The sequence below is a fragment of the Erinaceus europaeus genome, chromosome 9 (assembly GCF_950295315.1).
Source record: "Erinaceus europaeus chromosome 9, mEriEur2.1, whole genome shotgun sequence".
Taxonomy (NCBI): Eukaryota; Metazoa; Chordata; class Mammalia; order Eulipotyphla; family Erinaceidae; genus Erinaceus; species Erinaceus europaeus.
The window spans coordinates 125,777,000-125,842,813 of NC_080170.1; the positions used below are offsets into that span (position 1 = coordinate 125,777,000).

The window sequence follows — 65,814 nt, forward strand, 5'->3', positions numbered from 1 at the left end:
TCCATTACTCCTGTCCTATCCAACAACGACAACAACAGTAACTACAATAGTAACTACAACAATAAAACAAGGGCAACAAAAGGGAATAAATATTTTTAAAAATGCAGGCGGGTGGGTCACCTGGAGCAGCTCGGGCCCCAGCGCCGACCCTGGTGAGAACAGACATGCGGAGAGAAGCTCACACTTCAGGGCTGAACTCGGTCCCTGACTCGCTCTGTCTGCCGCTGCAGCTGGTGACCAGTACGTAGCCTCGTGGGCCTGACCCCCAGGAGCTCAGGGTGGGGTGCAGGGAAACCCCCCTCACGTTGCCCTACTCTCTCGACTCCACACTGCATCTTGGCTAAGACTGTTTTCTTCTTTTTTCTTTTTTTGCCTCCAGGGTAATCGCTGGGGCTAGGTGCCTGCACCATGAATCCTCGGCTCCCGCAGCCATTTTTCCCATTTTGTTGTCACCCTTATTATTATTGTTGTTGTCATTGCTGTTGTCGGATAGGAAAGAGAGAAAACAACAGAAGAGGGAAAGACAGAGGGGGGAGAGAAAGACAGACACCTGCCGACCTGCTTCACCGCCTGGGAAGCGACCCCCCCACTGCAGGTGGGGAGCCGGGGGCTTGAACCGGGATCCTTAAGCACTGGGCTCTCAAGCATGAGGTCCCTAGTTTGATCCCTGGCAGCACATGTACCAGAGAGATCTGGTTCTTTCTTCTCTTCCTGTCTTTCTCATGAAGAAATCAAATCTTTAAGAGAGAAAGGGGAGTTGGATGGTAGCGCAGCGGGTTAAGCGCACTTGGTACAAAGCGCAAAGGCCAGCTTAAGGATCCCGGTTCGAGCCCCGGCTCCCCACCTGCAGGGGAGTCGCTTCACAGGCGGTGAAGCAGGTCTGCAGGTGTCTGTCTTTCCCCCTCTGTCTTCCCCTCCTCTCTCCATTTCTTTCTGTCCCATCCAACAACAAGGACATTAATAACCACAACGTTAAACAACAAGGGCAACAAAAGGGAAAAATCGGAAGTCGGGTGGTAGTGCGGCGGGTTAAGCGCATGTGGCGCAAAGTGCAAGGACTGTCCTATCTAACAACGATGACAGCTATAACGAACAACAATAACTACAAGGGCAACAAAAGGGAATAAATATTTCTTTTTTTAAAAAAAGGAAAAATAAATATTTAAAATAAAAAGAGAGAGAAGGGAGGTCAGGCAGTGGTGCAGCAGATGAAGTGCATGTGGTGTGAAGTCAGGGACCAGCTGAAGGATCCCAGTTCAAACCTCCAACTCCCCATCTACAGGGGTGTCGCTTAACAAGCCAGTGAAGCAGGTCTGCAGGTGTCTGTCTGTCTCTCCCCCTCTCTGTCTTCCCTCCCCTCTCCATTTCTCAACAACAACATAAACAAATAACAATAATAACCACAACAACGATAAAACAAGAACAACAAAAGGGGAAAAGTAGCCTCCAGGAGCAGTGGATTTGTGGTGCAGAGCCCCAGCAATAACCCTGGAGGCAAAAAATAAATAAAAAGAGAGGAAGAGAGACTAAGACACCTGCAGCCCTGCTTCTCTGCTTGCAAAGCTTTCCGCCTGCAGGTGGGGACCAGGGGCTCGAACCCAGGACATTGTGCCCTGTGACATGTGCACTCAACCAGGCGCGCCACCGCCTGGCCCTGTAAGATTGTTTCTCTCCCAGAGCCCTGCTCAGCTCTGGCTGATGGTGGTGCTGGGGCCTTGAACCCAGATCCTTACAGCACGAGATCCACCAGCTGAGCCCAGGGCCCTGCCCTGCCGGTGCCTCTCAACACTGGTGCCCCAGCAAGCTGGCGTGATGCCCGGGTCCTGCTGGGAACAATAGTGGGTGGGCGGGCGGGCCGGTTTGAGGAGGCCGGGACAGGCCTCAGAACTGCCCTGGGCACCGGGGGGCTGGGGGCAGCGAGGGCGTCTCGGTGGCCCTGGAGGCCTGTCCTCAAAGCGCCCGGCTCCCTCGGTGCTGTTGACAAGGAGACGGAAAGCAGCCTCACTGCGGCGTGTCGAGTGGGGCGCGGGAGGCAGGCAGCGCGAGCCGGGCCGGATGGGCAGCCTCTCTGACCTGTGGGCACCTGGACAGGGGCCACCCCCTCAGGGGCAGATGGCAAGGGACAGCGAAGGGCTTCCCAGCTCAGTGTCCTCTTTTTTCTTCTTTTTTATCTTCTCTTCCTCCTCTAGGATTTGTACAAAAAGAGAATGCAGGTGGAAGAGGCCGCATCATGGTTCTGCAAAAGGCTGTCCTGCCGGAGGCTCTGAGGTCCCAGGTTCCATCCCCAGCACCACCAGCAGCCAGGGCTCAGCAGGGCCCTGGGCTCTCTGTGTCTCTCATTAAAATGAATAAATAAAATCCTAAAAATAAAGGGGCTGGAGAGACAGCACAGGGGATCTATAGTACCGTCCCGCCTGAGGCTCTGAGTCCCCAGGTTCTAGCCTCAGCTCCAACAACAGCCAGAGCTGGGGAGGGAGGGAGAGAGAGAGGCGAGGGCTCCGAGCAGTGTTGTCACACTTTGTGTGACAGGTGTGCCACCGCCCAGCCACAGGTGAGGCTGCCAGAGCGAGCGCAGCGCAGCTCTGGGCGGGGTGGTGCTGGGCGGACTGAACCGACTGAACCGGGACTTTGGAGCCTCAGGGGTGAGAGTCTCCGCAGAAGCACGGTGCCACCCACTCCCCACCCCGGCCTTTCTTTAGGGCTGGGCAGACAGCATAATGGTTGGTTATACAAGGCTCTCCTGCCTGACACTCTGGGGTCTCAGGTCCCAGCACCACTGTTGGGGGATAAGGTGCCACCCAGGAAAGAGGGATGGTTACAGGCGGGGCTCAGAGAGGTGGAGGCAGGCGGGGCTGACACAGCTGGACCTTGAGCTTGCTGGCTCTCGCCCGCCCGTCACCATGTGATGACCATGTCAGTGTTTCTCTCCTCTCGCTCCTCTCCTCTCTCTCTTCCCCTCTATCTCTCTCTCCCACCTCCCTCTCTCCCCCTCTTTCCTTCTCCCTCCCTCTCATGCCCTGATGTGGATGGATGTTCTCTAATAAAAGTCCAAGATACCTAGAAATAATGTTTTCTCCTCGATTCTTTGCTGAGAAAATGGGTGATGGACCTTTTAGTATTGGGAGCAAACGCTGCCCCCCTTTCCCTTGAAAACCCCCATCGTCCAGGGCTGAGCAGTATTTGGGAAATAATAATAACAATAAATTTACAAATAGCTCTCCAGCCCGAGGCTCTGAGGTCCCAGGTTACATCCCCAGCAACACTGTCAGTCAGAGCTGAGCAAGGCTCTGAGGAAATAATAATAATAGTAGTTGTTTACAAATAGGCTCTTCTGCCTGAGGCCCTGAGGCCCCAGGTTCAATGCCCAGAACCACCATCAGCCAGAGTTCAGGGCTCCGGGTTTTCTCTGTATTTCTCTTTCATTAACATAAAATATAGTAGAAAGAAAGAATGGAAGGAAGAAGGAAAAAAAAGGAGAAATACCCCACCCTCAGGGGAGTCGCTTCCCAGGCGGTGAAGCAGGTCTGCAGGTGTCTGTCTTTCTCTCCCTCTCTCTGTCTTTCCCTCCTCTCTCCATTTCTCTCTGTCCTAGCCAACAATGACAACAATAATAACTACAACAATAAAACAACTAGGGCAGCAAAAGGGAATAAATAAATTTTTAAAAAAAGAGAGAAATGCACTTCCCATGTCCCTTAAGGCCCTGGGTCCCCTGGGGAGACTGGTGCACTGAGGTCAGAGCTCTGCCGTCTGGGGGACACGGCACCTGGGCCAGGGGTCACCTGGGGGACAGGACACCGGGGGGACGGGGCACCTGGGGGACGGGAGACAGGACACCGGGGGGTGGGGGACAGGGCACCTGGGGGGACGGGGCACCTGGAGGGGGACAGGACACCGGGGGATGGGGCACCTGGGGGATGGGGCACCTGGGGGGACAGGACACCTGGGGGATGGGGAACAGTGCACCAGGGGAACAGGGCAGCTGGGGGGACAGGACACCGGGGGATGGGGCACCTGGGGGGACGGGGCACCTGGGGGATGGCGCACCTGGGGGGACAGGACACCCGGGGAACGGAGAAGCTGGGGGGACAGGACACCGGGGGACGGGGCACCTGGGGGACGGGGCACTGGGGGACGGGGCACCTGGGGGACAGGACACCTGGGGGATGAGGGACAGTGCACCAGGGGAACAGGGCAGTTGGGGGGACGGGACACCGGGGGAAGGGGCACCTGGGGGGGACTGGGCACCTGGGGGGGACGGGGCACCTGGGGGGGACCGGGCACCTGGGTGGACAGGACACCTGGGGGATGGGGGACAGTGCACCAGGGGAACAGGGCAGCTGGGGGGACAGGACACCGGGGAATGGGGCACCTGGGGGATGGCGCACCTGGGGGGACAGGACACCCGGGGAACGGGGAAGCTGGGGGGACAGGACACCGGGGGACGGGGCACCTGGGGGACGGGGCACTGGGGTCGGGGCACCTGGGGGACAGGACACCTGGGGGATGGGGGACAGTGCACCAGGGGAACAGGGCAGCTGGGGGGACGGGACACCGGGGGACGGGGCACCTGGGGGGACGGGGCACCTGGGGGACAGGACACCTGGGGGATGGGGGACAGTGCACCAGGGGAACAGGGCAGCTGGGGGGACGGGACACCGGGGGATGGGGCACCTGGGGGGGACGGGGCACCTGGGGGGGACGGGGCACCGGGGGTGCAGGACACCGGGGGATGGAGCATTGGGGGACGGGGCTCCTGGGGGGACAGGGCAGCTGGGGGACGAGGCACCTGGAGGACAGGGGACCTGGGGCACGGGGCACCTGGGGGGACAGGACATCTGGGGGACAGGGCACCTGGGGCACGGGGGACAGGGCAGCTGGGGGACGAGGCACCTGGGGGGCACGGGGTCAGGACACCTGGGGGGCAGGACACCGGGGGATGGAGCATTGGGGGACGGGGCTCCTGGGGGGACAGGGCAGCTGGGGGACGAGGCACCTGGAGGACAGGGGACCTGGGGCACGGGGCACCTGGGGGGACAGGACATCTGCGGGACAGGGCACCTGGGGCACGGGGGACAGGGCAGCTGGGGGACGAGGCACCTGGAGGACAGGGGTTCTGGGGCACGGGGCACCTGAGGGGACAGGACATCTGGGGGACAGGGCACCTGGGGCACGGGGGACAGGGCAGCTGGGGGACGAGGCACCTGGAGGACAGGGCAGCTGGGGGACAGGGCACCCGGGCCCAGCAGCTGGAAGCGATCGGCGCGCGGGCCCACCACGAAGTCCGGCCGGAGCACCGCAGGGAGCAAGGCCAGGGCCGCCCGCCCAGGGGCGCCTCACAGTCCGGGGCCCTCGGGCAGCTGCACCCGCGGACGGTCCGGCCCGCGCCGCCGCCTTCGTCTCGCCCGCAGCAGCCGCGCTCGGGCCCGGGGGCGTGTCCCCTCGAGGCCACGCCCTCCGCGCGCCGGTGGGTGTGGCTCGGGGGCCCCGACAGCCAATCGGTGCCGCGGGGGCGCGGGAGGCGCGACTCACGCGGGCTGCGGCCCCACCTCGCGCCGCGCTGCGCAGCCGGGGGCGTGGCGGCGGCAGGCCCCGCCCAGCGCGTCGGGGGGGCGGGCCGGCGGCGGGGGGCGTGGCGGCGGGAGGCCCCGCCCCCGGGTGCGCGCGCGGCGCGGCGCCCTCCTCCCATTGAGCGAGGTGGGTCGCGTGGCCCGGCGTCGGCGTGACGGTTGGACGCGGGCGCGGCCCTGCGGGTCCCGATTGCTGCAGCCGCTTGTCAGTGTGACGAAGATTGGCACCAGGTAAGCTGTCACTCAAGCCCGCCGCCGCCGCCGCTCGGCCGCCCGGGCCCATCAGTCAGCGCCGCCGCGGAGGGCGCGGGCCGCGGCGCCGAGGGCGGAACTCTGGGAGCGCGGCCGCGCGGCCCCCGACCCCGGCCTGGCTTCCCGGGCGGACGCGGCGCGCGAGCCGCGGGGGCTGGGGGCGGCGGGGGCGCGCGGGGCGCGGGGGCGCGCGGGCGGGGCGGGGCCTGGGCGGGGCGGGGCCGCGGGCGGCGGGGGCGGCGGGGGGCGCGGGGGCGCGGGGGCGACGGGGGCGACGGGGGCGGGCGCAGCTGCCCCCACGGTCGTGGTGTCCGCGGCGCTCCTCCCCGGGGAGCTGGGCTCCTGTGTCCCCCTCGGGGGCCCCTGGACGTTCTCATGAGGGGGGTCGTGGGGGTCCCCGGGGGTCGTGGGGGTCTCGAGTACATGAGGGGGTCCCGGGGGGTCGTGGGGGGCCATGGGGGGTCGTGGGGGTCCCCGGGGGTCGTGGGGTCATGGGGGGTCGTGGGGGTCCCCGGGGGTCGTGGGGGTCTCGAGTACATGAGGGGGGTCCCCGGGGGTCGTGGGGGGCCATGGGGGGTCGTGGGGGTCTCGAGTTCATGAGTGGGTCCCCGGGGGTCGTGGGGGCCATGGGGGGTCGTGGGGGTCCCCGGGGGTCGTGGGGGTCTCGAGTTCATGAGGGGGTTCCCGGGGGTCGTGGGTGGCCATGGGGGGTCCCCGGGGGTCTTGAGGGTCTCGAGTACATGAGGGGGTCCCCGGGGTCGTGGGGGGCCATGGGGGGTCGTGGGGGTCCCCGGGGGTCGTCGGGGGTCATGTGGGGCTTCAAGTTCATGAGGAGGCCCCTCGGGTTCATGGGGTCCCCCGGGGGTCGTGGGGCGTCATGGGGGGGCCTTGAGTTCATGAGGGGGCTCCTGGGGGTCATGAGGGTCTCTGGAGGTCATGGGGGTCTCTCGAGTTCATGAGGGAGACCCTGGAGTTCGAGGGGGGTCTCTTGAGGTCATGGGGGAGTCCCTGGAGGCATTGGGATCCCTGGGGGTCGTGAGAGGGTCCCTGGGGGGGGTCATGGGGGTCCCCCGGAATATTATCCTTGGGGGGCTCTTGAGGTCATGGCGGGGTCCCTGGAGGTCATGAGGTCTCCCGGAACGTTCTTGGGGTCCTTGGAGGTGATGGTGGGGTCTCTGGAGGTCGTGGGGGGTCCCTGGAGGTCATGGTGGGGGTCCCTGGAGGTCATGGTGGGGGTCCCTGGAGTGTTTCTCTTGGGTTCAGGGAAGGTCGTGAGGTCTTCTTGGGGAAGCCTTGGGGTGTTCCTCTTGGGGTCCTGAGAGATCGTGGGTCCAGCCCCGCAGTGTTGGGGTCCCCTGGGCAGTCGTGGGGTGCTGACGGCTGACGGGCGCTTCTGGGGCAGGCCAGTCCCCCGGTCCCCTCCCTGGGGCGCTCAGGCCTGCCTGCAGCAGGGGTCCGAGGGTCCGGGTCCCCTCCCTGGGGCGCTCAGGCCTGCCTGCAGCAGGGATCCGAGGGTCCGGGTCCCCTCCCTGGGGCGCTCAGGCCTGCCTGCAGCAGGGATCCGAGGGTCCGGGTCCCCTCTGGGGCGCTCAGGCCTGTCTGCAGCAGGGGTCCGAGGGTCCGGGTCCCCTCCCTGGGGCGCTCAGGCCTGTCTGCAGCAGGGATCCGAGGGTCCCGGGCGTCAGGTCCCCTGCAAGGCCGAGCTGCCTCCTCTTTCACCAGAGCGCTGCTCTGCCTGGTGCTGGGGACTGAACCCAGGGCCCTTTGTTATGCTGAGTAGTCTGCTACCGGAGTGTGACACTGCTGCAGGGCACTTAGCTCCGCACCCACCCACCGCACTTCCTCCCGGAGACCAAGCCAAAGTCAGGATCAGCATCATCCTGGGGCCAGGCGGACGCGCAGCGGGTTAAGCGCAGGTGGCACAAAGCACAAGGACCGGCATAAGGATCCCGGTTCAAACCCCGGTTCCCCACCTGCAGGGGAGTCGCTTCACAGGCGGTGAAGCAGGTCTGCAGGTGTCTGTCTTTCTCTCCCCCTCTCTGTCTCCCCCTCCTCTCTCCATTTCTCTCTGTCCTGTCCAACAATGATTGACATCAGTAACAATAATAAAAACTACAACAACAACAAAAATAAACAAGGGCAACAAAAGGGAATAAATATTTTTTAAAAAACATCACCTGGGAGTCCGGCGGTAGTGCAGCGGGTTAAGCACAGGTGGCGCAAAGCACAAGGACCGGCGTTCCAACCCCCGGCTCCCCACCTGCAGGGGAGTCGCTTCACAGGTGGTGAAGCAGGTCTGCAGGTGTCTGTCTTTCTCTCCTCTCTGTCTTCCCCTCCTCTCTCCGTTTCTCTCTGTCCTAGCCAACAACGATGACAGCAATAATAACTACAACAACAATAAAAAAGGGCAACAAAAGGGAAAATAAATAAATATAAATTTGTTTTTAAAAAAAAGCATCACCCTCTCCAGTTCCATCCATTTGTCCAGAGAACACAATGTCATCTCTTTTTGATTGTAGAGTAGTATACTGTGTTAAATCCCGTAATTGCTATTACTACTACTTCTCTTTTTTTTTTTTTTTTAAGATTTTATTTATTAATGAGAAAGAAGGAGAGAGAGAGAGAAAGAACCAGATATCATTCTGGCCCATGTGCTGCTGGGGACTGAACTCAGGACTTCCTGCTTGAGAGTCCAGTGCTTTATCCACTGCACCACCTCCCAGACCAAATCCCATATAACTTAAAAAAAATTTTTTTTTACTATATTTATTTGTTGGATAGAGACAGCCAGATATTGAGAGGAAGGGGGGGCCAGAAACGGGAGAGAGACACCTGCAGGCCTGCTTCACCCCTCCTGAAGCTTTCCCCCTGCAGGTGGGGATTAGGGGGCTTGAACCTGGGTCCTATGCATTGTAACGTGCGCCACCACGTGCGCCACCACCGGCCCCCACCCGCCACTTCTACCCAGTCGCCTGTGGATGGGCGTCTCGGCTGCGTCCACTCTAGGCTGTCGTGAACAGCGCAGGGCGGATGCGCCCTTCTAGTGAGCGCTGAGCATCCGCTGGATAAACGCCCCAGTGGTGTCGCAGGGTCACGAGGTGACTCCATGTCTGTTCAGGTCTCCGCAGCGGCTGCCCCCCCCACCCCCACCCCCACCCCCACCCCCCCCCCGTCTGCGTTCCCACCCGCAGGGGGGGCCAAGTCCCTTTTCTCCTCAACCTCGCCAACACCTGTCCTGTCCCGGTGGTGCGTGTGTTGGTGGAAGCCGTCCTCTCGGGTGTGAGGCAGGATCTCTGTCGTTTCCACGGGCGTCTCTCGTGATGAGTGGAGAGGGACATTTCTTCCTGTGTCTGTGTGCGTCTCTTCTTCTCTTTTTTTTCTTTTAAATTTTTTAATATTTATTTAATTTATTTATTCCCTTTTGTTGCCCTTGTTGTCTTATTGTTGTAGTTATTATTGATGTCGTCGTTGTTGGATAGGACACAGAGAAATGGAGAGAGGAGGGGAAGACAGAGAGGGGGAGAGAAAGACAGACACCTGCAGACCTGCTTCACCGCCTGTGAAGCGACTCCCCTGCAGGTGGGGAGCCGGGGGCTCGAACCGGGATTCTTGTGCTTTGCACCATGTGTGTTTAACCCGCTGCACTACCGTCCCGACTCCCTGTGTGTGTCTCTTCTTTAGAAAACTGTCTGTTTCCTTTTTCACCCACTTTTTTCTTAATTAATTAATTATTTTAATTGGGGAATTAATGTTTTAATTCGACAGTAAATACAATAGTTTGTACATGCATAACATTCCCCAGATTCCCATATAACAATACAACCCCCACTAGGTCCTCTGTCATCCTTCATGGACCTGTATTCTCCCCACCCACCCACCCCAGAGTCTTTTACTTTGGTGCAATACTCCAATTCCAGTTCAGGTTCGACTTGTGTTTTCTTTTCTGATCTTGTTTTTCAACTTCTGCCTGAGAGTGAGATCATCCCGTATTCATCCTTCTGTTTCTGACTTATTTCACTCAACATGAATTTTTTCAAGGTCCATCCAAGATCGGCTGAAAACGGTGAAGTCACCATTTTTTACAGCTGAGTAGTATTCCATTGTGTATATAGACCACAACTTGCTCAGCCACTCATCTGTTGTTGGACACCTGGGTTGCTTCCAGGTTTTGGCTATTACAAATTGTGCTGCCAAGAACATATGTGCACACAGATCTTTTTGGATGGGTGTGTTGGGTTCCTTAGGATATATCCCCAGGAGGGGAATTGCAGGATCATAGGGCAGGTCCATTTCTAGCCTTCTGAGAGTTCTCCAGACTGCTCTCCACAGAGGTTGGACCCATTGACATTCCCACCAGCAGTGCAGGAGGGTTCCTTTGACCCCACAGCCTCTCCAGCATTTGCTGCTGTTACCTTTTCTGATGTGTGACATTCTCACAGGAGTGAAGTGGTATCTCATTGTTGTCTTTATTTGCATTTCTCTGACAATCAGAGACTTGGAGCATTTTTTCATGTGTTTCTCAGCCTTTTGGATCTCTTCTGTGGTGAATATTCTGTCCAAGTCCTCCCCCCATTTTTGGATGGGGTTATTTGTTGTCTTGTTGTTGAGTCTGGCAAGCTCTTTATATATGTTGGTTATTAAACTTTTGTCTGATGTATGGCATGTGAAGATCTTCTCCCATTCTGTGAGGGGTCTCTTGGTTTGGGTAGTGGTTTCTTTTGCTGTGAAGAAGCTTTTTAATTTGATGTAGTCCCATAGGATTATACTTGCCTTAGTCTTCTTAGTAATTAGACTCGTTTCACTGAAGATGTCTTTAAAATTTACGCGAAAAGAGTTCTGCCAATATCTGATAGTTTGTGGTCTAACATCCAAGTCCTTGATCCACTTGGAATTTACTTTTGTATTTGGTGAAATACAGTGATTCAGTTTCATTCTTCTGCATGTTTCAACCCATTGTTTCCAACACCATTTGTTGAAGAGACTCTGCTTTCCCCATTGAATAGTCTGAGCTCCTTTGTCAAACATTACATGTCCATAGGTGTGGGGGTCGCCCACTTTTATGTTGTGTTATTTTTGCTTCTTTTGTAGATCTGCCAATTCTGTATATAGATGTTTGATATCAGTCACTTGTCTGTTTGATGTGCAAATATCTTCTCCCAGTTGCTGAGTTGCCTGAATATCCTGCTGTAGTTCGCTTTTGATGTGTATAAGCTCTTTAGTTTCATGGAATCCGATTTATTTACTCTTGTTTTCACTTCTCGTGCCCGGGGGTTGAATCTCCAGATACACCTTTGATGTGAAGGTCCTGCAAAGTTTCACCGACACTTTCTTCTATAAATTTTTGAGTTTCTGGGGGCTGGGGAGACCGCAGAAGATTGTCCTGCCTGAAACTCTGAGGTCTCAGGTTCAGTCGCAGCACCGCCATCAGCCAGAGCTCAGCAGGGCTCTGGTCTCTCTTGTTTTCTCTTTCTATATCTCACTAAAATTATATCTATTTAATTTAGAGTTTCTGGTCTACCGCCCAGCTCTTTAACCTGGTCTACCGCCCAGCTCTTTAACCTGGTCTACCGCCCAGCTCTTTAACCTGGTCTACCGCCCAGCTCTTTAATCTGGTCTACCGCCCAGCTCTTTAACCTGGTCTACCGCCCAGCTCTTTAATCTGGTCTACCGCCCAGCTCTTTAATCTGGTCTACCGCCCAGCTCTTTAATCTGGTCTACCGCCCAGCTCTTTAATCTGGTCTACCGCCCAGCTCTTTAATCTGGTCTACCGCCCAGCTCTTTAATCTGGTCTACCGCCCAGCTCTGTAATCTGGTCTACCGCCCAGCTCTTTAATCTGGTCTACCGCCCAGCTCTGTAATCTGGTCTACCGCCCAGCTCTTTAATCTGGTCTACCGCCCAGCTCTTTAATCTGGTCTACCGCCCAGCTCTTTAATCTGGTCTACCGCCCAGCTCTTTAATCTGGTCTACCGCCCAGCTCTTTAATCTGGTCTACCGCCCAGCTCTTTAATCTGGTCTACCGCCCAGCTCTGTAATCTGGTCTACCGCCCAGCTCTTTAATCTGGTCTACCGCCCAGCTCTGTAATCTGGTCTACCGCCCAGCTCTTTAATCTGGTCTACCGCCCAGCTCTGTAATCTGGTCTACCGCCCAGCTCTTTAATCTGGTCTACCGCCCCGCTCTTTAATCTGGTCTACCGCCCCGCTCTTTAATCTGGTCTACCGCCCAGCTCTGTAATCTGGTCTACCGCCCAGCTCTGTAATCTGGTCTACCGCCCAGCTCTTTAATCTGGTCTACCGCCCCGCTCTTTAATCTGGTCTACCGCCCAGCTCTGTAATCTGGTCTACCGCCCAGCTCTTTAACCTGGTCTACCGCCCAGCTCTTTCTTTAATCTGGTCTACCGCCCAGCTCTTTCTTTAATCTGGTCTACCGCCCAGCTCTTTAATCTGGTCTACCGCCCAGCTCTTTAATCTGGTCTACCGCCCAGCTCTTTAATCTGGTCTACCGCCCAGCTCTTTAATCTGGTCTACCGCCCAGCTCTTTAACCTGGTCTACCGCCCAGCTCTTTAATCTGGTCTACCGCCCAGCTCTTTAATCTGGTCTATGCCCAGCTCTTTAATCTGGTCTACCGCCCAGCTCTTTAATCTGGTCTACCACCCAGCTCTTTAATCCATGTTGACTGGCCCGGTGTGTGGTGCCAGGTGGCGGCGGTCTGGTTCACGTTCTACACGTGGCTGCCCAACGCCCCGGCACCACCTGTTGAAGAGAATGTCTTGCCCCCGCTGAGGGGTTTTGGCCCCTCTGTCATCTGTCAGGCGGGTATGTGTGAGGGCTCATCTCTGGGCTTCGGTGCTGCTCCTCTGATCCAAGCGTCTGTTTTATCCCAGCTCCACACTGTTTTGCTTAGTCTTGCTCTCCAACTTCAGTTGATAACACAAAGCGGTCGTAATCAAAATAGCATGGCACTGGGATCAAAACGCAGCCCCTACCAAGATCCCAGTAAACATTTCAAGGAATATTTCAAGGAAAGTGAACAACTTGTCCAAGGTTTGTGTGGAACCAAAACAAACAAACACATAGCAAAGTGCTTCTGCGAAAAAAAAGGAAAACTATTTTTCTTGGTAGGGGCTGCGTTGAAATTGTAGCTTGCTGTGGGTAGGGAAGAGTGGCCAGTTAACCGTCCCAGGAGCACGGACTGTCCCCCACTTCTGAGTGTCGTCTCTCGGCAGTGTCCTGTAGTTTTCACAGCCAAGGGTTTCACCTCCTTTGTGAGGCTCACCTAAGGCATTTTATCTTTGGGGCTTGTTGTGAGTGGGATGGAGTCTTGTGTTTCCCTGTCCTCCGACTCCGCGTCTGTGTGCAGAGTGTCACAGATCTTACGTGCTTGACTCTGCACCCTGCAGCTCTGCTGGCTTTGTCGCTTGTTTCCAGAAGTCTCTGGTGGGGCCTCGGTGGCTGTCTAAGTCTACTGTCACCCGTCAGTGAAGAGTGAGAACAGCATTTCTTCTTTTCTAGTCCCTGCACCTTTGGTGTCTGTTTCTCGTCTGCCTGCAGTGGCGAGGACCTCAGGAGCTCAGCTCAGCGGGAGGACAGCGGGGAGCCGTCACCTCCTGGTGTTGGGGGGAGAGCTTTCTGCGTTTCCCCGTTTCCCCGTTTCGGCTGAGAATGATGTCAGCTGCGGGCTTGTTGTAAATGGCCCGCATTGTGTTGTGGAATGGTCCTTCTTTCTTCCGTCTTTTTTTTAAGTCTTTTTTCATTATATTTATTTATTGGATAGAGAGCCAAAATAGAGAGGGTAGAAGGGGGCCGGGCGGCGGCGCAGCGGGCTAAGCGCAGGTGGCGCAAAGCACAAGGACCGGCATAAGGATCCCGGTTCGAGCCCCCGGCTCCCCACCTGCAGGGGAGTCGCTTCACAGGCGGTGAAGCAGGTCTGCAGGTGTCTGTCTTTCTCTCCCCCTCTCTGTCTTCCCCTCCTCTCTCCATTTCTCTCTGTCCTACCCAACAATGGCAACATCAATAACAATAATAACTACAACAACAATAAAATACAACAAGGGCAACAAAAGGGAATAAATAAATAAATAAATAAATAAATATTTTTGGGAGTCGGGCGGTAGCACAATGGGTTAAGTGCATGTGGCACAAAGCACAAGGACCACTGTAAAGATCCCGGTTCGAGCCCCTGGCTCCCCACCTGCAGGGGAGTCGCTTCACAGGCGGTGAAGCAGGTCTGCAGGTGTCTGTCTGTCTCTCCCCCTCTCTGTCTTCCCCTCCTCTCTCCATTTCTCTCTGTCCTATGCCTCGGAGCCTCAGGCAGGAGGGTCCTTTTGCAGAGCAAATCCCAGCCCTGGAGGTTGTGTTCACTGGCCCATCAAGGCTGCAGGCCCTTTCCTCCCGCTGTCCCGGAGTTGTAAGGTCCTCACCCTCCGGACTGATCCAGAGGTTCTGGCCTCGCTTAGGAGACCTTTGGAACTCAGCTGAGGGAACAGCTGAGCTGGGCGCAGGACTCGCACCGGGTTCCAGACAGAGACTGACTCACAGGGCTAATAAACCCCCAAGGAATTCTCACGCCTGCTGTTTCTCGGGCCGGGAGCCCTCACGGCCTGGAACATTCCCAGCCGGTCCTGAGCCGCTGCAGTCTGTGCTGTCTCTTCACCGAGGAGGAAACAGTGGCCCCGGGGCCAGGTGCGAGCTCGCCACTTGGGTTAAGTGCCTTGTGGGCTCAGCCCCAGCACCACAGGGGAGGCACCACAGCGTTGGGGGACACTCTGGGCTGCAGTGTCCCTTTTTCCCTCCTTCTCTCCCGGCACCACAGAAGAAACAGCCACTTGCACCATTTCCGGTTGGAGCAGGTATTTCAGGGCTGAGATTCCCGAGAGCAGTTTGCCCTTTGTCTGGCCAGAGCCCTTCTCTCGGGTTGATGGCAGTGCTGGGGATTGAACCTGAACCTGGAACCAGAGCCTCAGGCAGGAGAGGTTTTTTGTTTTAAATTATTATTATTATTTTTTTAAATATCTATTTACTTATTCCCTTTCGTTGCCCTTGTTGTTTTATTGTTGTAGTTATTATTGTTGTTATTGATGTCGTCATTGTTGGATAGGAGAGAGAGACATGGAGAGAGGAGGGGAAGACAGAGAGAGGGAGAGACAGACAGACACCTGCAGACCCGCTTCACCGCCTGGGAAGCGACTCCCCTGCAGGTGGGGAGCCGGGGGCTCGAACCGGGATCCTCACGCCAGTAGGAGAGCTTCTTTTTGCATGATGGCATACAGGACTGCGGGACGACGGGTCCCCTTCCACACGGCACCGCTCAGACCTGTGCCCCCTCCGTCCCCGTATTCCGGCTCGTTGTCGTCTGCAAGCTGGTGTGCGGGTTCCTGAGATTCGCCCGAGCAAGGCCGTCCGTCCGTCCGCAGCCCCGGTCGCGGTGAGGCTGAGCTCGGGGCCTCTCGACCCGCGTCCCGGGCCTGCCGGCCGACAGGCTGCTGACGGCTCCCCTTCCACCCTGCAGATGCCGCGGGCCCCGGACTCCAGATGATGTGAGCGCGGCATCTCCGCCACCATGATGGCCACGCAGACCCTGAGCCTCGACGGCTACCAGGACGGGCAGCAGGTGGGGCCTCGCCACGGGCTCGAACCCGGGGCCTCGCCCCCCGCCCCCGCCCGGGCTGTGTGGTCGTCCCGCGTGCTCCCAGGAGGCCGCCGCCCACGTTGCCCCTGGCCCCCCTCCCCCCCGTGGCCTCTGGAGCCCCCGACACGCACCCCAGGCCGCGGCCTCTCTTCCCCGCCAGGTGCAGGTGATGGAGCTGAAGACGGAGCCGGACCCCGGCTGCTCCAAGCCCGACGTGGAGGGGCTGAGCCCGCCGCCCGGGGGCGCCCACACGCCGATGGACGCCGACAAGCAGGCCATCTACAGGTAGCCGGGCTCTGCCCGCCCGCCTCCCGCATGCTGCCCCTTCCTTCTGCCCCGCTGAGGTGCGTTTATTTGCGCCAGGGGAGAGGACCCTCCGCTGCGGCCAGGCCTGGGGGTCACACTCGGGACCGTGTTTGGGGTACGGGCGCTGGCCTTGGCTCCAGGCAGAAGCTCCGCGGCTGTCCTGTGGTGCTGTGGTCTCTCTCTCTCTCTCTCCCTCTCTCTCTCTCAAGAGTGAAAGCAAAGGCCTGTGGGGCAGAGGATAGGTAGCATAATAGTTATGCAAACAGCTCTCATGCCGAGGGAGTCCCAGGTTCAAGCCCCCGCACCACCATAAGCCAGAGCTGAGCAGTGCTCTGGTAACAAGAGGAGATCCAAGGCCTGTCAGTCCAGAAGGGAAGAGGACACAAACCAGCCAGAAACCTGGGGACTAAAGGGCCTCGGCAGGCCAGAGGGCAGGGCGGGTGGGGGTAGATAGCATAATGGTTATGCAGAAGGAGTCCCAGGTTCAGCCCCCCACACCACCATAAGCGGGAGCTCAGCAGTGCTTGGTAAAAAAAAAAAAAAAAAAAAAAAAATTAAAGAAGGCCATAAGGCCAGAGGGTGCGAGGACACAGAGACAGATGCGACCAATCTCCTCCGGGGGAGCCCCTGCTATTTATTTAGCTATTTATTTATCTATTCCTTTTTGCTGTCCTTGTTTTATTGTTGTGATTATTATTGTTGTTGTTGATGTCGTTGTTGTTGGATAGGACAGAGAGAAATGGAGAGAGGAGGGGAAGACAGACGGGGTGGGGGAGAGACAGACAGACACCTGCAGACCTGCTTCACCGCCTGTGAAGCGACTCCCCTGCAGGTGGGGAGCCGGGGGCTCGAACCGGGATCCTTGAGCTGGTCCTTGGGCTCTGCACCATGTGCGCTCAACCCGCTGCGCCGCCGCCTGGTCCCCAAGGTTTATTTCTCAACAAGCCAGAGAGAACCAAGGCCTCACCGTGCTATGTTGGGCCCTGGGTCTAACCCGGGACCTCTCCGCGCGTAAGTCAGCGCCCGGCCTGCCTCCCACCCCAGGCACCCGCTGTTCCCCCTGCTGGCGCTGCTGTTTGAGAAGTGTGAGCAGTCCACACAGGGCTCCGAGGGCACCACGTCGGCCAGCTTCGACCTGGACATCGAGAACTTCGTGCGCAAACAGGAGAAGGAGGGAAAGCCCTTCTTCTGTGAGGACCCCGAGACAGACAACTTGGTGAGTGGGCGGGTCCCTCCCGCCATGTGCCTCCCGCATCAGGGTGGTGACCTGACAGCCGTGCGGCCCCGTCCCCGTTGTCCCCGGCTGAGGACTCGGCAGGCTCACGGCCCCCGACGGTGAGGAGGGCGCGTCCAGGCGGGCGGCCCATGGCTGAGGAGCTCTTGGGACTGAAGACCTGGAAGCTCAGGGACGGGCTCTGGTCTGGGTCCCCGCCCTGCATCTGGAGACGGATGCTGTCATTGCAGGGCGGTCGGGCGGTGCAGTGGTGACAGTCGACCCAGAGCCCTTTTCGAGACAGTGCCAGCAGGGTAGGGTGGGGAGGGGCCTGTCCTGTTCTGAGTTGTGTCTGCACTGGCCGGGCAGTTCATCCTCCCGGGGGATGTCAGGGCCCCCCCATCCCTGCCCCCACAGATGGTGAAGGCCGCGCAGTGAGGCCCTGACCCCTCCTGTCCCCCAGATGGTGAAGGCCGCGCAGTGAGGTCCTGTCCCCTCCTGTCCCCCCAGATGGTGAAGGCCATCCAGGTCCTGCGGATCCACCTGCTGGAGCTGGAGAAGGTCAGCGAGCTGTGCAAGGACTTCTGCAGCCGCTACATTGCCTGCCTCAAGACCAAGATGAACAGCGAGACGTTGCTGAGCGGGGAGCCGGGCGGCCCCTACTCGCCAGTGCAGGCGCAGGTCCCGGTGTCTGGGAGGAGCCCTCACCCCTGGCCTCTGGTGTTCCCCAGCCTCTTGGTGTCCCGCCTGCCCGCCCGGGGAGCATTCCCGTGGGGTTGGGCCTACACGGTGTGGCCTGGCCGCCGGGACCCTCTCGGTCGTCTCCGTCTGGTCAGGGCCGTGGGCGGAGGCAGCAGCGGGGCGACTCCTCCTCTCACGCCCTCGGGGCTCGGCGGCCTCTGCCCTGTCCGTGTGGCTGTCGGGGGTTATTGGTCATTGGTGACCGGAGCGCCGCCCTGCTGTGGCGCAGACAGTGGTCGAGGGCGAGCTGGGCCTCACGTGCCAGCCATGCCCTGGGCGCAGGGTTCCACCTCCTGTGAGTTGCTGGGCGCCTGAGCTGGGCTGCCAGAGTCCTCCTCCACCGCCAACAGAAGATTTCTTTTTTTCACTGCTTTTTTAAATTCTGTGTATTTATTAATGAGAAAGATAGGACGAGAGAGAGAAAGAACCAGACATCACTCTGGCGCATGCATTGCTGGGGACAGAACTCAGGACCTCGTGCTTGAGAGCCCTGTCCCGCCCTCAGGCTTTGCGGCTCACTGCCTGCCATCCACTGACAGACTCCCCTCTCTCTCTTCTCTCTCTTTCCTTCTTTCGATACTTTGCTCCGTAGGACGGACAGAAATCGAGAGGGGAGGGGGAGATAGAGAGGAAAGAGACAGAGATGCCCGCAGCCCTGCTTCACCGCTCGTGAAGCTTCCCCCCTGCAGGTGGGGACCGGGGGCTTGAACCCGGGTCCTTGCGCACTGTGAATGTGGGCTCAGCTGGGTGAGCCACGCTTGGCCCACTTTGGTCTGTTGAGACTCCTCTCACTGATTGGTTCACTGCTGCCAGCGTCGTCGCTGGGACTGCGGGCTGACTGGCTGTCCTCTAGAGGACGGGGCCTGAGTGACCGGGTGGGTTTTGCACGGGGTAAGGTGTGCACTCTGCCAGACACTCGCTGCCAGTGCCCGAGGCTCTGTCGATCTCTTCTCCCTGCTTTGGTTTTGTGCGGCTCCCGTTTTCTGACTCTTGGTGTGGGAGCGCAGACGCCCAAAGTGAAGCCCGGCGGAGTGGCCACACGCCGCCTGGCTGAGGTGGCCGGGTGAGGCCCGGGGCCCTGTGGGCAGCCCGCTCTCGGGCTGCTGTCCCGTCACAGGGCCTGTCAGCCACCTGGACCCGGCTTCAGGCCGAGGAGAGCGCTCTCCACGCGAGGCTTAGACACGCGCACGGAGACCACGCGCCCCAGGGTGCAGCTGGGTACGGAACCCAGCCCGGGGGTGCCCGCTGCCCAGGGGGTTTCTGGCTGCGGAGAGCAGGTGTGCCGCGAGGCGTGTGGCCTGTGCCGCCCCGGTGTCGGCTGAGCTCAGACGAGACGGTCAAGAGCCTTCTGGAAGCTGGCGGTGCCACGTCCCGGGGCGAACCTGAGGTCCGAGGACTCTCGGCGGCTCGCTGCCTGCCAGTCCTGCTGCCCAGCGTCTGTCCCTCAGCCTCCGCCCGTCCTTCAGCATGCCCCTTGGCATCTGTCTGTCCTCGGCTGCCTTGAGCGGACGGGTGGGCTGCTGACACCCTTCTCCCCCCACAGCAGATGCCCAGCGCCATCACGGGCACCCTCAGCCCGCAGGGGATCGTGGTGCCGGCCTCTGCGCTGCAGCAAGGCAACGTCACCATGGCCGCCGTGGCAGGTAGGACTCTCCTGGCGGATCGCGTCGGAGCCAAGAGGTGCCTTGCGGTGTCCGGCGGGCATCTCGGCCTGGGGTGGGCCACCCCGTGCCCGCAGGGGCCACCTTCCCCGTAAGCCGGCTGCCGTGTGTCTGTGGCCTGTGGGAGCCACGGGGAGGGACAGGTGGACAGTCCCCAGCGAGGGCCCTCAGACCCAGTGCCACCCTCCCACAACCGGCCTGCCCCGCCTGCGTGCGCATGGGCATCACCCACCCGGTAGAGTGCACACCCTGCCCTGTGTGAGCATGTGGGCAGCAGCATGGGTGGGGCCCCTGGGTGCCAGCCGCTGCCTGAGGCGAGACGGGCTCCCTCCCCAGGCGGCGCCGTCTACCAGCCTGTCACCGTGGTCACGCCCCAGGGCCAGGTGGTGACACAGACCCTGTCACCCAGCGCCATCCGGATCCAGAACTCCCAGGTGTGTGCCGGGGGTGTGGGGTGTGGGGAAGCGGGCATCCCCCCGCCGCCCACCCGGCCCCTCACGCCCCTCCCACGGCGCCCGCCCGCCCGCCTGCCCCGCAGCTGCAGCTGCAGCTGAGCCAGGACCTGAGCCTGCTGCCGCAGGACGACGGCTCGGCCAAGAGCAAGCGGGGGGTGCTGCCCAAGCAGGCCACCAACGTCATGCGCTCCTGGCTCTTCCAGCACATCGGGGTGAGCGGGGCCTCGAGGCGGACGGGTGGGGGCTGGCCTTGCCCGGGTGGCGCCCCTCACGTCGCCAGGGGCCTTGAGGACCCTCGGGCCTCTGACGGGCACCGGCACAAGGTCGGTCATCCTGGTGGCCGTTGCCTCTGGCACCTGAGCCGCTCTGCCCGTCCCGAGGCCGCTGCCACCCCCGCCCTCTCGGGGTGGCCCCTCGGCACGGTGGTCCCACGGCCTCTGTCCGGGCTCAGACCCACGACTGTACGCTCACGGGCCGATGCCAATGGACCAATGGACGGCTGCCCCCGGCTCTGGGTCAGAGCCTGGCTCACGACCCTCCCCTCCCCTCCCCCCCCCTCCCCAGCACCCCTACCCCACGGAGGACGAGAAGAAGCAGATCGCGGCGCAGACCAACCTGACTCTGCTCCAGGTCAACAACTGGTAAGGCGGAGGGGTCCTCAGACGGGGGACCCTCAGAGACGGCGTGGGGGACCTCAGAGACAGGGTGGGAGGCAAAACACGTGAGGTGCAGGGTGCAGGCCCAGCGTGTTGTGGGCTTTGAGGTGAGAGGAGCTTCTCCGTGCTGAGCTGGTGGCCACAGGGACAGCCGGGTGCCGTGGGCACTAGATCTGCCTCCCCTCAGCTGAGCCTGGCCTGACGACCCCCGACCCAGGTTCATCAACGCCCGTAGACGCATCCTGCAGCCCATGCTGGACTCCAGCTGTGCCGAGCCGCCCAAGGCCAAGAAGAAGACGGCCCAGACCCGGCCCGTGCAGCGGTTCTGGCCCGACTCCATCGCGGCCGGCGCCTCGCAGCCCTCAGCCGGAGAGCTGGCCATGTCGGAAGGTAGGGCCGGGATGAGGGAGGCCGTCTCTCAGCTGCTGTGGGCTCCCCGGCTGCTGGGCCCGTCCTCTGCCCCCAGACTCGCTCTGCTCGAGGCCCAGGAGTCCTGAGGAAGGCCGAGGGGCCGGGGGCACGGGGCCGCCTGCAGTGACCTGCCTGCAGGGAGGACGGGGGGCACGGGGCCGCCTGCAGTGACCTGCCCGCAGGGAGGAGGACGGGGGGGCACGGGGCCGCCTGCAGTGACCCTGCCCGCAGGAGCCGTGGTGGCCATCACCGCGCCCGTGAGCATGAGCGTGGACGGCCTGCAGCCGCTGTCCTCGGACGGGGCCACCCTGGCCGTGCAGCAGGTGATGATGGCGGAGCAGAGTGACGACGAGTCGGTGGGCAGCTCCGGGGACGGGGCGCTGGCCCCCGCGCACCTCGGGGGGCTGGTGCTGGAGCACGGCGGCGAGGCCCTGCAGTAGGACCCCCGCCTCCGCTGGACCTGGTGGGAGCGTGACCCTCCCTCCCCGACGCCGGCACCCGCCTCCAACGCAGAGAGGAACTCCTATTTTTACCTTGCTGGAATTATTGGATAAAAAGCTATTTTTGTAAATCAGTTACAAATTGGATTCTGACTGCCAAGGACAGCGCTGGGCAGAGGAGCCCGGAGCTCAGGACCCCGCAGGCTCCAGGGTGGGCGGCCCCCGGCCTGACCGCACGCAGGCGTCCGACGGAAGTGTCCAGGGGTCGGGGGCCGCCCGCGAGGACCACGCATCCTCCCAGGCTGAGCCAGGTGCCGGCCGGGCCCCACAGGGCAGCCTCCCCAGGCCGGGCGTCTCCCCCTCGCCCTGTCTCTGGGGGCTCCCCCCCCCATGACTCCAGGAGTCGCCTGCTCAGAGCAGGTGGGGCCAGAGGCTGCTCCCTGCCCTGGGACGGTGGCCGCGAGGACTGGCAGACGCTTCCTGTCAGAAGGTTCCAGGAGCTTCAAGGAAGAACTGGACGGTGTTTTTAATCCGCTGTGGCATCCCTTATTTATAAAGTCTTTAATAATCTCACCCGCAAGCGCTTTAAAGGGCTTCCCTGCTTCCTTTCTGGCCCTGTGGGGCTTCGCCAGGTGACCCAAGACCTTCCCGGCCTGCCCTCCCTCCCCCGTGTTTGGGCAGGGGAGATGTTGGGATCATAGCCCGTCGTGGGTTGGCCTGAGACCCCAGCCACAGGCTCCCGGGAGGGCTCTGGGCGCAGATTGGGCCCTTCTGCCTGCACCCAGGGGGGAGACAGCCCAGGACGGGACCCCTCAGAGGAGGGGTCTTCATTGGTGCCACCAGCCCGGACTCCATGTCCCCACCCCCTGGACGGGCCGAGGCCAGCAGCTACCATGAACTGACAATCTTCACAGTGTTTATGCTGTGCCCACAATCCCGGGTGGGTACCACTCGGGGGGAGGGGAGGTTATGAAGGAACTGATTTATGAAAACAAAAAAATTAAATCTAGAAAGACGCCACGTGTCTCCTTGGCCCCGTTGCCCCCCAGGGGGCCTCAGACCATGGGGCTGCAGCCCTGACCCCAGCCTGGCGCCCCACTGGACTCCCCTCCTCAGGCCATCAGTCACGTCATCCGTCCGAGAAGGAAACGAAGCAGGGCCTCGGGTGCGAAGGGTACACCTGGCAGGAGACGGACCCTTGGCGCCAGGACTCCGGGCTGGGCCTTCAGGCGTGGGCATGCTCGGCCTTGGCCCCGGCCCCCCCCCAGATGTCAGCCTCGGCCAGGGGCCGGAGGCCACAGTACCACCCACCGAGCGGGGCACCCACGTCCAGGCCCGGAGGCTACAGGGTGGGCGACGGGGTCTGGTGCTCATGGATCAGACGCCTGGGCGAGAACAGCTGGACAGACGGGCGGGGAAGCTGCAGCCCTGCCTCCGGCCCGGGCGCCCTGATGGGGCATTACCTCCCAATGCCAGTGTCGGCTGTGCCAGGGCCCTGCTGAGCCCTGGCTGACGGCGGAGCTGGGCTCGAACCTGGGGCTTCAGAGCCTCGGGCAGGGGAGCCTTTTGCAGGCCCTGTGCTGTGTCCCCAACCTGAAGTGAGCGGATCAGTGCTCCTGGCTGAGCGGACATGCTGCCTGCCACAAGGACCCGGGTTCTAGCCCCTGATGGCCTCCTTCGGGGGGAAGCTTCATGAGCGGTGTGGAGCAGAGCTGCGGTGTCTGTCCCCTCCCCTCTCTCGTTTTCTCTATCCAGTAAAGAGATTAAAACGACTCAAGAAAAACAGCCACACAGGCGGGTCTCAGGAGCAGGGCGAGCGAGTACAGGGCCCGCGTGTACAGTAGGACACCACCACCCTAGGGCTGCAGGCTCCCCTGCGTTCCCTCTCTTTAAAAAATCACATTTATTTAGTGGATAGAGACAGCCAGAGATTGGGAGGGAAAGGTATGATAGGGAGGAATAGAGAGCCAGACACCTGCAGCCCTGCTTCACCACTTGCAAAGCTTTCCCCCTGCAGGTGGGGACTGGGGGCTTGAGCCTGGGTCCTTGAGCCCTGTAACCTGTGCGCTCCCCAAGGTGCACCACCAGCACTCTCCTCCTTTTTAAACTTTTTTTTTTTTTTGCCTCCAGGGTTATTGCTGGGGCTCAGTGCCTGCACCATGAATCCGCTGCTCCTGGAGGCCATTTTTTCCCCTTTTGTTGTCCTTGTGGTTATTGTTGTTGTTGATGTTGGATAGGACAGAGAGAAATGGAGAGAAGAGGGGAAGACAGAGAGGGGGAGAGAAAGACAGACACCTGCAGACCTGCTTCACCGCCTGGGAAGCGACTTCCCTGCAGGTGGGGAGCCGGGGGCTCGAACCGGGATCCTTACGCCGGTCCTTGTGCTTTGTGCCACGTGCGCTTAACCCGCTGCGCTACCGCCTGACCCCCTAAACTTTTAAAAATTATTTTATTTACTGGATAGTCAGAAATTACGGAGAAGGGGTGATAGAGAGTGTCTCTAACCCTAACCCTTCTTCTCAATTTATGGCCGTCTCTCTATCTAGTAAACATGATAAAAAAGAAGGCGCAGTGAGGGAGGCAGGCTTCGCGCAGGAGGAATGAGACAGGCTGGTCTGGGTCCCTTTATGTGAAGCACGGGCAGCAGGGCCTTCCTGCCGGCACTGACTCACGATCCCGCGGTCACCTCAACCCCAGGACTCAAGCCGCCGTGGCGTCCAGCTGCTGCACCGGGAGAGGCTGGCAGAGTCCCCATGTAGCGATGCTTCTAAGATGCGGTCTCACTTATTTCTCAAGAGGGATCAAACTCACAGCCTTCTGGTGATGGGTGCTGGAGAAACCAAGTCCCTCCGCCTGGGATTCGGAGTGGAGAAGTCGGAAGGGAAAGCAGGACACTGGCCGACAGGCGACGGTCAGCCCAGCAGGCGCCCCGACACGGCCCGAGGCTGGGGGGCCCTAGGCGCTCCCCGACTTGGTCTTCTGCTCACGCTCCCGGGCCGCCACGAAGTTGAGGAGGTCGATGGCGGTCACCACCCCAAAGACCATCTGTCTCTTGCTGGACACGGCATTGCTCTGGTCTGGAGGGCGGGGGGGGGGGTCAGCACTCCCAGGAAGTGGGGGTCGGCCCGGCCCCCCACGTGCCGGGTCGGACGAGGGCAGCCGGGCCCCCCAAGGTGTCAGCGTCACCCTGAATATTTGGGCTCTGACCCCCACACCCCGTGGAGAGGGGATCTCGCGTGAGGACACCCCACCTCTAGCAGCCCTGGGGCCCCTTCTCTCCTGGTCAGCACCCCGGTTCCCACACAGCAGTGGCCCAGAGGTGCTGGGTGGCTCAGTGGGCAAGAAGGGGTTGCCATGAGCTCCCCGTATCTGCCGGACTCCCCCCCCCAGCAGCTCCACTGTCTGACCCCGTGCTGTGGGGACAGGGCACCCGGAGCCCCAGGAGAAGCGTGCGCAGCCCAGCAGAGGCCGCTCCTGAACCCCGCAGGGGGCGCGGAGGCAACGCGGGCCAGACCAGGCTCCACCGGCACAGAGACCTGGGGCCCCTCCCCGCGCCCCCCACCGCGACAGGCCCGCCCGCCCCGCGCCCCACTCACACTCTATCTGCTCCTGCACCACCAGCGCGAAGTGGTCCACCTCCAGGATGCGGGACAGCTCGCCCAGCGGGGCCGACAGGGGGACCTGCGGGGCTGGCCGTCACTCCCCGTCCACCGCGCCCACCGCCCGGACAGCCCGGCTCAGGGACCCCCCCCCCGCAGCCCCATGACGGCGCCCACCTGCCGGAACTGCCGGTAGATGACCTTGTGGACCTGGTCGGCCGGCCGCACCTTCCCGGCCAGCAGCGAGGACAGCATGTTCCCCAGTGTCACCATGCCCAGGATGACCCTGCAGGCGGGGTCAGGGGTCAGGGGGCGCCCTCCGAGGACCGCAGACCAGGGGCCCCGAGTGTGGGGGGGACACTGACCCCGCCCCGTCCACCACGGGCGCCTGGTCGAAGCCCTTCTCACGCAGGATCTCGATGGTGTGCTCGCAGGTGACGGACGGCAGCACGGTCAGCGGGGCGGCCAGGCTCAGCTCCTGGACCCTCACGTGCCACCACCTGGGGGTCGGGGTCAGGAGGTCGGGGTCAGGGGGGTGGGGGGTGGGGGGCGGGGGGCAGGGGCGGGAGAGCCTGGGGGCTGTCCTCACCAGGGCTTCTTCCCAGAGACGTCCTCCTCCTTCATGAAGCCCTTCTGCAGCATCCAGCGGTCACTCAGGAACTTGGTCCTGGGGGCGGGGGGGCAGCGGGAGTTGGGAGGGTCGGCACTGGTTGGGGGCGGGGGCCGGGGGTCTGGCCCTCGGGGGTGCGGGCGCGGACATGGCGCGGCTGGCTCACATGTAGTTGCGCACGGAGTCGGGCAGGATGACCACACAGCGCTGGTCCTCCCTCAGCTCCCGGGCGGCCTTCACGGCCGCGGCCACCACGCTGCCTGAGCTGCCCCCTGCGGACGGCAGAGTCGCACGTTCCGGACGCTTCCCTGGAGGCTCCCGCGGGGCCCCACCTGATTAGCTGTAGGGGTACCAGGGTCGAGCCCCCGGACCCCACCTGTGGGGGGAAGCCTCACGAGTGCTGGAGCAGGGCTGCAGCTGTCTGTCTTTTTAAAAAAATATTTATTTCCTTTGTTGCCCTTGTTTTATTGTTGTAGTTATTATTATTGTTCTTGGTGGTGGTGTTGGCTAGGACAGAGAGAAATGGAGAGAGGAGGGGAAGACAGAGGGGGAGAGAAAGACAGACACCTGCAGACCTGCTTCACTGCCTGGGAAGCGACTCCCCTGCAGGTGGGGAGCCGGGGGCTCGAACTGGGATCCTTATGCCGGTCCTTGCTTAACCTGCTGCGCTACTGCCCGCCCCCCCCCCCATCTCTTTCTAGCTCCCTTTCCCTCTTGGCTTCTCTATCCAATAATAAAAATGAAGTTTAAAAATCAGTAAACTAGGGGCCAGGTGGCGGCGCCCCAGCCGAGCGCACACATCACAGGGCACAAGGACCCCGGTTCAAGCCCTGGTCCCCACCTGCAGGAGGAAGCTTCACGAGTGGTGACGCAGGGCTGCGGGTGTGTCTCTCTCCCTCTCTCCCCTTCCTTCCCGATTTCTGGCTGTCTCTACCCAATAAATAAATAAAGTTTTTTTAAAAAATCAGTGAACTAGGGGTGCGGCAGGACTACCTAGTACGAGGCCCCGACTGGCCCCTGGCCCCTGCATGAGATGCTGCCCGCCCCCCGTCTCTCTTAGCAAGTGGCGGCGTCCTCATGACCAGGCGACCCTCCCGCTTGGAGCCCAGACACACGCCAGGCAGCCCCTGCCCTGTCTGGGCTCACCGCACAGCAGCCCCTCCTTGGCGATGAGCATGCGGGCGAAGTAGAAGGACTCCTCGTCATTGCTCTTGATCCATCTGTCCACCACCTGTGCGGGCAGGGGCAGGGGGCTCCCTCAGGTGAGTCCAGGGGGTAGGGGGCTCCCTCTGGTGGGTCCAGGGGGTAGGGGGCTCCCTCAGGTGGGTCCAGGGGGTAGGGGGCTCCCTCGGGTCCAGGAGGCTCCCTCTGGTGGGTGCAGGGGGCTCCCTCAGAAGCGTCCAGGAGGCACCTTCAGGCTGCGTCCAGGCCAGGGTAGGGGTGAGGGGCACCCTCCGGCCCCTGTCCTCGCCACCCCCGCGCCCTCCTGAGGCCCTGCCAGCCCCCCCTCCCCACCGGCCGCGTCTTGCCCTCAGTGCCTCCCGCCTGCCCAGCCACCTTGCGGTCCAGCACGGTGGGAATGAAGTCATAGCCGATGCCCTCCACCTCGTAGAACGTCTTCTGCGTCTGGTTCAACTCCTCTGGCTCGGCCAGGATGGAGCCCTCGGGGTCCACCCCAATGATCTGCAGAGTCGGGGGCTCAGCGCCCACGCCCCTCACCACCAAGCAGGAGCCACCAAGCAGGGCGTCCAGACCCCTCCCCGCCCTGCCCCGCCCCCGTCCCTTGCCTGGCAGCCCGGGCACCGCTCCTTCAGCTTCCTGGCCAGGCCCGTGATGGTGCCGCCCGTGCCCGCCGAGGCCACCAGCATGTCCACCTTCCCTGAGGCGGGAGGGTGAGTTCAGCCGGCTGGGGGTCCCCTGCATGCAGCCCCCAGCCCCACTGGCTGTCCGCTCCGAGACGCAGAGAGGGAGCCACCAGGCGGCGCCCAGTGAGCCGTCTCCCCAGCGCTGACCCTGCCGTCCCCCCGGAGCCCTCCCACCCCCACCAAAGGACGCTTCCCGAGTCCAGTCTCCTGCTCCAGTGGAGCACAAGGACCCGGGTTCGAGCCCCAGGTCCCCACCCGCAGGGGGTGCTGAAGCAGGGCTGCAGGGGTCTCTCTGTCTCTCAGTTTCTGTCTATCCGAGAAACAGATAAATAAATCAAACATGAAGAACCTAACAACAGAGGAAGAGATGCAGTGGGCCGTGGTGCCCTGGCTTTGCCCAGCACCCACCTCTGGTCCCGCCAGTCGTGTCTGGGCAGCAGACAGGCCCCCGCGGGCAGCCGTGGGCAAGGGGAGGGCTACTTCTGCCAAGCAGGGGCTCTCGCCCAGAACACGCCTGCCTGGACGTGCCCCTGGCTCTGCCTGCATCAGCCTGAGTCCAAGTCTCAGGAGCCGCCCCCAGCTCCTTGGGGTCCAGCCCACGGGCCCGGGCATGAACGCTGGCAGCGTATCTGGGAGCCTCTGGGCGGGGCGGGCACCCTGCCCGTTGCCCTGTCCCGAGCGAGGACACCGGACGCCGACTCCAGCTCCCAGAGTGTGAATGAAGGCCCAGCCCTGGGGGAACACAGTCGCCCCGCCCAGCACCCGGCTCCCTGCCAGACGCCCAGGCCCGAGGTGGGGGGAGTGACGGGGCGGGAGCCCTGCTCTGGGGAGGCCTGAGGAAGGAAGGCTCAGCGGGAGAGCACAGGACGGCGCGTGGGGGGCCCTGGGTTCGATTCCCGGCGACACACAGGCCACAGCGGTTCTGGTCTCCCCCCTTCTCTTGCTCAGGAAACAGAAAAAGCTTGGGCGACGGTCGAGAGCGGCCGGCCTCGACGTGAGCGGGACCCGGCCTCAAGGCCCAGCACCGCCAGCTGGGCCGTCCGCAGCGAGGGGAGGCTCTGGCACAGTGGCCCTCCCCTTCCTTCCTTCCTCCTCCCTTTCCTTCTTGTATTTTCTTACAGTTTCCCTTTTATAGCTTTTTTTTAAAAAAAGAAAAACAAAAAAACTTTAACTCGAAAGGACAGAAATTGAAAGGGAAGGGGGACAGAGAAGAGAGACAGAGAGACGCCTGCAGCCCTGCCTCACCGCTCCTGAAGCTTCCCCCCTGCAGGTGGGGACCAGGGGCTTGAACCCGGGCCTTGCGCACTGTAGTGTGTGCGCTCAACCAGGGGTGCCACTCCCTGCCTGGCCTTTCTTCTCCTTTCCTTGCCTTTCCTTTCTTTCTCTTTTGCCTCCAGGGTCACTGCTGGACTCGCGCCTGCACCAGGAATCCACTGCTCCTGGAGGCCATTCCCCCCCCCCCCCTTGTTGCCCTTGTTGCTTTTTCATTATTATTACTGTTGTTGCGGTTATTATTGTTGTTACTGATGTTGTTGTTGTTGGATAGGACAGAGAGAAATGGAGAGAGGAGGGGACGACAGACAGACACCAGCAGCCCTGCCTCACCGCTCATGAAGCTTCCTCCCTGCAGGTGGGGACGGGGGCTTGAACCGGGATCCTTGCGCTTCGCACTATGTGCGCTTACCCTGGTGCGCCACCACCCGGCCCCCCTCCCCTTCTGATTGCCTCCAGGGTGACTGCCGGAGCTCGGCGCCAACATTGCAGCAGCCTCTCTCTCTCTCTCATTTTATCTGCCAGCACAGAGAGAAATGAAGAGGGGAGGGGGGCAGAGAGGGGAGAGACAGAGACACCTGCAGCCCTGCTTCCTCCCGCAGGCGGGGAGCTAGACCCCAGCCCCTTCCCTCTGTCCACCTGAGGAGCCTGTGACACGCGGCCCCGGGTTCGATCCCTAGCAGGGCGGGGAGCTGGATAAAGGGCTCTCCTGGGACACGCACGCACACACGTGTACACACACGCGCACGCACGCACCGTCACACTGCTGCAGGATCTCCTCAGCCGTCTGGTCGTAGTGGGCCAGGGGGTTGCTGGCGTTGCGGTACTGTGGACAGACAGACAGACAGACCGGGCTCAGGCCCAGGCCGGCCGAGGAGAGAAGGGGCTCGCTGGCCCTCCCGGGGGCACAGGGCAGGGGCACAGGAGCCCGCCGCCCTCACCTGGTCCAGGATGTGGGAGTTGGGGATCTCGTTCTTCAGCCTCCACGCGACCCCCACGTGCGACTCCGGGGAGTCGAACCTGGCGTTGGTGGGCGTCCGCACGATCTCGGCGCCCAGGGCCCGCAGGACGTCCACCTGCGGGGCACGGCGTCCTCAGCTGCCCTCCCGGGGCCCCAGGAGCCCTCCGCCGCCGCCCGCCCGCCCGCCCGCCCGCCCGCCGCACCTTCTCCAGGCTCATCTTCTCCGGCATGACGATGATGCAGCGGTAGCCCTTGACGGCCGCGGCCAGCGCCAGCCCGATCCCTGGGGACGCGCACGGGGCTGAGGGGGGCCCGAATGTCGGGGGGGGGGGCCGGGGCGGGCCGGGGCGGGGCCGGCGGGACTCGGGGGCCAGGAGGGTGCGTCCACCGGCTCCGGGGCACAGGCGCCCGGCCTCACCCACGCCTGGTGGGGGCGCCGGACCTTTCAGGGGGTCACAGGTTTGTGGGGTGAGGACTTGAATTTCGGGGCAGAGGCGGAGTCGGGGCTGCCGTGTGCCCCTACATGCGGCACCCGCAGCAGAGGTTTCCGGCTCGAACCCCGAGCCCCCAGAAAGGAGGGCCTGGCACCACGTGCGGGCACCCTGGCGCCGGGGGAGGCCCTGGCCCTCTCGCTCCGCCGGCCCGGCCGGACCCACCTGTGTTTCCCGACGTGGGCTCTATGATGGTGTCCCCCGGCCTGAGGGCGCCCGCCCGCTCCGCGTCCTCCACCATGCGCAGCCCGATCCGGTCCTTCACGCTGCCGCCCGCGTTGAAGTACTCGCACTTGGCCACTGCGGGACACGGTCACTGGGCGGGCCCCGGGGGACGGGGAGCGGGACCCCACGTGAGGGGACGGGGGGGGGCGGGGAGCAGGACACCCACGTGAGGGGCCCCAGGGGGCTGATGGGAGCGGGACCCCCATGTGAGGGGCCCCAGGGGGCTGATGGGAGCGGGACCCCCACGTGAGGGGACCCAGGGGGCTGATGGGAGCGGGACCCCCATGTGAAGGGACCCAGGGTCCCAGCCATGGCTGACAGGTCACGCGGCCCCTCTGAGAAGCCACCCGGCCGCCCGCGAAGACACTCACGCAGCTGGCACTTGAGGCCCTGCTCCTTGCCGACCCGGTTGATGTGCACCATGGGCGTGTCCCCGATCTTCCCGAGGATGTTGGGCAGGATCTTGGGGCTGCTCTCCCTGAAACGGGGCCCAGTCATCGGGAAGCCACCGCCTGGGGCAGGGGAGCGGCGGCTCGGCGGGGGAGGCCCCGGGTTCGATCCCCGGCCCCGCAGATGCGGGAACGGAGCGGTGCTCTGGCCTCTCGCTCTTAAGCTGCACGACGTGAACTGGGGCTGGCAATCGGCACAGGGTCTGCAAAACAGTCTCCTGCCAGAGGCTCCGAGTTCAATTCCCAGCAACAGAGGGCTCAGCAGGGCTCTGCTGTCTGTCTTTTTTTCTCTGCACCTCTTTCATTAAAATTAACAAATGGGAGGAGCCGGGCAGTAGCGCGGCAGGTTAAGCGCAGGTGGCGCAAAGCGCAAGGACCGGCGTAAGGATCCCGGTTCGAGCCCCCTGGCTCCCCACCTGCAGGGGAGTCGCTTCACAGGCGGTGAGGCAGGTCTGCAGGTGTCTGTCTGTCTCTCCCCCTCTCTGTCTTCCCCTCCTCTCTCCATTTCTCTCTGTCCTGTCCAACAACGACAACATCAATAACAACAATAACTACAACAATAAAAGGACAAGGGCAATGGTCCGGGAGGTGGCACAGTGGATAAAGAATTAGACTCTCAAACATGAGGCCCTGAGTACGATCCCCAGCAGCACATGTGCCTGAGTGATGTCTGGTTCTTTCTCTCTCCTCCTATCTTTCTCATAAATAAAATCCTAACAAACAAACAACAACAAAAACAAGGGCAACAAAAGGGAGTAAGTAAATATTTTTTAAAAATTAAAAAGGGACAAAATGACCAGAAATGATGGATTCGTAGTGCTGGCCCCAAGCCCCAGCAGTAACCCTGGTGGCAGGAAAAATATAATAAAATACTTTAAAAAGGGCTTTGGCGGGGCCGGGCGGTAGGTAGTGCAGCGGGTTAAGCGCATATGGTGCGAAGCACAAAGACCGGGCAGCGCCAGGATCCCGGCTCAAGTCTCTCTCTCTCTTTCTCTCCCTCCCTCTCTCTCTCCCCCCAGTGGGAGCTGGAGGGGGCATCGTGCGAGCCCAGAGCCCCAGGGATAACCGTGGTGGAAAATAAATAAAATCTGTTTGAAAGCCCAGCCCAGCAGCCCAGCCTGGAGTCTGTCGGGGGGAGCTGGCGACCCCCAGAAACCAACCCTCACGGAAAGGTCCCCCCACTCGCCTCAGCCTCGGAAAACGCCTGCAATCTGTTCTCAGAAATTGTTTAGCTATTATGTCAGAGGGGCCGGGGCACGTTCAGCTCTGGCCCACGGTGGAGCTGGGGCTTGAACCCAAGGCCTCTGGCAGCAGAGTCCCGCGCTCCCCACTGAGCACTCTCCCTGGCCCCACCTCTGCCAGCTCTCATAGGCCTTATTTTACTCTTTTATTGGATACAGAGAGAAATCAAGAGAGAGACAGAGAGGGGAACACCTGCAGCCCTGCCCCACTGCTCGCGAAGCTTCCCCCTGCAGGTGGGGAGCGGGGACTTGAACCCGGGTCCTTGCACATGGTGACATGTGCACTCTACCGGGTGCACTACTACCCACCCCCGCTTCTCACAGGGAGCCAAGGATTGAACCCAGGGCCTCAGGTGTACAAGCTGGCTCTCCCCACTGAGCCACCTCCCCAGCTATTCAGTCAGCGGCCCGGACCACCTGGCTTCGTCCCCTGGTCACAAGACCATTTCTGGGGTGGGGGAGACAGCATAACGGTTATGCAAACAGACTCTCATGCCTGAGGCGCCTAAGTTCCAGGTTCAATTCCCCACACCACCATAAGCCAGAGCTGAGCAGTGCTCTGGTGTTTCTCTCTCTCTCAAAAATAAAATAAAAATAGGGAAAAGGGACCATTTCTGGGGCAGTCTGCGGTCAGGGACAAGGCCGCCCGGAATCACTCTGGGGACGGTTTCCAGACACAGGCTGGACGTGACCCCAGAGCAGCGGCCCCGGGACCTGGGCTCCTGCCCGCCAGTGCCAGCAGTTTCCGCACCCAGGGGTGGCAGGCCAGCTGCGGGCGGCCCAGGGCTGGGCGGGATGGGAGGGTGCCGGGTTCTTCTTGAAGAGGGGCCCCCAACCCCCCGGCGAGGGCTGCACCTGGGCCCACCCAGAACCCCGGAAGCTGCCCCCACCTGGACAGATGGACACTGGACGGCAGAGAGAAGCTGACACGCCCCAGCCCTCAGACGGGGTCCCGGGGGCTCACACAGACGGGGGAGGCTCAGGTGGGGGCTCTGGGGGCCGTGGGCTGAGGCTCAGGCCGGGCGCCAAGGTCCAGGAGGCCGCGGGAGGGAGCCGCGGTTGACTCATTAACCAGCGAGAGCGGTGGGGGGGACCCCACGGGGAGCCCAGTCACTGGCCAGCAGGCTGGGGCGGCCGGAAGGGGGCGGCGCAAAGGAGGGGCGCCGACTGCGGGGGGCCGGGGCCAGAAGGTGACCCGAGCTTGGCAGCCGGGCTCTGTGGCCCCCAGACAGCTGGGCAACCCAATTCCCGCCCACGACTAGCTCAGAGCAACCCAGACACCTCAACTCCTTCACCCCGGCCCCGCCGGCTCATCCTCAGCCCCTCCCCACCCCTACACAGGGGCCCAGCGGCTGAAACTCCCCAGCTTGCCCGCCACCCCATGGCCTCAACGGCCACCTCCGGGGAGCCAGCACCCCAGGGAGGCAGCACCCAGGGATCCAGCACCCCAGGAAGCCAGCACCCAGGGAGGCAGCACCCAGGGATCCAGCACCCCAGGAAGCCAGCACCCAGGGAGGCAGCACCCAGGGATCCAGCACCCCAGGAAGCCAGCACCCAGGGATCCAGCACCCCAGGGAGGCAGCACCCAGGGATCCAGCACCCCAGGAAGCCAGCACCCAGGGATCCAGCACCACAGGGAGGCAGCACCCCAGGAAGCCAGCACCCAGGGATCCAGCACCACAGGGAGGCAGCACCCCAGGGAGGCAGCACCTCAGGGATCCAGCACCCCAGGTAGCCGGCAGCCTGTCAAGGGCTAGAGCTGGGGGGTTACGCTCTGGGGGTCAGCCTGTGACATGCGGGTGTCATACCCGGCCACACCAGCCCCTCCCTCCCCAGGACTCTGGCCCCTCCCTGCCCGGGCAGCCCGCCAGACTGGCACAGCTGCCCATGCCCCCCCCAAACCTTGGCAGGCGGGTACATCCTGCTGGCCTGAGGCCCAGCCCCCACCTCCCGGATGGGAAACGGGCACAGCACCCCTGACCCCACCCCCACAAACTGCTACACGGACACAGACTCTGGGGCAGTGAGCGGGGGTCTCCCAGGGACTGAGCCCCAGCACCCAGGAAGGCAGGCACAGGCCACAGCGCCAGCTGGGCACGGGGACACGGGCACGGGGACTCACAAGGCCACGTGGCGGTGCGGAGAGTCTGAGGCGGGCCGGCCCAGCTTCCAGGTGCAGCGGCTGGGGGTGTCGGGCCGGACCCACACGGGCTCCTCACTGCTCGGGCTCCCCGGGCCGGGCTGTCCCCCAGAGAGGTGGGGGCACCCCCCGGAGCCCTTCTCCAGCTGTGGGGTCTCAGAAGGCATGCTGGGACCTGGGGAGGGAGAGAGAGGCGTCGGCTCCCACGCCCGGCTGGATCTGAGGGAGCCTGAGCCCCCCGGGGTGCAGCCCTCCCGTCTCAGCAACAGCAGCCCAGGCAGAGAGCTGTGAGCCCGCCGGGCGGCACCGCCTGGCCAGGCACCCAACCCCGGTCGTCCCCGCACACTGCAGCCCAAAGCGCCTCTACCCAGTCCCCACACTCAGAGGTGAGACGAATGAGCACATACAACGGGGCTGTGCACCCAGTGGAATATTACACAGCTGCGAAAAGGAGGAAGCTGTGCAGAGGAGAGGTTGCAGAGCTGCTGGGGTGTGGGGCCTACAGGCCTGTGGCTCTGGCTCCCTGCCCTGTGCTGCGTGCTGGCTTCTCTCTCTCATGGGAAACTCTCTACCCCGTTTAAAATCACTCTTTAAAGGGGAAAAAAGAGGAGGAGGAGGAGAAGGATGGTGAGCTATTCTAGCTCCCTCTGCCTCATAAAGAAACCTTTTTTAAAGTACCCCCGTGACTTGGGGAGGCAGCACAGGGGCTCTGCAGACTCTCCTGCCTGAGGCTCTGAGGCCCCAGGTTCCATCCCCAGCACCACCAGCAGCCAGAGCTGAGCTGAGCAGGGCTCTGATCTCTCTCTCCACCAGCAGCCAGAAGTGAGCAGGGCCTTGGTGTGTCTCTCTTTCTATCACTTCGTCTGTATCTCTCTCGTTAAAATAAGTATTTAAGACAATAAGTAATAAAACGAGCAAAAAGTACATCCGCAGAGCTAACAGACTGCCCTTATGTAAACCTAAAGTCCACTAAGTCACCGATGAGATTATATTACAAGGAGCCAGGCAGGGGCGCACCTGGTGAAGCGCTCACAGCACAGGGCGCAAGGACCCAGGTTCAAGCCCCCAGCTCCCCACCTGCAGGGAGAAGCTTCACCAGTGGTGAAACAGGGCTGCAGGTGTCTGTCTTTCTCCCTACCCCCGCTTTTCTCTCTGTCTCTATCCAATAATAAGCAAATAAACAGAATCTTAAAAAAATCATATTCAGAGGTCTGGGAGGTGGTGCAGAGGATGAAGCAGTGGACGGGGAAGCGTGAGGTCCTGAGTTCAATCCCCAGCAACACATGTACAAAAGCGATGCTGGTTCTTCCTCTCTCTCTCCTTCTATTTTTGTCGTTAATTAATAAATAAAATCTTAAAAAAGGGATTGGGGCGGTAGCGCAGCCGATTAAGCGCAGGTGGCGCAAAGCGCAAGGACCGGCATAAGGATCCTGGTTCGAGTCCCCGGCTCCCCACCTGCAGGGGAGTCACTTCACAGGCGGTGAAGCGGGTCTGCAGGTGTCTGTCTTTCTCTCCCCTCTCTGTCTTCCCCTCCTCTCTCCATTTCTCTCTGTCCTAGCCAACAACGATGACATCAATAACAATAATAAAACTACCAAAGGGAATAAATTAAAAAAAAAAAGTGAAAAGAAAACCATCATTAAAATATGAAAATAAAGGCGGGGCAGACAGCACAGTGGTTATGCAGAGAGACTCCTGCCTGAGGCTCCAGAGGCCCAGGTTCAAGGCCGGCACCACCATCAGCAAGAGCTGAGCAGGGCTCCTGTTAGAGACAGGAAAGAAAGGGTGGGGCAGATAGCACAGTAGTTATGCAGAGACTCTCCTGCCTGAGGCGCCAAAGCCCCAGGTTCAAGTCCCGCAATACCGTAAGCCAGAACTGAACAGAGCTCTGATGAAAAAAAGAAAAAACAGGAAAATACGCAGCCGGCCAGGGAGGTGGCAGTAGGGGGGTAACAGGTGGGGCTTTGGCCTGTCTGTCTCTCTCAGACCCAGGGCCGGCTTGTCCAAAAATCCAGTGGGCAGCAGCACAGGGGCCCCAGCCTGGGGGAGAAGGCTCAGGTGTGGACGCCCAGGAGGTGGGGTCCCCCTGCTGCGCCCGGGACCCCTGCTCACGGCTGGAAACGGCGGACGGAGGGAGCTGTGGGTGTCGCCGGCGCCGCGGAGCTGGGTCGAGCCCGGCTCCAACCTCGGGGACGGGCCGGCAGGGCAGGACGGCGGCCGGGGGGCCGGGTCCCTGCAGACCTGGCTCCTCGTGGGTGAGGGGGCGCCTGGGCACGGCTCCCCCAGGGACAGGACGGACCCCAGGCCTGGGCCCAGTGGGCAGAGCAGGAGGCCCCGCCGGGTTCAGCGCCCGCAGCGCCGGCCGGCACTGGGGCAAGGAGACTCCTTCCTCCTTCCCGGCACGACAGCTCGCAGCTCTGGTGGGCGCTGCACCCTGGGGCGGTGTTTTTGTTTCGTGGTGTTTTACTAGATCCCTGCTCAGCTCCGGCTGGTGGTGGTGCGGGGGTCCAACCTGGGACTTTGGAGCCTCGGGCACCCGCGAGCCGGCCCCCAAGTCTGTCTGTCCGTCCGTCCGTCTGCACCCGCGTGCCGGCCCCCAAGTCTGTCTGTCCGTCCGTCCACTGCACCCGCGAGCCGGCCCCCAAGTTTGTCCGTCCGTCCGTCCACTGCACCCCTGTGCCGGCCCCCAAGTCTGTCCGTCCGTCCACTGCACCCCTGTGCCGGCCCCCAAGTCTGTCTGTCCGTCCGTCCACTGCACCCGCGTGCCGGCCCCCAAGTCTGTCTGTCCGTCCGTCCACTGCACCCCTGTGCCGGCCCCCAAGTCTGTCTGTCCGTCAGTCCGTCTGCACCCGCGTGCCGGCCCCCAAGTCTGTCTGTCCGTCCGTCCACTGCACCCCTGTGCCGGCCCCCAAGTCTGTCTGTCCGTCCGTCCGCACCCGCGTGCCGGCCCCAAGTCTGTCTGTCCGTCCGTCCGTCTGCACCCGCGTGCCGGCCCCAAGTCTGTCTGTCCGTCCGTCCACTGCACCCGCGTGCCGGCCCCCAAGTCTGTCTGTCCGTCCGTCTGCACCCGCGTGCCGGCCCCACAGCCCGGGGAAGTCGCGCAGCTCCCGGGCGCAGGCCAGGCGCCGGGCGGCCCCGGGTTCGAGAAGCGAGGGCGCCGAGGCCCAGGAGCCCCCGCGGCAGCCGCACCCAGAGGCCCCCGCTCCCGGCGGCGTGAGGCGGGTGGGGTCCCGGGGCGCGGGCGGCAGCGGGGACCCCGAGCGGGCGGGGGAGGCTCACCTGGGCGCGGCGGGAACACGGCGACTGCGGCGGCGGCGGCGGGGACACGCGGGCGGGGGGGCGGCCGGGGGGCGGGGCCCGGACAGCCAATCGCAGGGCGCGCGCCCCGCCCCCACACGGAACCCCGCCCCCGGCTCCCGCCCCGCCCCCCGCCCCTGAGTACCCGCCCCTGCAGCATCCGGGGACCCCCATCCCGACCTGAGTACCCGCCCCTGCAGCATCCGGGGACCCCCATCCCGACCTGAGTACCCGCCCCTGCAGCATCCGGGGACCCCCATCCCGACCTGAGTACCCGCCCCTGCAGCATTCGGGGACCCCCATCCCGACCTGAGTACCCGCCCCTGCAGCATTCGGGGACCCCCATCCCGACCTGAGTACCCACCCTGCAGCATCCGGGGACCCCCTTCCACCCATCAGTACCCACCCTGCAGCATCCGGGGACCCCTCCCACCCATCAGTACCCACCCCTGCAGCAACCGGGGACCCCCATCCCGACCTGAGTACCCACCCTGCAGCATCCGGGGACCCCTCCCACCCCTGAGTACCCGCCCCTGCAGCATCCGGGGACCCCCATCCCGACCTGAGTACCCGCCCTGCAGCATCCGGGGACCCCCTCCCACCCATCAGTACCCACCCTGCAGCATCCGGGGACCCCTCCCACCCATCAGTACCCACCCCTGCAGCACCCGGGGACCCCCATCCCGACCTGAGTACCCACCCTGCAGCATCCGGGGACCCCTCCCACCCCTGAGTACCCGCCCCTGCAGCATCGGGGACCCCCATCCCGACCTGAGTACCCGCCCTGCAGCATCCGGGGACCCCCTCCCACCCATCAGTACCCACCCTGCAGCATCCGGGGACCCCTCCCACCCATCAGTACCCACCCCTGCAGCACCCGGGGACCCCCATCCCGACCTGAGTACCCACCCTGCAGCATCCGGGGACCCCTCCCACCCCTGAGTACCCACCCTGCAGCATCCGGGGACCCCTCCCACCCATCAGTACCCACCCTGCAGCATCCGGGGACCCCTCCCACCCATCAGTACCCACCCCTGCAGCATCCGGGAACCCCCATCCCGACCTGAGTACCCACCCCTGCAGCATCCGGGGACGCCCGCCCCCAGAGCACCTCACCCCTCCAGAGTCGCGCCCCGCCCCCACCCTGCAGCATCCGGACCCGCCTCCTGGACCCCGCCCCTCCCGCGAGCCCCACGCCAGGAACGCCCCCACCCACCTGCCGCCTCCCCGCCCCCACCCCTTCCCGGCACTGCCCTCCCCCACCTGTCCTCGCCCTGCCCTTCGCGACCCTCCCCGCACCCCCCAGTCCCGCTGCCCCGGAACCCCTCCGCCCCCCGCCCTCCGGGCCCCCTGATCCCCCCCCTCGTCCCCCGGTGCCCACTCCCCCCTCCACTGGGTGGCCCCCCGCTCCCCGGGTCCTCCCAGCCCCCAGGTGCCGCCCCCCCAGGTGCCCCCACCCCGCCCCCGGCTGCCCCCCCAGCCTCCCTGGACGCCCCCAGCAGGCGTCCCCCCCAGGACTCCCTGTCCCCCCCACCCTGTGAGCCCCCAGGTCACAGCACCCACTGCTGACCTTGACCTCGACCTTGGCCGCAGGGGGAGGGGCAGGGAGAGTCCCTGGGCCGCGACAGGACACCCGGCAGGGCCCCCGGCCCCTCCGCACCAGCTCTGGGCTGCACTCAGGCTTGAAAGGCCTTTGCAGAACCATTATGCTGTCTCCCCAACCCTAGTGTGTGTATTCATCCATTCATTCATTCATTGGATAGAAACAGCCAGAAATTGAGAGGGGAGGGGGAGATAGAAGGAAAGAGACAGACAGACACCTGCAGCCCGGAGGCCGCCCCAGGCCGCAGCCCCTCCTCCCTCCCCGGTGCAGGGGGTCCGGCTGTCCTGGGGTTTCCTCCTTACCCCCCCACCCGCCCTGGTACTCGCCGGTCGGGACACTTGCCACATCCCAGGCCTTGTTCTAGAAACTTCTCGCCTAACAAGAGCCTCTTAGCCGCCGGGAAGAACTGCTAAAGGTCATCCCGTCACAGACGGGGAAACTGAGGCAGGAGCAGACAGCGGACTTGCCCGGGGCGTATGGGGCGACAGGACGGGCCCGAGGCAGTGGCCTCCCGCCTGGTGCCCTGAGCACCTGCCCAGGGAGGCTCCTGGCGTCTCAGCCTGTATCTTTCACACGGGCCAGCGACCTGGGCTGCCAGCCGCTGAAAGGAAAGGGACGTCTGGGATTGCCAACAGGTGCCTGGACTCGTGCCCTGGGCAGGCGGCTGGTGGCCTCCTGTGGGGAGGGGCGGCTGGCCCCACAGAGCCTGGCACCCTGGATGGCATGGCAGGGGACCGGGAGGCTGCAAGGACACCGTGCCTTGGCGTTTCTGTCTATCTGTCCCACCTGCAGGGGAAGCTTCACAGCTCCTGAAGCAGGGCTGAAGGAGTCAAATTTTCTCTCTTCTCCCTTCCTTCTCCAGAAATTCCCTTCTTTCTCTATCACTGAATAGACAGAAATTGAGAGGGGGAGGGGAGATTGAGAGGGAGACCTGCAGCCCTGCTTCACTCGTGAAGCTTTCCCCCCTGCAGGTGGAGACCGGGGCTTGAACTCGGGTCCACGTGCACTGTAATGTGAGCGCTTCACCAGGCGCCCCACTGCTTGACCCTGCTCCTTTTTTTTTTTTTTATTGTGGTTATTGATGTCATTGTTGTTGGATAGGACAGAGAGAAATGGAGAGAGGAGGGGAAGAGAGGGGGAGGAGAGGAGGGGAAGACAGAGAGGGGGAGAGAAAGACAGACACCTGCAGACCTGCTTCACCGCCTGTGAAGCGACTCCCCTGCAGGTGGGGAGCCGGGGTTCGAACCGGGATCCTTATGCCGGTCCTTGGGCTTTGCGCCACCTGCGCTTAACCCGCTGCGCGACCAACTCCCATCTTTTTTTTTTTTTTTAAGATTTTAAAAATTTATTAGTGAGAAAAATAGGAGAGAACCAGACATCACTCTGGCACATGTGCTGCTGGGCATCAAACTCAAGACCTCATGCTTGAGAGTCCGAACAAAGCCTTATCACTGTGGCACCTCCCAGACCACTTCTCTCTTATCCACAATAAAGCTTAAAAAAAAAACATCAGAGAGAGAAGACAGAGTGACAGGCTTGAGGGTTAGCATACAATGCCCCTCCCTCCCCAGGGGCTGAGTGGCCCTCAAGCCCAGGGCTGTGTGGATGGTGAGCAGAGTGCTGGGCTAAGTCCCCCTGGGCTGTGTGGATGGTGAGCAGAGTGCTGGGCTAAGTCCCCCTGGGCTGTGTGGATGGTGAGCAGAGTGCTGGGCTAAGTCCCCCTGGGCTGTGTGGATGGTGAGCAGAGTGCTGGGCTAAGTCCCCCTGGGCTGTGTGGAGGTGAGCAGAGTGCTGGGCTAAGTCCCCCTGGGCTGTGTGGATGGTGAGCAGAGTGCTGGGCTAAGTCCCCCTGGGCTGTGTGGATGGTGAGCAGAGTGCTGGGCTAAGTCCCCCTGGGCTGTGTGGATGGTGAGCAGAGTGCTGGGCTAAGTCCCCCTGGGCTGTGTGGATGGTGAGCAGAGTGCTGGGCTAAGTCCCCCTGGGCTGTGTGGATGGTGAGCAGAGTGCTGGGCTAAGTCCCCCTGGGCTGTGTGGATGGTGAGCAGAGTGCTGGGCTAAGTCCCCCTGGGCTGTGTGGATGGTGAGCAGAGTGCTGGGCTAAGTCCCCCTGGGCTGTGTGGATGGTGAGCAGAGTGCTGGGCTAAGTCCCCCTGGGCTGTGTGGATGGTGAGCAGAGAGTGCTGGGCTAAGTCCCCCCAGACCTCCCCAGCAGAACCAGAGGCTCTGAGGCCCCCCATACCCTAGAGTCTTCTCAGCAAAGGGGCTGCCAGGAGGGACCCCGTTTGGAGGTGAGGCCCCAGGCCCCACACCTGCCGGTGCCTCAGAGGCAGGACCCTCCGTGGAGCCCTCAGCCCCAAGGGCACCGGCACCCAGGTCAGAGCGGCTGCGGTGAGGTGACTCTGGCCTGTTCCCTGCCGGGGTGGCTGCCAGGGAAAGCGGGCACCTGGAAACTTCCGTGACGTCACCGAGCGGTCAAGGGGCAGGGGCAGCGAGGGGACGCGCTAGGGCCCCACTTCTGGCTTGGATCCCGGGGCCCGTGCCGGCAGCCGGGACTCAGGACAGTGGCTGGGCATCCTGGAGGCTGGGGGGCGGGGGGTGAGGGTACTAGGGGGGTGCTTGGACCTGGGTCGCTCACCTGCAGACAGGTGGACTCTCTCTCCTTTCCTATCTGCTTTTCTTCATTGTTATTGCAGAGACAGAGAAATTGAGAGAGAAGGGGGAGATAGACAGACAGACACCTGCAGACCTGCTTCACCGCCTGGGGAGCGACTCCCCTGCAGGTGGGGAGCCGGGGGTGCGAACTGGGATCCTAACCAGTCCTTGCGCTTTGTGCCACGTGCTTAACCCGCTGTGCTACCACGCGACTCCCTTTTTCTTCTTTATCATGAAAACTTTTCCCTCTAGAACCTTTTTTTTTTTTTTTTCTTTCCCTCCAGGGTTATTGCTGGGCTCGGTGCCTGCACCATGAATCCACCGCTCCTGGAGGCCATTTTTCCCCCTTTTCGTTGCCCTAGCTGTTGCAGTCTCGTTGCAGTTATTATTGCCATTGTTGACGTTGCTTTGTTGTTGGATAGGACAGAGAGAAATGGAGAGAGGAGGGGAAGACAGAGAGGGGGAGAGACAGACAGACACCTGCAGACCTGCGTCACCACCTGTGAAGCGACTCCCCTGCAGGTGGGGAGCCGGGGGCTCGAACCGGGATCCTTACGCCGGTCCCTGCGCTTTGCGCCACGTGCGCTTAACCCGCTGCGCCACCGCCCGACCCCCTAGAACCTTCTTGAAAGCGGTTTTCCCCAGAGCCCTGCTCAGCTCCGACTCAGCTGGTGTTGGAGATTGACCCTGGGACTTTGGAGACTCCGTGTGAGTCTCAGCAGGGGTGCACCTGGTTGAGCGCATGTTACGACGCCCAAGGACCCAGGTTCAAGCCCCTGGTCCCCACCTGCAGGGAAAAAGCTTTGGGAGTGGTGAAGCAGGGCTGCAGGGGACTCTCTCCTGCTTCCCTCTCTGTCCAGAATAAAATATACTGGTGCACTGCACCGAAGTCAAGGACTCTGGGGGTGGGTACAGGTCCTGAACAGGATGGCAGAGGACCCAGAGGGGGTTGGACTGTTCTGTGGAAAACTGGGAAATGTGACACACGGACCAACTACTTACTGTGTTTTACTGGCGACTGTAAACCATTGACCACCGATAAAGAAATAACAAATTCTGGGCAGGGGCAGACAGCATCATGGCTATGCAAATTGACTCCTTTGCCTGAGGCTCTGAAGTCCCAGGTTCAGTCCCCGGCACCGCCATAAGCCAGAGCTGAGCAGCGCTCTGGTAAAAAAGGAAGACCTGGTGGTGGTGCCAGAGGGACATCGCTTCTCGCGGCTGCTCAGAAAGGAATCTAGAAAGGGAGGGGGAGGGAAGCCTGCTGCCAAACTGGAAGTTGAGGCTCATGTTGGGGGTGTGCAGCTGTTTGCTCGGACTTAGGAGACAGGGTGCTGTGTAAGGTGAGGCCTGTAAGAGTTCCTGGCAGGGCCCGAGGCCCCAGAGGCAGGGCACAGCCTCACCAGTCACTCACTGGGGCCCGGAATTTTTTGGTGGCACCGGAGTCTTGCACGAGTGACGCCACTGGTCTCGGCCGGTTCCCCCCAGACACACGCTGCAGCGCTGCCCTGCCAGCCATGGAGCTGCCCCTGGTGCTGCGGGGCTTCTCTGGGGAGCTGGGCCTTGGTAGACGCTGAGCCCCCCCCCCCCCACACACACACCTGAGGAGCTGCTCTGGCCGCTGTTCCCCATTTAGTTTTGCTGATTTCTGCCTGCAGGGTCATCGCCAGGGCTGTGTCCCTGCGCCCCTGCCCTGTTGCTGGAGAGGTGAGAGGGAGACACCTGTAGCCTGCCCAGCGCTCCAGGCCGACCCCCAGCACCGTTCCTCCTGCCCCAGCCACTCGGCTTTCTGGACTGTTCTCCAGGCAGGGCACCGCCCGGACGGCCGGGCCGAGAACCGGGAGCTGAGGGCACCCACGGGCCAGGCACACAGGGCGAGGGCGCCCACAAGCCTGTCAGGCCCACTGCAGAGCAGCCAGAGCCGAGCAAGGAAGGGAAGCCCGGGACTGCTGGACTGGGTGCCACACGGGGCCAGCCGGATGCAGCCCTGGGCAGGGAGACTCGGGTTCAAGACTGGCCTCCACCTCGCTGGAGGAAAGGCTCCACCTGCTGGAGGCGCCGGGGCCTGGGCGTGCTCCCCCACCCGGCCTCAGGGGCCAGCAGACCCCGGAGACCACGCCAGGACGCCAGAGCACTACGAGCTTTATTCAGAAACCCTCTTTTATCAATTTTTAAAAAACTCCCACGGTGAAGGTGTCCAGTCTCGGCAGACAATAAAATCAGCTCAGAATCGGCCCGACCGCTCCCGGTCCCGCGAGCGCCTCCGGTCCCGCTCCCGGCCACCGCCTCCCCCGCCGCCGCCGCCGCCGCCTCCGCGCCCGCGGTCCCTGGACCTGGAGCGGCGCTCGCGGGACCTCGACCGGGACCGGTGCCTGTGGGGACAAGACGGGACAGTGAGACTCGGGGTCGCGGGGGGGGGGGGGAATGACAGTGAGACTCGGGGCCTTGGGGGGGACAGTGAGACTCGGGGCCGCAGGCAAACACTCACTTCTTGCGCCGGCGGCCGTACAGCTCCCGCCGCAGCTCCCGCGAGATGGGCTTCAGGTGCATGAAGTTGCAGAAGCCGCCCCGCGTGCACTCCCTGCGTGGGGCAGGCAGGCGGTGTCAGGCCTCAGCGGCACCGGGATCCCCCCTCTCCCCCCCCCCGCCCCATCCAGCCGGCCCGCCCCGCGGGCACCTACCCCATCTCATACTGGCGGCAACAGGCTTCCCGGAAGTCGGTGACCGGGGACAGCTCGGCGTGGATGGGCTGCCCGTTGAACCAGCGGTTGTTGAGGTCGATCACGGCCTTCTCCGCGTCCTCCTCGCGGCGGAACTGCGAGACGGGAGAGCTGACCCCGGACGCCCCGCGCCCGCCCGCCCCCCCTGTCCCCCGCCGGCCGGCCGGCTCACCTTGACGTACACGTTCCCCACGAGGTGGTCGCCCAGGTTGTCGCACACGTTCATCTCCTCCACCTCACCGTACTTCTCCTCCATCTCCGTGAAGACCTCCTGCAGGGTGGACGGAGGGACGGACGGACGGGCTCAGGGACCCCAGTGGCTGGCGGGGAAGGGCTGCCGCCCCCGGCCGGGCCGCGACTCACCTCGAAGAACTCGTCATAATGCTCCTGCATCTCCACGTCGCTCACGGCACCTGCGGGAGACACGGGCCCGGCGGGTGAGCGGCCCCCAGCGCCCCAGGTCCCCGCACGTCCCCGCACGCGGCAACGCTGACCGCCGGCCGCAGGGCCGCCCCCCGAAAGCCTGGAGTCGCGGCCGCCTTCCTCCGCGTGCGGGACAGCCGCCCCGAGACCCCTGCGGCCCCCAGCCTCGCGGCACCGCGTCACACGGGAGGGGCGGTTTGGCAGAGGACCAGAGTCGGGGCCTCCCTGCGGCTGTGCCCGCCGCTAAGCGGGGGGTCCCCGGGTGGCACACCGGCTACGGCACGGGGCCGCCTCGTCCGTGCAGCCTACCCGGCCTGAGGAGGAGGAGGCTGGCCGGACCCTGCCCCTCGCACTTCTGATCCCCCCGGGAACTGGCCGAGTCGGACCCGAAGCCCGACGGGGTGGGCCTGGCCTAGGGTGCCAAGGCCGAGTCGGTGCGGACGGTCTGCGAGCCAGACGTGGCTGAGCCTCCAGGGAAGAGGAGGAACCGACGGCGGGAAGCCCGTCTCCCCCTGGTCTCGGCCCCGCAGACGGGGCTGCGGAGAGGCCGCCACTGAGTCTGAGCCCCTGTACGCGGCGGCCGCCGGCCTTCACCTTCACAACACGGGCACACGGCGCTCCTGTCGCATCACCCAGCCCCAGCGTCGCAGTCTGGACACCCAGACGGGGTCTCTCGGCCCACAAGAGCCCCGGCAGGAAAGTGGACAGAACCCCCCACCCAGCCTGAGGGCAGCACCCGTGAGCAGCAGCTGTGGGGACCCCCACGAGCGGGACGACCCTGGGGACCACCAGCCCGGAGCGGGAGCCTCGGGGCTGTAGCCACAGCGCCGGCCGTGCCGCCCCAACACTCCGCTCGAGGTGAGAACCGGGGCTGCGCCCTCGGCGACAGGCCAGCCCAGCCTGGTGCCCGCGAGCACCTGTACCGCCCGCCCGCCGCACTGTGCCCAGGCCCGAGGGCAGAGCTGCAGGAAGCGGACGGATACCAACGCGGCGGGCGGGCGGGGGTGGGGTGGGGTGAGTGTAGCCGGGAGCCCCGCGCTCGGACCCCTGTCTCGACTGTGCCCGCTCGAGGAAGCTCCACCCCAGAGCGGAGTCCAGTGGGAAAAAAATCGCAGCAACTTTAAAAAAAAACAAAAAAAAAAAAAACAAAAAAACAAAAACACATCTCGGAACAGAGTCATCTTGGAGCTCCGTCAAGCAAGGGGGCATTGGCGCCTCTGCCCAGGAGGGGGCACGGCTGGACCCTCGGGCCAGGGACGGCTCCTCCTCCTCCTCGGGAGGCCGGACACCACGGCGCACGCAGAGCAGGGAGGTGGAGCTGAGCTCTGCCGCGCAAGCCCAGGGAACGGGGAAGGAACTTGGGTGAACTTACAGCGCAAACCGTCAGCAGACTGGGAAGAGTTTTGAGGGTTACGGTAAATGTTCAAGAGGGCAATGGTCTGAAATACAAAACGCAACAACTTTATATTACGGAAAATCGAGCGAAAACACTTCACCGGTTTCCTCGTCGATCGTCCACGGCGGAGACTCGGTGCTGGAAAAAGAGCGAGTTATTTTCTCCACTTCCTAGAGGAAAGACGGCCCGCCGGGACACACGCCCACCGGGCGACTTACCTGCCGGTTCCTACACAGTGCTAAGCCGGGCGGGAGCGCGAGAGCTTGCCAAGTGCCAGGGGCCCGCCACTGTCAAGGCCAGTGACGCAGGGGCGGCGCCCCGGACGCGGACCCGCTGCCAGGTGTCAAGCTCTGGCCTCCGCCACCTCGTCCTGCTTGAACAGCTCAGAAGCCAGCACTAGTGCCAGTTAAGAGCGGGCTCTTTGATACCATGTCTGTAAAAAACTTTCTCCAACTGTGGGACTTACAGTGTGAGCCGTCAGCCGTCTGTGCACTGTTTTGGGGGTTACGATAGATGTTTTGAATCAAGATGGTCTGCGGGGAAAAAAAATAAGAAGGGGAATTCTACTGGTTGCTGTGCTTATGCCAGACAACGCAGAGACGACTTGCTCGCGAGGCTAAAGGCTGGTCTGCTGGCCTGCTGGTCTGCTGGACTCCGGCCCTGGCCGCGGGCGCGAGCATCATATTATGGAAACAGAGTTCGCGTACCGAGGGACTCAGGCCGCCTCGCTCGGGGCGACCGAGGAGAAAGAGGCTTTGAGCGGCCCCACAATTTGGAGAGTCTGGGCGCAAACCGGGGGAGCTCGGCACTAGGCCTCGTCCTCTCTGCTTCAAGCTAGCGGGCCCTGGTGCGGGCAGGCCGGCGCCCCGCACAGAAGCAAGGGTTCAGAAGCCAGATGCCCGGGTCCGTGCCGTGTGCCAGGCTCTCCGGCCGCTCGGCCGGCGGGGATCGGAGCCCGGAACACGCATTCTCGCTCTCTTGGCGGGGCCTCTGTTTACATAATACAATAGCTCAAAACTCCGGCTCTTTTCAGATCCTTCTTTTAAGGGAAAAAGATGCTTTTAGCCCTTGCGCTCTAACCGGATCAGGCAGACTCGAAACCTTACATTGTACCGTTCTTCTCAAGACCAAGTTGTCTGAAAAAACAAACCACGTTAGTCACGTTAGTAGGCCAGCAGATCACATGACTCTCCACGTCCAAAGAACCCAGGGGCTCCAGCTGCTTCCGCCCAAGCCGCACCTCTGGAGACGGGGGCTTGGAGCGCCCCGCGGGCGGCCCCACGCAGGTCCCCACCGGGCCCCACATCTCCCCCGGGGGATCCAGCAGTGTCCCGAGAAGACGCTGGAAGTGGGGGACGGGGTCAGTTACGTTCAGGCTGCTTCCGGCAGGCTAAGCGAGGGGCTCGCGTGGGGCCCCGGATACTCAAGGGTGACCCTGACCTGACGGGAAGGCGGCTCGGAGGAAAGCACGGCAGGGGCCGGGCGGTGGGCGGCACACCGGGTCGAGCCCCCGTCCGTCCGAGGGCCTGGGTTCGAGCCCCTGTTCCCCCTGTCTGTCTGTCTCTCTGCCCCGTCAAATCGGAGGAGGAGCGGGGGGGGGGGGGGGGGGAGGCGTCTAAGGAGCCGGAGGCTCCAAGTGCAGAACCAGGGACGCGGGGCTGGGCCCAGAGGGGAGCGCGGGTGCTTCCTCCTCAGCGGGGAGGGAAATGAAAGGGGGGAGCCCGGCGCTCAGAGCACCCCCGCGGGACCACCCCGGTGCGGCAGAAGCCGGGGGCAGAAGCGGGTTCCTGGCAGAACCGGCCCGGGCGGCAGGGGCCCCACGGAAGGAGGCACCAGGGGCGCCAGCCGACACTCGGGACTTAATGCCTGGGGCCGGGGCGTGCGTCTGTCTGTCTGTCTCCTCTCTGCATTTCTCCGTCCCGTCCGGCCGCAGTGACAAGCACAACGGGGGCGACAAAGACGGGGAAACGGCCTGGTGGGGGGGGGCGGTGGGTCTGCGGTGCAGCCACCGAGCCCCAGCAATAACCCTGGAGGCAAAACAACAACAACAACAACAATAATAATAGGTAAAAAAAAAAAAAGAACAAGATGTCTCCGCACAGGGGCCACGGTGCACCCCGCACCCCCCCCCCACGGCTGTCTGTCCGCATCCCACAGGCGGAGAGACCGACGGACGCCCCGGCGGACACGCACCTGGCTGAAGGTCGGCTTGTTGTGCAGCCGCGAGCATCTGTCCCCGTGGCGGCAGGCCCCGATCTTGAAGTAGAAGGAGCAGTTGACTCTGCGGGGAGACACGCGTCACCCGGGCCCGCGCCCGCCCGCCCGACGTCTGTCTGGCTGTCTGTCTGTCTGTCTGTCTGGCTGGCTGCCTCCCCTCGGGATTTCCATCCTCCGGCCACCGGGGAAGGGCGTCTCTCGCGCAGAGACGGGGACGGGGACGGGGACGCGGCGCAGTACTGTTACCGGCGCCGCTGTTGTTTCCCCACGGCGGCTGGGCGGGGGCCGGCGGGGCTCGAACCCCGGGCGCGGGAGTCCGTCTGCAGGTGCCCGCGCCGCCTCCGCGGCCCCGCTTTGCTCCCCGCTCTTTTCTAGCTTTCTAGCCTGACCCTGTAGGCTGCCCCCTCCTGACGCCCTGGTCGCAGTCACTATTGTTACTGACGTCGTTGTTGTTGTTGGGCAGGACAGAGAGACGTGGAGAGAGGAGCGGAGGACAGAGAGGGGGCGAGACAGACAGACGGACGGACGGACGGACGGACGGGCACCCGCGGACCTGCTGCACCGCCCGTGAAGCGGCTGCCCTGCCGGCGGGGCGCCGGGGGGGCCCGAACCCGGATCCTCACGCGGATCCCCGCGCCGCGCCCTGCTCGGCCCCGGCTGCCGGCGGAGCTGGGACCCAACCCGGGGCTCCCGGGGCTGTTTCGGAGGCCGGACGCGCGGGGAGGACGCGCCGGGTCGGAGCCCCGCGAGCACAGGCCCCGCCGCCCACGAGGCCGCGCACAGGCTCCGGGCCCCGCGCCGCCCGCCCGCCCCGCCCGCCGCCCGGGCCCGCGCGCCGCCCCTCCCACGCCCGCTGCCCGCGCCCCGCTGCCCCGCGCCCCGCTGCCCGCGCCCCGGCCGGCCGCCCCGCTCACTTGTCTTTCTCGGTGCCGAAGATGGAGGCCAAGTACTCCGCCATTTCCCACCCGCCTCGGCCGGCGCCGCAGACCAGGCAGCGCGACGCCCGCGGAAGACGTCACTTGTACGCGCCGCCGCCGCCGCCCTTAAAGCGGACGCGCGCCGTCCAATCCGGAGGCGCGCCGTCGGCGTGTGGGCGTGGCCTGGGCCGCGCGCGGGAGGCGGTTCCCGGCGGTTCCCGGCGGTTCCCGGCGGCCCCCGGGGCCCGCGGCCGCCCGCGCATGCGCACCGCGACCCGCGCCGGCCGGGCGCCACTGCCGGGGGCGGGGCCGGGGCCGGGGCCCTTGTCGCGGGGGGGCCGCCCGCCTCTGCCGCCGCCGCCGCTGCGGGGCCGCCTCCCGTGGGGTGTCCGCCGCCCCTGGGGTCGCTGCGGGGCCGGGGGCGCCCCGCACTCTGCGACCGAGCCGCACGCGCTGTGTCGCCCGGCGCTGCTGCGCTCGGACCTGGGGCCGCAGAGCCCCGTCCTCGCAGCGGCTGCCGCGGGAGCCGGCCCGGGAGCCCGGGAGCCCGGCAGCCCCGCGCCTCCTCCAGCTCGCCCTCCTTGATGTCCCTCTTCGCGTGTCTGCAGCATTCGCTTTCCCTCTCGTCGCCCTTGTTGTTTTCTTGTTGTGCTTATTATTACCGTTGTTGTTGATGTCGTCGTTGTTGGACGGGACAGAGAGAAATGGAGAGAGGAGGGGAAGACAGAGAGGGGGAGAGACAGACAGACACCTGCAGACCCGCCTCACCGCCTGGGAAGCGACTCCCCTGCAGGTGGGGAGCCGGGGGCTCGAACCGGGATCCTCACGCCGGTCCCCGCACCTCGCACCACCTGCGCTCAGCCCACCGCGCCACCTTCTTCGTCCCTCTGTCTGCCACAGGCCCCTCTCACTCAGACAAATCGCCCTGCGCCCGCGGCGGCCAGAGTGACGGCGGCGTCTGGAGCACGAGGACGCGAGTTCAAGGCCCCGCCCGGGGCGGAGGGAAAAACCACGCGGGAGATGCCCGAGGCCCTGGGTCCGACGCTGCCTGCGCAGCCGCCCAGCCCGGCCGAACCTGCAGGAGCCGGAGGCCCGGCGAGATGGAGAAGCAGGAAGACCTGGGTGCAGGGCGGCGGACGGCTCAGCGGTCACGGCTGCTGCGGTGCGAGGCTCGTCCCTCCACCCCGGCCGCAGGGCTCAGCAGGGCTCACTCACCCGCCACCCCTCGGCCTTCGGGGTGGCCTGCCCGGCGCTGCGCTGCACAGCGGCTTCTGCGGACTCTCAGCCAGAGAGAGACGGGCTCCAGCCCCCGGTCGGCCCCCAAAGCAGGGCTGCAGGCGTCTCTGTGTCTCTCTCCCTCTCTCCCTGCTCCACGTCTCTCGCCTGTCAAAGAAAAGAGGAAAAAAGAAGAAACGGCCACTGGGATCAGGGGATTTGTAGTACTGGCAGTGAGCCCCAGCAGTGACCCTAGTGGCAATAAAAAAAAAAAAGAAAAAGAGGAAAAAAAATTTATATCAGTGATTTCAAGATTGTGAAATTACAGAGGGGCTGGAGGAAGACGGGATAATGGTTATGCAAAGAGACTTTTCCGCTTCTGCCTGAGGCTGCCAAGTCCCAGGTTCAGTCCCCTGCACCACCATAAGCCAGAGCTGAACAGTGCGCTCGTAAAATAAATAAACAAATAAACATTAAAATGAAAAAAGATCAGAAATATAATCCCACACCGCTTCCCACCACCAGAGTCCCGCGCCCCACCCTCTGCAACGCCGCCACCATATTTCTCCCAGGGCACAGACACAGCAAGGACACATACATGAGTGCACGGATGTGTTTCCCTGATATATTTATTTATTCACTTTCCCTTTTGTTGCTCTTTTTTTTTTTTTTTTTTTTTACCAGAGCACTGCTCAGCTCTGGCTTATGGTGGTGCGGGGGACTGAACCTGGGACTTCAGTGCCTCAGCCTTGAGAGCCTCTGCATAACCATTATGCATATCTATGGCATAATCCCCGCCCTATATTTTTTTATTGTTGTACTTATTGTTATTATTGATGTCATCATTGTTGGACAGGACAGAGAGACATGGAGAGAGAAGGGGAAGACTGAGAGGGGGAGAGACAGACAGACCCCTGCAGACCTGCTTCACCGCCTGGGAAGCGACTCCCCTGCAGGTGGGGAGCCGGGGGCTCGAACCCGGATCCTCACGCCGGTCCTTGTGCTTTGTGCCACCTGCGCTCAACCCGCTGCGCCACCACCGACTCCCGTGTTTTCTCTTTTTCAAGTTTCAGTTCTCTGTGTCCCACCTATGAGTGGACCCCGCAGCCACCCTCCCCTGCCCTCCCGCTTGGCACAGCAGCTGCCAGGCCCCGTCTAGCCTCACTGGCATCGATGTCTTTAAAGTGCCAGGATGAGTCCACTCAGCATATGTCCCACTTCTTCCTTCCTTTCTTTCTTCCTTCCTTCCTTTCTTTCTTTTTTAATTTTCATGGGGGCCAGGCAGTCTCGCAACGGATTAAGCGCACATGACACAAAGCACAAGGACCTGCGCAGGGTTCGAGCCCCCGGCTCCCCACCTGCAGGGGCGTCGCTTCCCAGGCGGTGAAGCAGGTCTGCAGGTGTCTGTCTTTCTCTCCCCCTCTCTGTCTTCCCCTCCTCTCTCCACGTCTCTCTGTCCTGTCCAACAACATTAACAACAATGGCAATAATAACAACAAGGACAACAAAAATGGGGGAAAATGGCCTCCAGGAGCAGTGGATTCCTAGTGCCGGCACTGAGCCCCAGCTATAACCCTGGAGGCAAAAAAATTCATTTATAGAGACAGAAATTGAGAGGGAAGTGGAGATAGTGATGGGGAGATACGGAGAGACACCTGCAGCCCTGCTCCGCCACTCGTGAGTCGAGCGCTTAACCAGGTGCGCCAGGCCTGCCCCCAGCTCCTTTTTTTCATGTTTACGGAACTCAAAGTAGTTATTTGAACCCACTGGAAAAGGCCCCCGACTCTAGCCACATACTCCTCATAGAATTCCTTCTAATATTTTCAGCTTCTTAATTTTTATTGTCTGTATTTATTCATTAGATAGAGACAGTCAGAAATAAAAAAGGAAGGGGGAGACAGAGGGAGAGAGACACCTGCAGCCCTGCTTCACCACCTGTGAGGCTTCCTCCCTGCAGGTGGGGACGGGGGCTTGAACCCGGTTCCTTGTGCCCTGTAATATGTGCGCTCAACCAAGTGCGCCACCGCCTGGCCCCGTGTATTCAGCTTTTAACCAGGAAAATGCACAGGCGGCACCAGGGCCGCCGCTGGGCCGCTGGGCAGATGGCTGACCGTGTGGAGGCTGACGTCTGTTCTTACGCACTGGTTCTCTTAGTCACACCTACTTTTTTTTTTCCGGACCCCTGCTCAGCTCTGGCTTATGGTGGCCCAAGGGATTGAACCTGGGACTTGAGAGCCTTTGGCATGTGGGTCTGTTTGCAGAACCATTATGCTGTCTACCTCCCCACTGACACCCACATCTATCACTACTCCCAGTGTCCTTTTTCTTCTCTCTCAGATAAGAGAAACAGCATCTGGCTTTCTCTGATGTTTTTCAGATTCTCTTCTCTCTCAGTGGTGATATTAAAAAAAAAAGATTCCTGATGACAAGTGTTTCTAGTCCTGATGGAGTTGGGGTTCAGAGCCCTCTGGGCATCTTCCCCTGACATTTCTCCCCCTCTGGGAGTCTGGACCCAGATTCTCTATGCGGAGCAGAAGGTGGGAGTTGTGGCTTCTGTCACTGCTTCTCCACTGGACATGGGTGTCGGCAGGCGGATCCACACCCCCAGCCTGTGTCTGTCTGTCCCTAGTGGGGCAGGGCTCTGGGGAGGGGAGGTTCAGCGACACATGGGTGAGGGCGTCTGCCCAGGGAGGTCAGGATGGTGTCATGGCAGCACCTGCAACTTGGTGGCTGAAAGGCGGTAAGATATATAGCAGGACAACGTTTTTAATAAACAGGCACCGTAAAGCAGGAGTAGGGCGGATCAGAACAGGATCTTAGGGTGGAAGGAAGCTAGGAAGTCTACTTCAGGAATGGTCGTGGGGGCCCTGACTTTAGCAATCTTTGTTTGAGCTTGACAGCTAATATGGAGGTGAACAAAAATGTCATCTGGGAAGATGGTGTCAGAGTTGAGAGAGAACAGGACTAGAGAGCTGCATCCGGGCAGAGAGCAGCTCCCAGACGTGAAGAAAATATATAAATACCATAACTATAAGCCCCATTGATTGACCCAGGGCCCACGTCTGTTCACGTTCAGCACAGGAGCCCGTGTGCCCTCTGCGTCCGTCAGTCTGAGCTCGCAGTCTGTGGTCACAGCGGGAACCTTCCAGGCTGCTCTCATGTCAGGGCCCGTCTTCCTCGAGGGGCAGAGCAGGCTGAACAGCCTCCCTACAGAGAGCGGGGAGTCCCCACATGGCTGCTCTGCAGTGAGGGCGGGTCCTGGGGAGGCCCCAGGAGGGTTTGTGATGACGGTCCTGAGGGACGTGGCCAGTGATGGTGGAGAGAGGGGCTGTTGTTGGTATGCATGAGACCCCTTCTGTTTCATTTGGCTTAAATCCCCCCTGCTTAACACTATTCTATTTACATAACCACTGCATTCTATTTACATAACCACTGTTAACAAGTTCCACCCTCCCTCCAGGGCATTTGTGGTTCAGTGATAGGATTCTCGCCTAATCTGCCCCCTCCTTGTCACACTCTGATTTTCACCAGTCACTTTTCTCTCCACCCTCTCTCTCTATGTCACATCCTGTTTCCACCTTACTTGGCAAGTATATATAAAGACAGCATTGTGAGTTTTACAGTACTGTACTTTGAGTTTAGCTTAGCTCGTCTTAGATTGTGCTGCGTCCTGCATGAATAAAGAGATACTGCGTACAACCCAGCCATGAGTCCCTGGTCGTCTGTTACCCACCCGTGAAGCTAGCCCAGCGAAAACAACCTAACCCGTCGAAAACAACAGGCTGTTAGAGGCCTGGGCCCATTCGTGTCTGGGTGGGAACCCCAGGATCCCCTGACTAGGCCCCGGTGATGGGGTGGCCTGGCAGTGGCCAAAGTGACTGTTATTATGTGAACGTTTGCCCTTTTCTGATTTTTTTTTTTTTTTTTGTCTGATACAACCTTTTCAGTCATGCAGAAAAATATGCAGAGAGACTGGAGCAGATTCCCGGGGAGACGAGGGCTGCCTTTCCTGGGAGGCGGACGGGGTTCCAGGCTGGGGCTGCATGTCCTGGAGCAGGGACGCCAGCCTGCCTGCCAGAGGGCCTCCAGGGGACAGATGGCCGGGCTCCCTCTGTCACATCCTCATAGGCAGGTCACATGGGAGCTAAGAGTCTACGGGGGGCGGGGGCACCTAGTTTTTCTATTTCCACTGATCTTTCTGCAAGTGCCATTGTCTTGGGGCCGGGTGGTGGCGCACCTGGCTGAGCAAGGACCCGGGTTCAAGCCCTCAGTCCCCAGCTGCAGGGGGAAAACTTTGCGAGTGGTGAAGCAGGGCTGCAAGTGTCTCTCTGTCTCTCTCCCTCTATCTCTCCTTCCCTCTCAATCTCTGGCTGTCTCGGTCCAATAAATAAATAAAGATAATAATAAAAAATATTTAAAAAATACACACACACAAACAAGTTATTGTCTCTACATTTTGTGTTTGGAGAAAAACAAGATGCTTATGTCCACGATGCTTATGGGAGGCTAGCCCAGCTGGCATGACTGGGACAGACAGACAGACAGACAGAGAATGAGGCTAGCCCAGCTGGTGTGACTGGGACAGACAGACAGACAGAGAGGCTACCCCAGCTGGCGTGACTGGGAGAGACAGACAGACAGAGAGGGAGGCTAGCCCAGCTGGCGTGACTGGGAGAGACAGACAGACAGAGAGGCTAGCCCAGCTGGCGTGACTGGGAGAGACAGACAGACAGACAGGGAGGCTACCCCAGCTGGCGTGACTTGGAGAGAGACAGACAGAGAGGGAGGCTAGCCCAGCTGGCGTGACTGGGACAGACAGACAGACAGAGAGGCTACCCCAGCTGGCATGACTCGGAGAGAGACAGACAGACAGAGAGGGAGGCTAGCCCAGCTGGTGTGACTGGGAGAGACAGACAGACAGAGAGGGAGGCTAGCCCAGCTGGTGTGACTGGGAGAGACAGACAGAGAGGCTAGCCCAGCTGGCGTGACTGGGAGAGACAGACAGACAGACAGACAGACAGAGAGGGAGGCTAGCCCAGCTGGCGTGACTGGCAACCTGTCCCCAGCCCTCTGGGGTCATGGTTGGATTCGTACAGCAGTTGGAGGGACCCCACACCCAGGATCTTGGCCAAGGCTGTGGAGACTCCTCTTCCCACTCATTGTCGTCATCATCGTCATCTTCCCAGGGCTCTACTCAGCTCTGGCTGATGGTGGAGCTGGGATTGAACCTGGGAACTCAGAGCCTCAGGCAGGAGAGTCTCTGCAGAATCCCTGTGCTGTCTGCCCCACCCTAGACAGCAGTTTTTAAAGTCTGATTTATTTCTTAGCGATATGGAAGGAGGGAGGGATGGGGAAGCAGACAGACACACGGAGAGAGGCCAGAGCAGGCCTCTGCACCCCAAGTCCTGCCTGCCTGCAAGTCCTGTCCTCTTTGCCCCCCTCCAGTGCCAGGGCCTCGGGGGGGCTCCGCTCCAGAATGTGTGGACGTGGCAGATGCCGCCTTTGTGAGGCCGGCTGAGCCGGGATTAAGCCGCCTGCAGGACAATGCGGGAGGGACAGAGGATTGTCCCGGGGGTGGGGGGCCCGCTTGATGCCAGAGCTGACACTCCTGATCTTTAGATAACAGAGAGATGATGTCAGGAGGTCAGGGATGGGGCTCGTGCTGCCTGGGCACACACGCGGACACGCGGACACACGGACACACACGGACGCACAGGCACCCTCAGGCACCCTCAGGCAGAAACACACATGCTGCCCCTTGGAGGGCCCTCGAGTTGCCCTAGGAGGAGACGGGAAAGAGTCTCCAATCCTGACCCGTAGCAGGGGGAGAGGGGAGAGAGTCCCCAGTCCTGACACGTGGCAGGGGGAGACAGGAGAGAGTCCCCAATCCTGGCCCGTGGCAGGGGGAGAGGGGAAAGAGTCCCCAGTCCTGACCCGTGGCAGGGGGAGAGGGGGAGAGAGTCCCCAGTCCTGACCCGTGGCAGGGGGAGACGGGAGAGAGTCCCCAGTCCTGACCCATGGCAGGGGGAGAGGGGAGAGAGTCCCCAATCCTGACCCGTGGCAGGGGGAGAGGGGAGAGAGTCCCCAATCCTGGCCCGTGGCAGGGGGAGACAGGAGAGAGTCCCCAATCCTGGCCCGTGGCAGGGGGAGACAGGAGAGAGTCCCCAATCCTGGCCCGTGGCAGGGGAGACAGGAGAGAGTCCCCAATCCTGGCCCGTGGCAGGGGGAGACAGGAGAGAGTCCCCAATCCTGGCCCGTGGCAGGGGGAGACAGGAGAGAGTCCCCAATCCTGGCCCGTGGCAGGGGGAGACAGGAGAGAGTCCCCAATCCTGGCCCGTGGCAGGGGGAGACAGGAGAGAGTCCCCAATCCTGGCCCGTGGCAGGGGAGACAGGAGAGAGTCCCCAATCCTGGCCCGTGGCAGGGGGAGACAGGAGAGAGTCCCCAATCCTGGCCCGTGGCAGGGGGAGACAGGAGAGAGTCCCCAATCCTGGCCCGTGGCAGGGGGAGACAGGAGAGAGTCCCCAATCCTGGCCCGTGGCAGGGGGAGACGGGAGAGAGTCCCCAATCCTGGCCCGTGGCAGGGGGAGACAGGAGAGAGTCCCCAATCCTGGCCCGTGGCAGGGGGAGACAGGAGAGAGTCCCCAATCCTGGCCCGTGGCAGGGGGAGACAGGAGAGAGTCCCCAATCCTGGCCCGTGGCAGGGGAGACAGGAGAGAGTCCCCAATCCTGGCCCGTGGCAGGGGGAGACAGGAGAGAGTCCCCAATCCTGGCCCGTGGCAGGGGAGACAGGAGAGAGTCCCCAATCCTGGCCCGTGGCAGGGGAGACAGGAGAGAGTCCCCAATCCTGGCCCGTGGCAGGGGGAGACAGGAGAGAGTCCCCAATCCTGGCCCGTGGCAGGGGAGACAGGAGAGAGTCCCCAATCCTGGCCCGTGGCAGGGGGAGACAGGAGAGAGTCCCCAATCCTGGCCCGTGGCAGGGGGAGACAGGAGAGAGTCCCCAATCCTGGCCCGTGGCAGGGGAGACAGGAGAGAGTCCCCAATCCTGGCCCGTGGCAGGGGAGACAGGAGAGAGTCCCCAATCCTGGCCCGTGGCAGGGGAGACAGGAGAGAGTCCCCAATCCTGGCCCGTGGCAGGGGGAGACGGGAGAGAGTCCCCAATCCTGGCCCGTGGCAGGGGGAGACGGGAGAGAGTCCCCAATCCTGACCCGTGGCAGGGGGAGAGGGGAGAGAGTCCCCAATCCTGGCCCGTGGCAGGGGGAGACAGGAGAGAGTCCCCAATCCTGGCCCGTGGCAGGGGGAGACAGGAGAGAGTCCCCAATCCTGGCCCGTGGCAGGGGAGACAGGAGAGAGTCCCCAATCCTGGCCCGTGGCAGGGGGAGACAGGAGAGAGTCCCCAATCCTGGCCCGTGGCAGGGGGAGACAGGAGAGAGTCCCCAATCCTGGCCCGTGGCAGGGGGAGACAGGAGAGAGTCCCCAATCCTGGCCCGTGGCAGGGGAGACAGGAGAGAGTCCCCAATCCTGGCCCGTGGCAGGGGGAGACAGGAGAGAGTCCCCAATCCTGGCCCGTGGCAGGGGGAGAGGGGAGAGAGTCCCCAATCCTGGCCCGTGGCAGGGGAGACAGGAGAGAGTCCCCAATCCTGGCCCGTGGCAGGGGGAGACAGGAGAGAGTCCCCAATCCTGGCCCGTGGCAGGGGGAGAGGGGAGAGAGTCCCCAATCCTGGCCCGTGGCAAGGGGAGACAGGAGAGAGTCCCCAATCCTGGCCCGTGGCAGGGGAGACAGGAGAGAGTCCCCAATCCTGGCCCGTGGCAGGGGGAGACAGGAGAGAGTCCCCAATCCTGGCCCGTGGCAGGGGGAGACAGGAGAGAGTCCCCAATCCTGGCCCGTGGCAGGGGGAGACAGGAGAGAGTCCCCAATCCTGGCCCGTGGCAGGGGGAGACAGGAGAGAGTCCCCAATCCTGGCCCGTGGCAGGGGAGACAGGAGAGAGTCCCCAATCCTGGCCCGTGGCAGGGGGAGACAGGAGAGAGTCCCCAATCCTGGCCCGTGGCAGGGGAGACAGGAGAGAGTCCCCAATCCTGGCCCGTGGCAGGGGAGACAGGAGAGAGTCCCCAATCCTGGCCCGTGGCAGGGGGAGACAGGAGAGAGTCCCCAATCCTGGCCCGTGGCAGGGGAGACAGGAGAGAGTCCCCAATCCTGGCCCGTGGCAGGGGGAGAGGGGAGAGAGTCCCCAATCCTGACCCGTGGCAGGGGGAGATGAGAGAGTCACCAATCCTGACCCGTGGCAGGGGGAGAGGGGAGAGAGTCCCCAATCCTGACCCGTGGCAAGGGGAGAGGGGAGAGTGTCCCCAGTCCTGACCCGTGGCAGGGGGAGACAGGAGAGAGTCCCCAGTCCTGACCCATGGCAGGGGGAGAGGGGAGAGAGTCCCCAATCCTGGCCCGTGGCAGGGGGAGACGGGAGAGAGTCCCCAATCCTGGCCCGTGGCAGGGGAGACAGGAGAGAGTCCCCAATCCTGGCCCGTGGCAGGGGAGACAGGAGAGAGTCCCCAATCCTGGCCCGTGGCAGGGGGAGACAGGAGAGAGTCCCCAATCCTGGCCCGTGGCAGGGGGAGACAGGAGAGAGTCCCCAATCCTGGCCCGTGGCAGGGGGAGACAGGAGAGAGTCCCCAATCCTGGCCCGTGGCAGGGGGAGAGGGGAGAGTGTCCCCAGTCCTGACCCGTGGCAGGGGGAGACAGGAGAGAGTCCCCAGTCCTGACCCATGGCAGGGGGAGAGGGGAGAGAGTCCCCAATCCTGGCCCGTGGCAGGGGGAGACGGGAGAGAGTCCCCAATCCTGGCCCGTGGCAGGGGAGACAGGAGAGAGTCCCCAATCCTGGCCCGTGGCAGGGGGAGACGGGAGAGAGTCCCCAATCCTGGCCCGTGGCAGGGGAGACAGGAGAGAGTCCCCAATCCTGGCCCGTGGCAGGGGGAGAGGGGAGAGAGTCCCCAATCCTGACCCGTGGCAGGGGGAGATGAGAGAGTCACCAATCCTGACCCGTGGCAGGGGGAGAGGGGAGAGAGTCCCCAATCCTGACCCGTGGCAAGGGGAGAGGGGAGAGTGTCCCCAGTCCTGACCCGTGGCAGGGGGAGACAGGAGAGAGTCCCCAGTCCTGACCCATGGCAGGGGGAGAGGGGAGAGAGTCCCCAATCCTGGCCCGTGGCAGGGGGAGACGGGAGAGAGTCCCCAATCCTGGCCCGTGGCAGGGGAGACAGGAGAGAGTCCCCAATCCTGGCCCGTGGCAGGGGAGACAGAGAGAGTCCCCAATCCTGGCCCGTGGCAGGGGAGACAGGAGAGAGTCCCCAATCCTGGCCCGTGGCAGGGGAGACAGGAGAGAGTCCCCAATCCTGGCCCGTGGCAGGGGAGACAGGAGAGAGTCCCCAATCCTGGCCCGTGGCAGGGGGAGAGGGGAGAGAGTCCCCAATCCTGGCCCGTGGCAGGGGAGACAGGAGAGAGTCCCCAATCCTGGCCCGTGGCAGGGGGAGACAGGAGAGAGTCCCCAATCCTGGCCCGTGGCAGGGGGAGAGGGGAGAGTGTCCCCAGTCCTGACCCGTGGCAGGGGGAGACAGGAGAGAGTCCCCAGTCCTGACCCATGGCAGGGGGAGAGGGGAGAGAGTCCCCAATCCTGGCCCGTGGCAGGGGAGACAGGAGAGAGTCCCCAATCCTGGCCCGTGGCAGGGGGAGACAGGAGAGAGTCCCCAATCCTGGCCCGTGGCAGGGGGAGACAGGAGAGAGTCCCCAATCCTGGCCCGTGGCAGGGGGAGACAGGAGAGAGTCCCCAATCCTGGCCCGTGGCAGGGGGAGACAGGAGAGAGTCCCCAATCCTGGCCCGTGGCAGGGGAGACAGGAGAGAGTCCCCAATCCTGGCCCGTGGCAGGGGGAGACAGGAGAGAGTCCCCAATCCTGGCCCGTGGCAGGGGGAGAGGGGAGAGAGTCCCCAATCCTGGCCCGTGGCAGGGGAGACAGGAGAGAGTCCCCAATCCTGGCCCGTGGCAGGGGGAGACAGGAGAGAGTCCCCAATCCTGGCCCGTGGCAGGGGGAGAGGGGAGAGTGTCCCCAGTCCTGACCCGTGGCAGGGGGAGACAGGAGAGAGTCCCCAGTCCTGACCCATGGCAGGGGGAGAGGGGAGAGAGTCCCCAATCCTGGCCCGTGGCAGGGGAGACAGGAGAGAGTCCCCAATCCTGGCCCGTGGCAGGGGGAGACAGGAGAGAGTCCCCAATCCTGGCCCGTGGCAGGGGGAGACAGGAGAGAGTCCCCAATCCTGGCCCGTGGCAGGGGGAGACAGGAGAGAGTCCCCAATCCTGGCCCGTGGCAGGGGGAGACAGGAGAGAGTCCCCAATCCTGGCCCGTGGCAGGGGAGACAGGAGAGAGTCCCCAATCCTGGCCCGTGGCAGGGGGAGACAGGAGAGAGTCCCCAATCCTGGCCCGTGGCAGGGGGAGACAGGAGAGAGTCCCCAATCCTGGCCCGTGGCAGGGGAGACAGGAGAGAGTCCCCAATCCTGGCCCGTGGCAGGGGAGACAGGAGAGAGTCCCCAATCCTGGCCCGTGGCAGGGGAGACAGAGAGAGTCCCCAATCCTGGCCCGTGGCAGGGGAGACAGGAGAGAGTCCCCAATCCTGGCCCGTGGCAGGGGGAGACAGGAGAGAGTCTCCAATCCTGGCCCGTGGCAGGGGAGACAGGAGAGAGTCCCCAATCCTGGCCCGTGGCAGGGGAGACAGAGAGAGTCCCCAATCCTGGCCCGTGGCAGGGGAGACAGGAGAGAGTCCCCAATCCTGGCCCGTGGCAGGGGAGACAGAGAGAGTCCCCAATCCTGGCCCGTGGCAGGGGAGACAGGAGAGAGTCCCCAATCCTGGCCCGTGGCAGGGGGAGACAGGAGAGAGTCCCCAATCCTGGCCCGTGGCAGGGTCTCACCAGATGTCTGGCAGGAACCGGAAGTGTCTCTGGGTTCCTGATGTTTGGCAGAAACACATCCTGGGCGTTGGCCATCTGTGTTCCAGTGCCCCCAGCCCAGCCCAGCGCTGGCACCGCCGTGTGAGGGGAGGGGAGGCAGCGGCTCGGCCCTACTGGGGGCTCCCTGTGCTGCCAGGACTCGAACCCAGGCCTTTGCACTGTGCGCTCTGCTGGGTGTCTTCCTCTGTGTGTCTCTCTCCTCTATCTCCCCTTCCCTTTTGATTTCTGGCTGTCTCTATACAATAGAGACACAGATAATAAAGAATTAAAAAAATATTTGTTGATTCCCCTTTGTTGCCCTTGTTGTTTTATTGTTGTAGTTATTATTGCTGTTGTTATTGATGTTGTTGTTGGACAGGACAGAGAGAAATGGAGAGAGGAGGGGAAGACAGAGAGGGGGAGAGACAGACAGACACCTGCAGATCTGCTTCACCGCCTGGGAAGCGACTCCCCTGCGGGTGGGGAGCCGGGGGCTCGAACCGGGATCCTTACGCCGGTCCCTCGAACCGGGATCCTTACGCCGGTCCCTGTGCTTTGCGCCACCTGCGCTTAACACACTGCGCTACCGCCCGACTCCCTAATAAAGAAAATTTAAAAAAGAACTCTGGTGGTGATCTTTGGAGGGTGGGAGGGTGGAGGCAGAGCTGTGGAACTAGGCCCTGTCATCTCACAACCCTGTGACGGACACGAATAAAAACAGGACAAGATCAACAGAAAGCTGTGAGCCGGGCTGTCCCAGACCCGTGGCAGGTCCCCTTGGGGCTGTGCTGCGTGGCCGCTGGGCTGGGTCGCCAGGGCCTGCCGGTGACAGTGCTGCTGGGAACCGTGGCTCCAGGAGCCGGCTTTGGCACCAACAGAAGAAGACAGGAGGGAGGATGCCCAGGAGCCGCACAGCCCCTCGCCCAGGCGCTCCACACCCCAAGTGGCACCTTCTCCTTCTTCCCACTGTGCTCTGCTTTCCTCTAGACTTTGCAAGGAGACTCGGGCCCCGTGTGATCCGGGATGGGGGAGCGACAGAGAGCCGTCAGGGGAGGTCTGGCCTCAGTTTCCCCCCAGGCAGGGACACTGACATTCAGAAGGCAGCCCCACCCAGAATCGGGCATGGGGGGGCTCCACTGCCCCTGGGAGATGCTGGGGGGCTGAGAGAGGCTCTTGGGGGCACCCCACGAGCTCCCGGCTCCGGGCCAGTCCAGGCCCCGGGCTCAGGCGGCCCAGCCCCCCTTCCTGCTGACCCAGCAGCAGCAGCAGCTTGGATTCCAGAGAAATGTCCCTGATGCCTCCACTCTGTGGGGCTATAAAGGCAGCCGGGTGCCCCAGCTCCACACTGCGCTCAACCCCCAGAGGCCGTGCCCGCCTGCCCACCGCCGCCGCCGCCACCGCCGCCATGGACATGACCATCCAGCACCCCTGGTTCAAGCGCGCCCTGGGACCCTTCTACCCCAGCCGGCTGCTGGACCAGTTCTTCGGGGAGGGGCTGTTTGAATACGACCTGCTGCCCTTCCTGTCATCCACCATCAGCCCCTACTACCGCCAGTCGCTCTTCCGCACCGTCCTGGACTCCGGCATCTCGGAGGTAAGTGTCTGGCCGCCTCCCGCAGGGGCCCCCGGGCCAGGGGCAACCGCCCACCGCTGTCTTTTCCTCCATCAGCTCATGGCTCACATGTGGCTTGTAATGCAGCAGCCACATGCTACAGGGCCCAAGAACAACCCGGCTCAGGCAAGTGCAGCGGGCATGGGCCCCCAGCCCCTCCACCACGGACGGCTCCTCTGGGGCTCCCCTGCGCCCTGCCCCAGGGTCCCCGCTGGAGGGGCTGGCGAGAGCTGCAGGGGCCTGGTGCTTAGAGGGATGTCCATGGGAGCAGGCTGCAGAGAGGACCTGGGCTCACGGGCAGGACCGGCAGGCCACGGCTGCCCACGGAGAGGGGGTGCCAGGGGTGGCCTAACCCCGGGAAGCAGCTAGGCAACCAGCGGAGCCTAAGCAGCCAGCAAGCCAGCCCCTAACCAGCTAGTTGATCCCTTAAACAGACAGCCCCGACCCAGCCAGTCAACCCTTAACCAGATAGCCCCTAACCAGCCAGCCACCTCCTAACCAGATAGCCCCTAACCAGCCAGCCACCCCCTAACCAGGCAGCCTCTAACCAGCCAGACAGCCTCCTACCCAGCCAGTCAATCCCTTAACCAGAAAGCCCCTAAACAGCCAGTCAGCCCCTAACCAGCTGGGTGATCACTTAACCAGACATCCCTAACCAGCCAGACAGCCCCTAACCAGCTAGATAACCCCTAAGCCAGACAGCCCTTAACCAGACAGTCAATCCTTTAACCAGATAACCAACCCCCTAAATATCAGTAAGCCCCTAACTAGACAGTCAGCCACCAACTAGCCAGTCAATCCCTAGTCAACTAACTCCAACAACTAGCCAACCTCTAACCAGCAAGCCAACCCTAAACTACCTAACTCCTAACCAGTCACCCAACCACTAACCTGCTCACCAGCCCTTAACCCCCCCCCCCACAAGCAGCTAGTTGGCCGACTCCCAGCAAGACAGAGGCCTCCAGCCAGTCCCCAAGCAGCCACCCACCTGAAACTAGTTCCCCAGCAGGCAGTCCTCCTAGAGCAAGCCCCCCACATGTCACCCGCCCTGTCACGCCTGCCCCCAGCAGCCCCCGTAGTGGACAGTCCGTTCTTCTCAGAGCCGTCACCACCCGGCCCACCAGTCCATAGCCCCCCCCCCCCACGGCCAGGCGCCCCCGTACCCAGGGACCCCCACCAGGCCTACCCACCACCCTCACAGCAGACCGAGGCCAGCCGTCACTGTCACCTGGGGCTCTGGACACTGCAGAGGCGGGGTGGGGGCCGGGGTTCCCGCCGCAGCTTGGCCCCAGGACCCACGGGCACCTGGCTTCCAGGTGCGGTCTGACCGGGACAAGTTTGTCATCTTCCTGGACGTGAAGCACTTCTCCCCCGAGGACCTCACGGTCAAGGTGCTGGAAGACTTCGTGGAGATTCACGGCAAGCACAGTGAGAGGCAGGTCGGTGCGTGGGTGCGGGCTCCGTGGGGCTCGGCGCGGGGACCCCACACCTGCCCTCTCCTGTGCCAGCCCCTCTCGGCTCCCCGGGCAGCTGGCAGGAGGGCCGGAGCCCCAGCTCAGACCAGAGAGGGGCTGCTGGCCTCAGGGGCGGTATGGAGACAGTCTGGACAGGCGGGACCCCGGGGAGCCTCCCTCGGCTGGTTGCAGACCCCAAGTCCAAATGCCTGGGGGTAAACTGAGCCCCCCAAAGTGCAGGCCACCCAGGAACCCCAGTGAAGTTAGCGGCCAGGCTGCGCAGGGAGGATGGGGGAGCCCCACCTGGATGGGGGGTGCGGGAGGCGCTCCCCTGAGTCTCCCCTGAGTCTCCCCCAGGACGACCACGGCTACATCTCACGGGAGTTCCACCGCCGCTACCGCCTGCCGCCCAGCGTGGACCAGGCGGCACTGTCCTGCTCGCTGTCCGCCGACGGCATGTTGACCTTCTCGGGGCCCAAGGTGGCCTCGGGCTTGGACGCGGGGCCCAGCGAGCGGGCCATCCCCGTATCCCGCGAGGAGAAGCCCAGCTCGGCGCCCTCCTCCTAGGCCGCCCGCCCTCTGCCTGGCTGCCCGTCCCCCTCCTCCTCATCTCCCTCCTCCTCCCCCTCCACCCAGGGGAGCCTGCCCGGGGGTGACCTAGAGGCCCCTGCTGGGGCCAGGGGTGCGGGCGTGACAGGGCATCTCTCTCTCCACCTTGGGGACGCCCCTGCACTGCTCCCCAGAGCCGGGGGAGGGCCCCACCTGGACCCTGGGCCTGGGGGCCGCTCCCCTCTGGCCCTCCTCCCCACACCCCCTATCTTCCCCTTCCGGGGGCCTCGTGCCCCAAGAGCACAGCCGGTGGCAGCTAATAAAGCCAGGGACACAAGCAAACTGTCCAGTGTCCGTGTGTCCTTGGGGGGGGACACGGGGGAGGGTCTGCACGCCCGTCCGCTCCTGCTTGGTGCCAGTGTGTGATCCTGGGTGCCACCCTGATACCCAGAAGACAGGGTCTGGTTCTGGCTCCTGGGCTGTGAGGGGTGGTGGTGGGGGAGGGCGGAGAAGGTCATGGGGCAGCCCCGGGGGTGACACCCAGGGGACAAGGACACCACCCGACAGGGAGGCAGGGGGAGATGGGGAGACAGGGGGAGACAGGGGGAGACAG

The 65,814-nt window shown here is 62.7% G+C and overlaps 5 protein-coding genes across 14 annotated transcripts; 3 read left to right on the top strand and 2 right to left on the bottom strand.

Annotated features, from left to right (window-relative positions):
- Nucleotides 1-5,652: 5,652 nt before the first annotated feature.
- Nucleotides 5,653-21,905, top strand: PKNOX1 (PBX/knotted 1 homeobox 1). 6 transcript variants are annotated; one of them, XM_060198788.1, is made up of 11 exons: nt 5,653-5,801; nt 15,330-15,431; nt 15,610-15,734; nt 16,800-16,971; nt 17,479-17,649; nt 19,253-19,352; nt 19,707-19,804; nt 19,909-20,037; nt 20,390-20,466; nt 20,699-20,871; nt 21,124-21,905. In XM_060198788.1, the coding sequence occupies exons 2-11, from the start codon at nt 15,381-15,383 to the stop codon at nt 21,330-21,332; spliced, it is 1,305 nt and encodes a 434-aa protein (XP_060054771.1). In that variant the 5' UTR covers nt 5,653-5,801; nt 15,330-15,380; the 3' UTR covers nt 21,333-21,905. The 6 variants fall into 6 exon arrangements, with proteins under 6 accessions (XP_060054771.1, XP_060054772.1, XP_060054774.1 ...); XM_060198789.1 differs by having other exon boundaries at nt 19,256-19,352; XM_060198791.1 differs by having other exon boundaries at nt 17,479-17,637.
- A 2,038-nt stretch (nt 21,906-23,943) lies between these two features.
- CBS (cystathionine beta-synthase) lies at nt 23,944-37,401 on the bottom strand. 2 transcript variants are annotated; one of them, XM_060198781.1, is made up of 16 exons: nt 37,253-37,401; nt 34,168-34,360; nt 30,727-30,833; nt 30,296-30,430; nt 29,843-29,922; nt 29,620-29,754; nt 29,435-29,504; nt 27,329-27,420; nt 27,099-27,224; nt 26,688-26,772; nt 25,708-25,813; nt 25,521-25,598; nt 25,297-25,431; nt 25,109-25,217; nt 24,929-25,013; nt 23,944-24,409 (listed from the first exon to the last, which is right to left on the bottom strand). In XM_060198781.1, exons 2-16 carry the CDS (start codon nt 34,350-34,352, stop codon nt 24,288-24,290), a joined length of 1,650 nt encoding a protein of 549 aa, XP_060054764.1. In that variant the 5' UTR covers nt 34,353-34,360; nt 37,253-37,401; the 3' UTR covers nt 23,944-24,287. The 2 variants fall into 2 exon arrangements, with proteins under 2 accessions (XP_060054764.1, XP_060054765.1); XM_060198782.1 differs by having other exon boundaries at nt 37,375-37,393.
- LOC132540327 (uncharacterized) lies at nt 34,581-38,424 on the top strand. Its single transcript, XM_060197133.1, has 3 exons — nt 34,581-34,675; nt 37,272-37,516; nt 37,769-38,424. The coding sequence occupies exons 1-3, from the start codon at nt 34,581-34,583 to the stop codon at nt 38,422-38,424; spliced, it is 996 nt and encodes a 331-aa protein (XP_060053116.1).
- Nucleotides 38,425-43,862: 5,438 nt separating this feature from the next.
- On the bottom strand, nt 43,863-49,545 carry U2AF1 (U2 small nuclear RNA auxiliary factor 1). Of its 4 annotated transcripts, none has more exons than XM_060198804.1 (8): nt 49,408-49,545; nt 48,470-48,557; nt 46,253-46,319; nt 44,821-44,870; nt 44,630-44,728; nt 44,419-44,552; nt 44,226-44,318; nt 43,863-44,109 (listed from the first exon to the last, which is right to left on the bottom strand). In XM_060198804.1, the coding sequence occupies exons 1-8, from the start codon at nt 49,449-49,451 to the stop codon at nt 43,962-43,964; spliced, it is 723 nt and encodes a 240-aa protein (XP_060054787.1). In that variant the 5' UTR covers nt 49,452-49,545; the 3' UTR covers nt 43,863-43,961. The 4 variants fall into 4 exon arrangements, with proteins under 4 accessions (XP_060054787.1, XP_060054788.1, XP_060054790.1 ...); XM_060198805.1 differs by lacking the exon at nt 46,253-46,319 and adding an exon at nt 46,743-46,809; XM_060198807.1 differs by lacking the exon at nt 49,408-49,545 and adding an exon at nt 46,743-46,809 and having other exon boundaries at nt 48,470-48,533.
- Nucleotides 49,546-62,655: 13,110 nt separating this feature from the next.
- On the top strand, nt 62,656-65,533 carry CRYAA (crystallin alpha A). Its single transcript, XM_007538200.3, has 3 exons — nt 62,656-63,180; nt 64,515-64,637; nt 65,010-65,533. The coding sequence occupies exons 1-3, from the start codon at nt 62,872-62,874 to the stop codon at nt 65,217-65,219; spliced, it is 642 nt and encodes a 213-aa protein (XP_007538262.2). The 5' UTR covers nt 62,656-62,871; the 3' UTR covers nt 65,220-65,533.
- The last annotated feature ends 281 nt before the right edge of the window (nt 65,534-65,814 follow it).

Bases quoted from the DNA above. Each gene is read 5' to 3' on its own strand.
- PKNOX1 (XM_060198788.1), top strand. From the start codon at position 15,381: ATGATGGCCACGCAGACCCTGAGCCTCGACGGCTACCAGGACGGGCAG. The intron at 16,972-17,478 runs GTGAGTGGGCGG...CTGTCCCCCCAG, and splicing joins ACCCCGAGACAGACAACTTG to ATGGTGAAGGCCATCCAGGT. The intron at 20,038-20,389 runs GTGAGCGGGGCC...CCCCCTCCCCAG, and splicing joins GGCTCTTCCAGCACATCGGG to CACCCCTACCCCACGGAGGA.
- CRYAA (XM_007538200.3), top strand. From the start codon at position 62,872: ATGTCCCTGATGCCTCCACTCTGTGGGGCTATAAAGGCAGCCGGGTGC. The intron at 63,181-64,514 runs GTAAGTGTCTGG...CCTGGCTTCCAG, and splicing joins TGGACTCCGGCATCTCGGAG to GTGCGGTCTGACCGGGACAA. The intron at 64,638-65,009 runs GTCGGTGCGTGG...AGTCTCCCCCAG, and splicing joins GCAAGCACAGTGAGAGGCAG to GACGACCACGGCTACATCTC.
- U2AF1 (XM_060198804.1), bottom strand. From the start codon at position 49,451: ATGGCGGAGTACTTGGCCTCCATCTTCGGCACCGAGAAAGACAA. The intron at 48,558-49,407 runs GTGAGCGGGGCG...GTCTCCCCGCAG, and splicing joins TTCGGCACCGAGAAAGACAA to AGTCAACTGCTCCTTCTACT. The intron at 44,110-44,225 runs GTGAGTGTTTGC...TTGTCCCCACAG, and splicing joins TACGGCCGCCGGCGCAAGAA to GCACCGGTCCCGGTCGAGGT.
- CBS (XM_060198781.1), bottom strand. From the start codon at position 34,352: ATGCCTTCTGAGACCCCACAGCTGGAGAAGGGCTCCGGGGGGTGCCCC. The intron at 29,755-29,842 runs GTGCGGCGGGCG...CGTGCCCCGCAG, and splicing joins AGAAGATGAGCCTGGAGAAG to GTGGACGTCCTGCGGGCCCT. The intron at 26,773-27,098 runs GTGGCTGGGCAG...CTGCCCGCACAG, and splicing joins CCACCGTGCTGGACCGCAAG to GTGGTGGACAGATGGATCAA.
- LOC132540327 (XM_060197133.1), top strand. From the start codon at position 34,581: ATGAGCACATACAACGGGGCTGTGCACCCAGTGGAATATTACACAGCT. The intron at 34,676-37,271 runs GTGTGGGGCCTA...CCGGCCCCACAG, and splicing joins GAGGTTGCAGAGCTGCTGGG to CCCGGGGAAGTCGCGCAGCT. The intron at 37,517-37,768 runs GCGGGGGGGCGG...CCGCCCCTGCAG, and splicing joins GCGGCGGCGGGGACACGCGG to CATTCGGGGACCCCCATCCC.